Source organism: Melanostigma gelatinosum, assembly GCF_949748355.1.
Source record: "Melanostigma gelatinosum genome assembly, chromosome: 17".
NCBI lineage: Eukaryota > Metazoa > Chordata > Actinopteri > Perciformes > Zoarcidae > Melanostigma > Melanostigma gelatinosum.
The window spans coordinates 4,403,175-4,464,122 of NC_136650.1; the positions used below are offsets into that span (position 1 = coordinate 4,403,175).

The window sequence follows — 60,948 nt, forward strand, 5'->3', positions numbered from 1 at the left end:
CATCCGAGCGCCTGTCGTTGATATAAAAACACTGTCGGACAATAAGAGCACTTCAGGCCTTGACAGTTTTCTACTGTAGTTCTTCTGTGGCTGTGAATGTTCATTTTACTACTCTGTTCAACTTTCCAAGTCACCGTGACTCATTAAAGACCTTTTCTTTTTCCTTTGGCCTTGAGAACATAAAATGTAAAACCTGACAACGTAAAAAAAAAAAGAGAGAGTAACTCCAGTCGATATTGTTTGCCCGTTTTGTCGTTCATTTATTTAGGAAAAAGAATAAAAAGAAACGTTTTCCTTTCTATTTTTTCTACAATGCAGCTTAAATCCAAAGGTTAAGAGGACAGCAAAGATAGATTTTACTGCTAAAGAAAGAACCTCAATAGTGAAAACCAAAGAGCTCTACTGTATCTTCTCACCTTGATTTTCTTTTCTCCGCATTCTACGACTCCCATGTTTTTTTCTGATGGCTGTAAACTCCTAAAGCATTCTTTAATATAGCCTGATGGTGATGATGGTGATGATGATGGTGGCGATGAACAGAAACGATGAAACAAACACTGCTCTGTAAGCTTTAGTATCTGTTTTTCGGGTCAGTTTCTTTCTGTTTTGAAGTATGCTTACGATATGCTGTTTTTTGACCTCGAGGCTCTCTCTGTCTGAGTTGATTCTATAACCTGATTCTGTTGGAAACGTTTGAGTTTGAAACTGTTCCCTACTGTCCCTGAACTCATCGCTATCTGTGTGCCTGTTGTTTTGGGGGGCAGGGAAACGGGGACAAAACAAACCTGTAAGTGTTAGGAATAAAGTGCGAATTTAGACCAAAGTCATCTCCTGTGTCTTTGTTGTCCTGATATGATAGAAAACAAACAGCAAGTAGAATACGACTCCCGGAATACACTAAATGGTTGATGCAACATTTCTAGTGCATGAATATGAGTTCACAGAGTTTTGAATAAAGTTTTGCAGGTTGTTGATTTACATAAATAAACTCAGACCATTTCATAAAAGGTACAAATATATGTGTACTATTTCGTATTTCTGTTATTTGCTGGTGATATTTCTATAATAAACCTGCATTAATCAATATGTATATATGAAAAATAACTATACATAATGTGAAAGGGGTTATTCGTTATGATAAACCAACAGAGAATTATCAGCTGACTCTGGATAACACCATTTCATCCAGGAGGCAACCTCTAGTTCTGAACAGGGAAGTTGATGCAGAAGTGTCTTTAACCTGCATTCTCTCTAGTGTCCACCAGGGGGCGACTCCTCTGGTTGTATAGAAGTCTATGAGAAAATGACTCTACTTCTCTCTTGATTTATTCCCTCAGTAAACATTGTAAACATGAGTTTATGTCTCAATCTCTAGTTTCAAGTCTTCTTCAACACAGCATGATGTTCATTTAGTACATTATGGTCCATTTAGAGTCAAACAGACCATAAAGCAGGGGATGCTTTAGGGCGGGGCTACTGTGATTGACATCTCGTTACAGAGACGTATACGACGTCTCTACGTCACTCCTCCACAGTCCAAATATGTTCACTTCTGTTCACTGGTTGCAAAAATCCAAGATGGAGACGGCCAAAACCCCAAACTCAAGGTTTCAAGACGGCAGTTCACACACTGATGGGTGACTATCTCCACTTCTCATATACAGTCTATGGTCCCGACCGACGGCGTCGTCGCAAATTGAGCCCCCCCCCCCCCCCTCAGGTAACACTGTTAAACTGTTAACTCTTTCAGCACTGTTAGCAACGTTAGCCGCAAGCCACCGGCTATGCCGTCGCCATGTTGAGAGCCAAGTGGAGGCAATCCCTCGATACATTTACTCTGAATTCCAGTTCAAGCTCCTTTTGAGTAAAGGATTTGAGTACTTCTTCCACAATTGAACTGAACCGAACATAGAGCATTCAGCAGCTATAGAGACTGATCATTTACTCATAAGTTGTAGACCAAAAACGAGACAAAACGAGAGTGAATATACTCTGCTGTAAAAACACAACTAAGAAACAGAAAGTTAGAAACTTTGTGATCTCTGTTAAAGTGCGACCTTTTAACCAACACACATTGTGGTTTGGGTTGAAAAGGATAACGGATGTTTTGTGTTTCCGCTGCCCACAAGCCAAATAAAAAACCTTTTAATGCCGCTTTAAATTATGTCTCTAGTCAACATTCTCTCTAAAAGAGTGAATACTTTTTGGTGGATTTTGGCATGAAATGTTTCTAACTTAATATAATCAAAGCAGAAAATATTGTGTCCTCTAAACACAAAAATAATTCAGAGGCCGAGAACTCAATCTGTTTCACATGCAGTCAATAAATAGGAATGTCGAGCTGCTCTTCACAATGAATAGAAATAGCCACAAAAAAGAAACATTCTTCAGACACTCGCTGGAGCGCCGACAGAAGCCTCTGACCCGGTCTGTGTAAGTACAGTACGTACTTTATATTTCAAATCCCCCAAACTGAGTTTTGGTGCTTTCCTGTCTCACTTATCACTTATGATATTTTCATCATTTTCTCATTTCAGAGTGGCTACACTTAACAGGCCGTATCATTCTGACACCATGCTCCAGGGTTAGTTTGAATTCAGTAAAAGTAGCAACACCACAGTGTAGAGATACTCTGCTACAAGTAAAACTCCTGCATCCAAAAGCTTAAAGTTCAAAAGTATGAGCATCAAAATACACTTTAAGTTCCAAGAGTAAAAGTACTCATTATCCAGAATGAACCATTCCAGAATTGTATATACGGTAATGTATAACTGGATTCCAATTATTGATGCATTAATGCAACATTTCCTGTGATATCTTATGAAAAGTTACTCCTCATTTGCATATACAGGCAACAAAACCACTTAGTTATGTTTCGGAAAAGATTGGGAATTACTTTACTGAAGCACGTAAGTTATGTGACAAATAAACCAACGTTGACTTCTTGTTTCACACGGGGAACGAACAGCGTCCTGGAGGATAGAGACCCCCCCCCGCTGGCCTTGTGTGTGCTTTTGCGGTCTTTATACTCCCTCGTCCACGATTACAGGGAAAGCAAACATTATTTCGTGGGATATCTACAGATTTCGACGCACTATTTTGCGGTCGGCTACGAACGCTGGATGAGAAGAGCCTGATGATGATGAATGTGTTCATCACTTTACTGTTGCAGCTACAAGCTACTGGGTAGCTTATGAGGATCAATTAAGCGTTCTTATTCATAGCAATACATCATCTTTTGTTTTTTTGCTTGTATTTTGTTTCATTAATCTGAATCTGCAGAGTAACTTAAAGGAACAGATGACTGCAGTCTGAAGTGTAGTGTAGTAGGAGTTTGAAGTAAGTCTCCCTCTCCCATCGTTCCTTGTCCTGCACTGTTTCTCACAGTTCGGTTAGTGGAGAGTTGCTGACATGGCGGGAGGAGACTTAACACACGTAGCTCTACATTCTGGCAGTTGTGCACACTCGGGGGGGGGGGGCTTCTGGGAGGGAAGCCCCTGAATGATTCAGGGGGCCTGGAGCGGGACAGGGATTATATATTTAATGTGTTGTTGAGCTCCTGCACACACTCACAAGTTATTTCTGCCCGGCAGCACCACCGTCCTCCACGCCGCGTTGTTTAGGGAGAGAACATCCCCCCCCCCCCCCCCCAAAAAAACAACAACAACAACAACAACCTCCTCTCCCTCGCTCCCTCTTCTCCTTGCTCTGTTTTTCATGAGCTTCTTGGATCCAGGGTGGTTCGCATGCTTTGTGAAGTCACACATCTGCCAAACCGAAAAATCCCCCGCGGCTCCTTCCATCTCCAGTAAATCACACCGAGTGCATCCAACTCCACACACTAACACACAGAGAGAGCCGCAGGGTGCGAATTAGCTCCCTCAGTTCCCTGTCCAACAAATGACTGCGCGCCGACACGTCGAGTCAAACCCACTGGATCGGTCCACCGGGCACCCGTTCTCACCAGTAACCCGGTAACCTGGAAAAACACACGCGCTTTCATCTGAGGCCTTAAATCAAGGCCTCCAAGGCCTCCACGCTGTCATTTAGGGCTTTAATATCACTGTATTTTCCTCTCAAACACGTTAAACCTCAGATGTTTCACCAGTCCTGTGAAATATGTTATGGCAGCAGCTGCCAGCTGTGGTGAAATAAAAGGCAGATACGAGGCTTCAGTGTGAAACTGATGATGTGTAGTTGTGACATCCATGAACTGATCCCATGAAGTGGCCTAATGATGCTGCTCGTGGTCCTGGGTGGTTCAGATCTGGGTGGCCCCGTGTGTGTGCGTGTGTGTGTGTGTGTGTGTGTGTGTGTGTGTGTGTGTGTGTGTGTGTGTGTGTGTGTGTGTGTGTGTGTGTGTGTGTGTGTGTGTGTGTGTGTTTCCAGTCAGTCCCAGTCTCTCTTCTGGGAACTAACATTTCCCTCAGGTCCCTCAGGAGTAACTTCTCCTGCTGCACGGAGACAAACTGTCTCTATAACTGGCGCTCCGGCCCGGACTCCGTCTCCGTGAACCAACCCTCTCTGTTGCACCGTCGCACGGTCTGCGTGCCAGATGTGATCGAGCCAAATGTCTCGGGAACCGGAAAAAAATGTAAATAGCAGGTGTGAGGCAGCCGTGAAATCAGTAGGAGCACAGAGCAGTGTCGAGATGGCAGAGCGGCAAGAAACGTTGTGTCATTAATTAGTGGGCTTTGTGATCTCAGGGATTCATTTCAATAAAAAAAGTTGCATTTATGAACCAAAAACCCCTCTCTTTAGCTTTCATGTCTGTGATCTTAAAGAAACATATAAAAGCACATGTATATACCAGGTTTCACAGGATATGTTTCAGCAGCGTTAAACACACTCTTTGAGAAGAAGCTAAAACAAAAAAAAGACTCCACAAATAGTACAATAATCCAATTTGTGTTTACAAAGAATGACATCTTTTTCTTAAATTAAATGTATTTTATAAATGGAACACTCAATAAACCACATTCATACAGAGGTGGATTGTTATCATTTCAACAATAGACACAATACTTTATTATTATATATTCATATTTAATATGTAACCCTCTTTTAAAAAGTATTTTTTTAAAGGGCAATATAGGAGACAAAAACAATTCAAAGTAACCACAATGTTAATCTCATTTCCATCATTTCCATTCTTCATTGTTCCTTTGGGATTTCATGGCCTCTGTTTGAAACGAGTCATGTTGCTTTTGTTCTTTTTAAAGACGTTGACATTGCTTGGAACAGTATGTTGAGTTGCAGTTTGTGACCACTAGATGGCGCCGGTTCACTGTGAAACGATCACGAAGACAGAAGAGACTCAATGGGAGCATGAACAGGTCACGTGTTTGTCCTTTCAGACTGGAGATCATCTAGAAATGAAGCACTGATCATATTTATGTTGTCTCTGTGAACATATAAATCAATGTGGTCTTAATTTATAATGATTTATATGAACTCTTCTCCAAACCTTTCCATTGCCTATCAATGTGAGTACATAGTATCTGCGTTATGAGTGAAGGAATGTGTTTCTCTTTACTGTCTCATCATGACTTGGAGTACAAATTCCGATAAAGAAATACGTAAAGAAATACTTCATAGTTCAGAACTACATGACAATGCCTAGGCTCAGACAAACAGGCGTTCTGGTGTCAGGATTTAAAACTGTAGATGTTTTCACATCTTATCATTTTGTTTCATTCAGAAATAACAAAATCACGCTCCATCTTCATCCGAAGGCTGAGAAAATAAAAAAACATGTGACCTTGTGAATCTCCTTCTTTCTACCACTTTTCTACAAAAATATGAATGAATAAAATCTTGTCTCAAATATGAAACTCTTCTGAAGTAGATCACGGGAAAGCACTTTGCTTTTTTGTATTTCACTTGAGCTGAAGCCCTTTAAAACGAAGACACGTGTTCCTAAGCTGAAGCTGGTCCGTCGGTAAAGACACACACTCGTCCTTCCATCTGCTCTGTGTCTCTGTCATCATGAATGCAAATGAGCTGCTCCTAAATTGGAGTCAGTTGGCCTGTTTTGCTGCATTTCACATGTAAATTCTGTCTCAACAGTTAAACTGTGTTGTCAAACCGGTACAATGGATTTAAAATCCTGTTTAAGTAAATGTGGATACAATATTAGCATCACTAGTCAAAGTACTGGTTTCTGCAGAAATGACCCTGTGACCTATCATACATGACTTTATTGATTGTTAATATGATGGATGAAGCTGCTCGAGGTGGAGCTGGTTTTAACTTCTTCACTAGAACTTTTAGTTCAGTGGTTTCCAAACAAGGGGTCGGGCCCCTCCAACGAGTCACCAGATAAATCTGAGGGGTCGTGAGATGTTTAGTGGGAGATTCATTATTTGGACTTTTCTTGAACCATTTTGTAAAAAATAAAGCTGTCACAGACGTTTAGAGGTAAATGTGTCTTTGGAGGAACTGCTTAAATCTCACAGACATCTGAAACGTGCCCAAAATTTGACCTTTTGTAACAGGTAAAAAAAAAAAGAACGACGATTTAATCTTCAGCAGGTATTTGTGTTTTAATCTTATCATATTTTTTAATGTAAAATCTTAATCTGAAACACAACTTCATATAAATGTAGAGCAGTAAAACGTGTAATATATTCCTCTGACAGGTAGAGGTGTAAATGGTAACATATACCTCAAAATTGTACTGGTACAGTGCTTCAGTAAATGTACTTAGTTACTTCAATCTGGTTTTGCTCAAGGGACGGTAGAATATAGTGACATCTAGCGGTGTTGTCGCAGATTGCAACCAACTGAAAAGCCCTCCGCTCACTCCTCCTTTTCATGACTCCGGCAACGTGAAGCGCAGAGTGTAAAACCGCTGTAACGCCGTTCACCCCCTCAGTGGCCTTCCAAACCATAATAAGACTACTTTAAGAGCAGCGGAGGTCAGACAGCGGTTTCACAAGCCTGTCGTAGAACTACGGTGGCCTCCAGGTAACACTACGTCTGGAACCAGTGTTTAGTTTGGCCGTTCTGGGCTTCCGTAGAAACACGGCAGCGCAACATGGACTCTGTGGAAGAGGACCCGCTCCCTATGTAGACATGAAGGGCTCATTCTAAGCTAACCAAAACACAATGATTCTCAGTTTCAGGTGATTTTACACTAATATAAACATAGTTATGAATATTATATAACATTTCTGCTATTAGATTCCCCTGAAATGCTACACACTGATCTTTTCAACATGTCAGAAGTCCTGTATTTATGTGGAAACCCAGTCTCTCCAGACTCCCACTATCCCCCCCCCCCCCGGTGGCCGCGGTGATGCAGGCAGTCCCTCTGTAGCTATAGAAACAAAAGCCGTGGCGTGTGGTAGGTGGCCCGGCTGCTTGCGGCCGGCTGGCTGGACGGCGGGTTGTCTTGCTGGCTAATCACCGCAGCCCTGGTGTGATGTCTGTTGCCATCGCGCTCTGCACTGCAGCCAAGAGGAGCGGGACTCTTTGCGTATTTCTGGGCCCATAGGCCGACCAGCCCTGCACAAACACAGTGCCCGCCAATCTCAACCCGACTCAGACACACTGCGCCTCCATCCAAAGCCACCCGAGTGTAAACTGTGTGCAGCCGAGCCCACCGCACTCCAGCCGGCCCCAACCCAGCATTTGATATTTAATACTGGAGACACCAACACTCTCCCCGACAGAACTGCAAAACAGTGGAAGAAATCATGATAATTGTAGGCGGCAGGATGGCCCCCGTGGGTAGAGGGTGGCGTCTGGTATCTAAAAAGGTCAAACACTTGGTCATATCGACAGCTGACTTGTCTGTCAGTCAAAGTCTTTAAGCAGGAGTCTGGACCACAAACCACTCAGTGTTAGAAACTGTGGACAGCAAAGAGCCAAAACCATGAATCACTAATATATCCAAGTGTAAAAGGCAATAATTCAAATGAAGAGGATAGGAGCTTTTTTTCCGTCTTTGAGCAGAGGGGAAAACTAGGCAGCCAAAAACCTTCTATGTCAGGCAGTTTTTTAAGTTTTAATTTTAGGTTCAGTGGGACAGAAAAGTCCTGGCTGTGAAACTGGCCAACTAAACACTTCGAAAAGCTAAAATAAAAAGCAGTCAGAGTCACCTCAATCCACCAGTACAGCGACTATAACTCGTCCCTGAGGCACGAAGGCGTCGACGTACAACAGGGGCCTCGCATGCCTGAAGACAGGACGGTAGACTATACAAGTCAGTCCCAATATATACATTCAAACAATAAAAACAGGGAGGATGAGGGGGAAGAAGGCTGCGAGTCGTGTCCAATAGGAAACAGAACCGGAGAAGAGGACGGTGTGACAAAGAACAGAACCAGGAGGGAGAAAAGGAGAGGACGATGCGGGAAAAGGAAGCAAGGAGATAAATGAAGGAGATAGTGAACAAGTAGGCAGCTTTACATCCAAGCCGCAGACTTTCACAGGAGCGGCAAACCGAAACCTGAGCAGCTCGTTGGTGTTTTCATTGGCCCGTCTCTGAGCCGGCTGCTGCCGACTTTGACATACTTTTCTGTCTCTGCCGTCAACAGACTGTAAAAGCCGTATGAATGAGCCACAGTGAGATGTTAGCATCACTATCACTACTCAGTGCAATTTGGCCTCTACTTGAGTTTGCTGGGAGTGATTTACAGTCAGTGAGACCGTAGACTAAGCATCCTGAATAGGAAGCATTTACCAGGGACGTATGCTACTTTGTGGCATATTCTTATTTCCACACTGTTCATACGGAGCACTTGTCTCTTGGTTTTATTTTCATTTCAATCCTATGTGCATTGGTTGCTCACTGTGTGCTGGATTATTTCTACGGTTCGTCGTACCCTTACTAGTTTGTCAGCCACTTCATAGAATAAGTAACATGGTAGTAGTTGGGGGGATTTGTAGCAGATACAAAACTTTACTTTATTAAAAAAAGGAATTGGAAGGTTTTTGGAAAGGTCCAAAAAATTTGAATGCTGGTATGAACACAAAAAATCCATATCTGATGGGAGAGGTGCAGAAACCTTTGATATGACAATAGTCTTTGTAGAAGAGATACTTTTGTTGATCTGATGAATTTAAATTATTATTATTATTATTATTATTATTTTACCCTATTTTCCCATGTTGTTTGTGTCTCAGTGACGAATGGAGAATGTTAAGCTGATTTCCACAATGTGGACGCAATGTGAGAATTCAGAATAAGACACAAGATACACAATAACAAACTGGGCGGATCAGCCCCAGAGAAGGTTTTATTTGTCTCTATGCTTCTCTCCGTGATGATGTCACTTCTAATAACAACCTGAGCCGGCCAGTGGACGAGCGGTTACACGGGAGCCTGTTTATCGGCTGCCGGCCACAGCATCTCCTTCAATACTGAAAAGGTTTCACAAACTGTCACTTCGACACAAAAACATGGCAAAATATTGTTGAAAGTCAAATATTCTGCTCTGAAGGAATTAATCGAGTTTGTCAGTCCGTTGCTTTTTGAAAGAAACAGATCTGATCAAGCCACGCAAAGGCTCCCTGTCCAGCACAGAACAACCAGCACAGTTAGACATCAGCTGAAGACCAACATCACAGAGATCTTACTAAAAAACCTGAATGTTGGATTTGTTAAGTGGAAGAAAAATGACTCCAATGTCTTGATAATGTTAATATGCTAATTTATTTATTCAGGATAAGCTCTTTAAGATGGTTCCTCTGGTTTTTGAGGGGGAGTGCCTACACTTGATACAAACTATCAAAGCAACAACATTAAAGTGGGAACAGAACAAAAACAGAACACACAAAACGAGTAAATACATCAAACTCTTTGAAGAAGAGATGTTCATTCATGTCACTTAAGATGCTCCACTTTGTTCTCCAGTTAGTCGCTAATTCTGTCAGCCGTTTGGTGCTGTACAGGTAGTGCAGTTGAATAAAGGTCGACATGGACCCAGAACCTAGACGTTAGCTGAGAGGCCTGTGAATCAGGAGGCCACAGAAACATGAGACCAACACAGCTTCATGTCGGCGGAATCTTTAAGAAGGACTTTTTCTGACTCCTAGTGGCCAAAACAATCGAACCAGCTTTATTTAAACAGCATTCATTCCCCACAGAACCCGCTTGTAAGTAAGTGTAGGAAATGTAGGAGATCATTTAAAGGGCCAGTGTGTAGCATTTAGGGGAACCTATTAGCAGAAATGGACAATAATATTCATACTTATGTCTTCAAGAGTCGTCGTGTTTTCGTTAGCTTAAAATGATTCCTTCAGATCTACAAAGGGAGCGAGTTCTCTTCATAGAGTCCACCATGTTGCACCGTCATGTTCTACAGAAGCCCAGAACGGACAAACTGAACACTGGCTCCGACACGCTTGTGAATCTGCGGTATAACGGGAGCTGCAGAGTGCAGAGCCGCGGTACCACCAGCCTCCTTCTGACTCCTGTTGCTCCTAAAGTAGTGTTATTATCGCAAGGATGGCCTCTGAGGAGGCGAATGGCGTGACTATGGTTTTGTACTCTGCCGCTCATTTTGCCGCAGTCTTGGAAAAGGAAGTGTGAGTATTTAGTTGGTTGCAATCTACAACAACAGGCCCCAAACCACACTGAACCGTGGTGCCTGCAAAACTATTGTTATCGTGCATTTTGTCCTGAATTTTTTGAAGCTCGCCCGCCTGCAGCGGCCACGTCTCGGTGTGATCGGGCCCTCATGACGTTAGGCTGAAGGAACCGCGACATATGACGGATATCCTCCGACATACAGGCCACAGGCGCTGTGTGTATATTGACTGAGTTGACGGAGCGGTCTGGGTATTTGGGGGAGTGTAGTATGGGAGGAAGCGGCTGCATGGTGCCAATAGGAATAGGAAGAGGGAGTTCCTCCAGAGATAGACGGAGGAGGCTGTTAACACATACACACCGAGCTCTGAATAGACTGACACCGTTCCACACATACCTCCAGTCTGACTGACTGCTGGCTGCTCCATTCTGCAATTCACCCCCCCCCCCACACACACACACACACACACTCCATCACACCTCCCCTTCTCCTCCTCTCCCCTCTCTTGCCAACTCACACTTCTCTCCTTCACTCACTGACTCCTCTCGGCTGTGTACTCGGCCTCTGTTCCCTCATGTTCTTCTTCTTCTTCTGTTTCTTCTTCTTCTCTCCAGTACAGACTTGGCACAGGGCTGCAAATAGAGGTCAAATATAACCCTCACAATCCTCCCTGCAGTCCCTCTCCCTCTCCAGGGAGTCGACTCCATCTCTCTCCACATTAAAGCTTTATTTAATGGGACTGCGTTGTCTCTCTGCAGAAGAGCTGACTCGCACGCAATCAAACGCTCGCTTTTGTTCCACGTTCCCGCCGCTCGGCCACGTGGCGATAGTTGTTTTCGCGCGGTTCGTTATGCAGAGCGATGATCTGCGGAGGTTCATCAGCAACAAAACTATTGCGTGAAGGAGCAAAAGACACGTGGAAATCATTAATATGGCGGAATGACAACATTATCGGCTACACTGAAAGATCTCTGATCTCTGACTTACAGTCATTTTCTAAAAGCTCTGTTTTCCTCGTCCACAGAAAAACAGCAGGCTTTGCAGAGGAATCCATGCTGGTCGGCCATTTTCAGGTCTCAAAAACACCAGCTCAAGTCACCCGTATTTGGTGTCTGGCCATGCAGGTAGTTTTGGTTTTACTTGCCAGCTTTTGTGATCTGCTCATTTGAATTTTTCTTGGACACAACTTGATGGTGAGCAGAGAGACATGAAATAGGATCGAAGTAGCTCAAACAAAAACACACACATCAAAATAATACATACTGAGAAAATATAGGAATGTCAGCAAGTCAGAGCAGAGCCATGAAGCCCAAAGCAAAAGAAAGGACAAGAACTAGGTCGGAAAAAAATACAATAAATGAAACTAAATATAACAAACAAAATAGTTTTTATTTAACCAGGAGAGAGAAATCCACGTTGACTTATTTGTCGAGTAACTTGCGAACTTCAGCAACGACACTTCCTTCGTTATTTTAACCCAGACGACCTAAACCTAACTCAGTAGTTCTGTTGCCTGAACTTAACCAAGTGTTTCACGATCTTTTCCTAAACCTCACTAAGTAGCTTCCTGTGAAGATGGAAGTTTATTTTGAAAAGACTTTCGTAGAAAAACATGTGAAAAATGAGGATTCACTTTTCATAGAATATCATACAAATGAGGATGTGTTGAAAAGTGACAACACTTGAAAGTCGATGTCAGCCCCTGAGCTCCTCAGTCAAATATCATAACGTTTGTATTCATAATATTCATAACACTAGCCACTCTGTACTTGCATCCTCTCATCGTGTGCTTTCTTACTAAACTTCCCCTTGCATGCTCACATTCTAATTCACACATTGATCCTCACTGACCTGTCTTCTGCATGCCACCAGTGATCAACACAGGACCATTGACAGCTTGTGAGGTGGCTATTTATAGATGGCTGCAGGCTGATATTCAGACACTTCTTGGTCTGACTGTATGCAGATGGAGCTGCTGTCCTCCTCCCCGACATTCAAATGAATGAATGTCCCCCGTGACCTCCCGCAGCCTAATAACAAGCTAATGGAAAGAGCTCTGCCGCCCCTCTTTCTTTCCTCTACACCAGGGATTCCCAAAGTGGGGTGCGCGCACCCCTGGGGGTGCGCGAGCTGCCTCTAGGGGGTGCGCGAGAGGAAAAGTGTAATGGCGGTCTGATGGTGTAATAATATTAAATATTAAAAAAAAATGTAATTTTAATTTAAAAACTGTCAGGTGGGACATCTGAAGCTATCAGTCATAAAAGAGGAGAGGGACAGAGAGAGAGAGAGGAATCGGAGGCGAGGGGAACGGAGAGGTGCGTGGGGAGAGACCGGGAGAAGAAATCGAGTCAGAGGAAGATGAGACGGAGGAAGGAGGAAGGGATTGCACAGACAAATCGGGAGCACATCGGCCCATCGCGGAGTCAAGGTGAAAAAGAGGAAACGAGAGTGAGCATCAGACTGGGAAAAAAAGAGGAAATATGATGAAAAGTATCTGTGTCTGGGCTTCACTTGTATTGGCAACGCAGATTGCCCAAAGCCACAGTGCGTGGTGTGCAGTGAGGTTCTGGCTAACAGTCTGAAGCTCTTATTTACGTCGCCACCTGAACACCAAGCATGCCAGTGCAAGTCAAAAGCCCCTTACATTGTTTATATCGAAATTGGAGGAGTTACAAAACAGCCAAAAACAACTGCAGTCTCATTCATGTGTTGGTCTATAAATGACGCACTACGGGCTTCATATCTGGTTACAGAATAGCGAGAAAGGGGCTACCGCACACAATCGCCGAAGACGTGTGCTTGCCAGCTGCCAGAGAGATGGTGGAATGTATGATTGGGGAGAAAGAAGCAAAAACGTTGGACATGATCCCGGTGTCCAACAACACTGTGTCGCGCCGCATCGATGCTTTGTCCGAAGACATCCTGGCTGCATTAGTCGCTCATTAATTGTAAATTAAATGTGATAATCTGCCTCTGAGCCTGTGCGTGTGTCCTCACATCCGTATTGCTCTTTAAAAGTGACGCCTTATGTCACTGAAAGTTATTGAAACTTTGTTGCAGTGTTTCAGGGCGTTTTCACACCTTCAGTTCGTTTGCTTTGTTGCAGTTGCTCCTTTGTTCGGTTTGTGTTCACACTGCAACATTTAACAGCGGACTAAATCTTGTAAACAAATGCCACGCGCGAGCAAACTGTTCTCTCATTGGTCCGATTCTTATGCGGCTATGAAGGCTTAAAAGGCTCTGTTGCGTCTTTTTTTTTTCTTTTTTTTTTTAATGGGGGGGGGGGGGTGCGCGAACCCGGTCGGGATGTAGAAGGGGGTGCGCGGCCTAAAAAGTTTGGGAACCGCTGCTCTACACATTTGTTTTCCTTTTCAGGAACCCCGCTCTTTCCTCCCCCTCAACCTTCCCCTACTTGTCCCCCCCCCCTCCCCCATTTCTTCCATGGCCTCATCCTCCCCTCTTTCCTCCCGTTTCTGTCCTCTCTCTCTCCTCCCCGGTGCAGGAGCGTGTTAATCCCATTACACGTGTGTGAATACCAGCTGGAGGAGAGCGGGAGAGGGGGCAGAGGGGGAGAAGGGAACAGAGAGTGTTTGTGTCCGAGTAGGACTGACTGCATACTCTGCCACTGCGTCTGGTTGATGCAAGATCCCCTACTGCAACTTAGTGCCGGTAATACAATGTAATGCATTATGATGGAGTGTGATGTGGGAGTGTTTCACTTTTCAGCTCGAGAGGAGAGCAGAGGACGACTTAAATCATATTTATTTGTTTATTAAGTATTTAAGTGTCTGCAGCGGTGGAATGTAGCGAAGTACATTTACTTGAGTACTGTGCTTTGCTTAAGTATTTCCACTTTACTTCATAGGTTTTACTCTGCTGCATTTACTCGACAGCTTTAGTTACTTTTCAGATTGAAACACAGAAAAGCTTATAACGAGTGACTAACATGTATCTGTGCATGTAACACCATTGTTAAAGGAGCAGTGTGTAGTATTTAGTGGGATTTATGAGCAGAGATGGAATATAATATTCATCACTGTTTTCATTCATGTATAATCACCTGAAACTAAGAATCATTGTGTTTTCGTTAGCTTCGAATGAGTCCTTCATATCTAGCAGGGTGTCTTCACGGAGTCCGGCATTTTGCACCGCCACGTTTCTACGGTAGCCCAGAACAGACAAACCAAACACTGGCTCCGGAGAGAGCCTTTCACATGACCTGAAGGCCACCGTAGTTCTCCAAACAGGCACTTGTAAAGGGAGGGGCGGGAGGAGGGCTATTCACCACGAGATGTCGCTGAATGCTGCGCACTGCTCCTTTCAGGTTTGAACTACAGTAACCTTTATAACATGTGCACTTCACATTATCCTCACCTTAATCATCTGCAACGATAATAGTAATGTTATATTATAATAATCGCATCACACTACATAATGGGGTAGCATTACGATAAGAGGTTCTAAGTACGATTACTTTTGTTGAAGTTCTTTTTGTATATATTTGTATACGTTTTGAAGGACTTTTGCTGTGAGATTGCTACTTTTACTCAAAGGCACAATGAGTACTTTCCTAAAAAACAATGTTTAGACAATAAAATATCATAAAACTGATCAAGTAATCCCTCTGAAGCAGCACTTCTGACTAGGGGTGTAACGCTACGCGTATTCGTATTGAACCGTTCGGTACGAGGCTCACGGTTCGGTACGCATGACGAACCGAATAAACCGAAAAACGAACCGAAATATATATATATATTTTTTTTAAACCTTTATTTAACCAGGTAGTCCCATTGAGATTAAAAATCACTTTTGCAAGCTGTAAGTAACAATACTACATAACATTAAGGAGCAGTTTCTGTTTTTTATGCTTATGTGTTGCTAAGAAGACACCCCAGAAGATGAGTCACTCAGGTATAGTTCCATCATTGTTCAAAGTCAAAGAATAACTTTATGATGTTAGTTGTAATGAATAAATATATTTTAAAATCAAGTACATTTCTCTGGCATTTATAGTTTTCTACTGTAAAATACAGCAGTACGAGTCAGAGTCACACGTAAAAAGCACTTGTTTCAACTCAATTTCTCTCACTGTGACTCCATTCAAGCGCCCAGGAGGTCGTCTTCCAGTTTCAAACCGCTTCAAATTCCACGTGCCATGTTTTAAAGCTGCTTGTGTTGCTTCTGAAGTGACCCGGCTCCTCTTCATGATTCAGGGCCTGTCGCTGGGATGTCGGGGAGGGCGGCGAGGACGGGAGCTAGACAGGGCAGACAGGCCCAATGTGGCTCCTGAGGAGTTCAAGCGCCAAGAAAATAAACAAGCCTTTTGATCACAAAGGGCCCATTCACTCTCTCTCTCTCGCACTCACACTCTTTCTTTCTCTCCCCCTCCCCCTCTACTGATCCCCGGTAGAGTCTCCTCAGCTCTCCTCTCCTGACCTCTGTCTTTCCCTTCTTTCAGAAAACCTCTGTCTTCTCTGTACCTGTCCCGCTGCTTTGTGTGTCAGACAAGAGCAGCGGCGAGACAGACAGACAGACAGACAGACAGACAGACAGACAGGCAGACAGACAGACAGACAGACAGACAGACAGACAGACAGGCAGACAGACAGACAGACAGACAGACAGACAGACAGACAGACAGGCAGACAGACAGACAGACAGGCAGACAGACAGACAGACAGACAGGCAGACAGACAGGCAGGCAGGCAGACAGGCAGACAGACAGACAGACAGACAGGCAGACAGACAGACAGACAGACAGGCAGACAGGCAGACAGACAGACAGACAGGCAGACAGACAGGCAGGCAGGCAGACAGACAGACAGACAGGCAGACAGACAGACAGACAGACAGACAGACAGACAGGCAGACAGGCAGACAGACAGACAGACAGGCAGGCAGACAGACAGACAGGCAGACAGACAGACAGACAGACAGGCAGACAGACAGGCAGACAGACAGACAGACAGACAGACAGACAGACAGGCAGACAGGCAGACAGACAGACAGACAGACAGACAGGCAGACAGACAGGCAGACAGACAGGCAGACAGACACACACACAAGGGCCTCCTTATTCCACAAACATAAGCTCATGGTGCAGAGCAGAGAACACAACATGGAAAATGTCTTCATCACTCCGAAACAGGCAGAAACTTTCCCCTCCGGCCAGTCGAGCGTGTTCTGCTGTCACGAACACACGAGCGACATCGTTTTGACTCAACTGCTGTGTGTGTGTGTGTGTGTGTGTGTGTGTGTGAGAGAGAGAGTGTTTTCTTATGCATACAGATGGGCTGGTGTGAAAAGGCCTCTCCCATTACAGTTTTGTTGTTGAGACCGAGCGCCGCTCGCTCTGAGGTGTGGCTCGGTTTGCTCCATTTGCCCCCTCGGGCCTATTTTACCATTTAAAAAACACGGCAGATTTCCTCGGATAGAAAACACTTAACCTATAGAAGAAAAGAAAACAAAGACGTGACCGTAGCTCTATTTGGGACTTTGCTAATGGCACCGAACCCCCAAAAACAAACAAAGTAAAGGTACATTTCAGTGTTTTTTCCCCAAACACATAAAAAGCACGGGGTCAAAATCAACAGACTCTGGGTCAACGGGCTTTACTTTACCATGACGTACCCAGGGTAGAAAAACACTCACAACTATGGGTTGTTTTTATGTTACTGCTACTAATATACGGTATAGTTATGAAACGTTATAATCCACTCAACCGCTTTTAAAAAGCATAATGCAACTATTTTTGTTACTGATTGTAAATAATATTTGTACCAATTGCCGTTTAAAATGGCAGATACACGTACTTTTGTAAAAAAACAATTATTTTTTCAAGTTTTAAGGTAAAACTTAGTTTGGGTAAATAACCCAACAGTGACATAACAGTGAAACTGTGTCAAAGCAGCCCATTGGTGTTGGGTTAAGTTAATGATCACATCTAATGAGCAACAGCACTGAAACCATAATCACCAAAACCCACCGGTCACACGTCTTTAAGAACATCCTCATTCAGGAAGTCCTGTTTGCTGATGAGGGGCATTACCACCTCAGTAATGAACCGATGGCCACTCTGGTGATGTGTTAGTCCCAATCAGCCCACCAATTCACACATACGTGGCCGTCAGGGCTCCCGCTGAGCTTTTGTTGCCGTTGCTTTCGCATGCGGCCGGGTGTCTGCATCACAGTCTGCTCGGCGACCCTCCTGTTGCATCAACAAGCTATTATTTCCACTTTTCAACCGGCCAGCGAGGACACAGCTCGACTTCAAGTCGTCTTGTTGTGAGTGAAGGAATTGGCCTCTAAACATAGGGACTTGAACGGAAGTTATTTGGCACAATATTCCCATCATCACACTTAGGGTGACTTTGTTTTTTCTCCAAATCTGTGTTCTGTTGTTTTTGGAACTGATTTGTCTTCCAGTAATAATTTCTGCAACATTTTGAAACACACAAAAAGGCGGTAAACACAGTGGCTCATATGTTATACATAAGACAAATCCAAAAGTGCAAAATACACAAAGCAAGATACTGGTTCTAGGCAAACATATCAATGAATATTAATGTTAATTACTCTTTCATGTCCAATCATTTTAAACCAGTCTGGAACTTCATGCTGTAATGCAGAAAAGCAACGTTCAACCATCACCGCATCAGACTGACTCTCCTATATCGCCCCAACGTGTTGTGAAGAGTCTTTAGACATAAAGCAGTGAACATTAAAGAATCAACACTTTTATTTTAAACTTCTGTTTTTTAAATGCCGGTTTGGCGGGAAGATGTATTTTGGTTTATATATAATTCTCGCCGACATGTATCTGTGTCTGCAGAGCACTGAATCTCTCTAACGAAACCAGAAATTTGCATTACATCATTATTCACTAGGAATCTTTTCTGGTTGCACTTTTGTTCGTCTTTCAGTTGCAGAGCAGACGGGTACACATATCTTAGTACCTGCTCCTCTTTGGACATAGAAAAGCTTTCCTAAAGGATGCAAGTTTCTTGATGGAGTTGAAACAAACTGATGTCGTCATGCTGAGCGGCAGACCAGACACCACGGGATCGTTCACACTTCACCTCCTCGAGGTGTTTGTCCCGACGTGTCCTCGGGTGGAGCAAAAGGTCAGCAGCAGAGCAGAGAGAGGAGAAAAGTGACAACCTCACGAATGTAGAGCTGAATCAATTAGTTCCTTTTCACAGCAGACATTTTGAATGTTGTAATGTCGAAAAAACACACGAGTTACAAATCACATTTAGAACAGCTCTGTTCTATTCAAGTGTCCCATTATGCACAATACCCTGAAGCTGAAGCAGCTAAATGGAACTCAGCCATTATTAATGTGTTAGTTACATGCACTATGATATGTCAATGTGTCTTCTGTGATTGATCTTTGACTTTATTTTCATTTTCAAAAGGTAAAATTCCACTTCTCAGGTGTGAATATTTTCTTGTATTCTTAGTCTGATAGTGTACTGTTTGTCCGACAAAAAAAATAAAACATTTTTGAGATTTTTTAAACGATTAAAAGGGAAGTTTGACATTTTAGGAAATACATTTATTTGATTTCTTGTAGAGAGTTAGATGACAAGATCGATACCACTCTCATATCTGTTTGTTCAACATGAAGCCAGAGCCAGCAGCCGGTTAGCTTAGCTTAGCTTTAGCTTAGCACAAAGACTGGAAATGGGGGGGGAAACCACGACGTATTAGGAAATGACAAATAACTTGTTAAATTAGTGAGCCGGTAGGCGTATTTTATTACCGTGGACAGAGCCAGGCTAGCTGTTTCCCTCTGCTTCCAGTCTTTGTGCTAAGCTAAGCTAAACAGACGCAGCAGCTGTCGCCTTAAATTGACGAGACAGACAGACGAGGGGCATCAATCTTCTCATCTGACTCTTGGCAAAAAAAAAAGCAAAAAATGTCAAATGTCAAAACTATTCTTTTAATCTATATTCAACAGATGGATCATCATAAACATAACACACACACATACACCTGTAGATCCTTTGTCAGAGGTTTTGTGGTGAAGGTGTTAACAAAGCATCATGCGGGGCAAGCAGGAGGAGAACTGCTGAGGAGAGGAGGAAGTGAGGTATAAGAGGAGAAGATGAGAGGCGTAGGCCAAAATGAAGTAGGAGGTGATGGTTACAAAACTGAGGAGGATGAAGGATCCACGCAGAGCAGAGGAGTGAAAGAGCAGTAGGAGTGTGATATACGGGGGCAAGGAGGAGAGGAAGTGGAGGAGAGGAGGAGGCAAAGGAGTGACAGCAGAAAGAGGAGGTGTTTTTTCTGTTGTATTTTTATTGTACCACTCCATGTGTGTGTGTGTGTGTGACAATGTGACAATCACATGAAATACTTCACCCACCGGCTGGCCTTCACCTCCCACACACTGCCACTCAAAGTAAATGAGCAGAGCAGAGGATGGAGGGAGGGAGGGATGGGATGGGTGGATGGACGGGAGACAGAAACAAGTGTGATGACTGATTGGGTAAGAAAGAAAGAGTAAGGGAAAAAAGGAGCTACCTTCAATCCACACTTATTCTTCTCCACTTCACTTCCTTCCCATGCGCACTTCGGCTCAGCCCGCTCCTCGCTCTCCACTTTACGCTCTTGAGTAATTACAGCTCCTTTCTTTCAACTCCTCTCTCTCTCTCTCTCGCTCTCTCTTTATCTGCTGCCTCCTCAGAGCTGATGCAAGTGCTGAAGGGCCCTTCATTAGAGAGGGAGAAAGGAGTGTGGGAGAAAAGAGATGTGTGTGTGTGTGTGTGTGTGTGTGTGTGTGTGTGTGTGTGTGTGTGTGTGTGTGTGTGTGTGTGTGTGTGTGATGAGCTCATAATGCTAATAGGTCCTCTCATAATTATAGTCTATGCACACGGCCACCGTCCGTTCCTGCGGGATAAATGACACCTGTTGATTGGCCCTTTTCTTTCCTTCCTTCCCCGTGTGTGCACGGCGGATGGCGGCGGCTCCCTGGCCGCTTCTCCGTCGCAATTTACAGGTAAACACGGCGCCTCGCGGCTGCAGCGGGTCTCCACGGCAACGCCATGACGCGCCAACCGGGAGCGAGCGGGGCGATACACTGGAGGCAGCGGCGGCGGTAACTCCCGGCAGCAGAGCAACGACTGGTCCTCATCGAAGATCGTCTATCAAGATGATGAGCAACTAGGAATAAAATAAAAAAAGTGATTAGTGATTTTATTTAATTAACACGCAAACATAAACCAAACTGCAGCAGACACGTGTTTGTGTCTTTACATACACAGTGTGTTGTATTCATGTTAATTAATTGAATTAGCTTTTTATTTATTTAACTGATTGGGTCGTTATTGGCAGCATCAATGTTTGCCACTTGTTCACGCACACATAGGCTCCCTGAAACGTTTAGTCCACAGGTGTAGTTGACTTTCCTACTTAAACTAAGTCAGAAACTGATTTGCTTTTCCATTAATAATTTTGAAAACAAAAACTCGTCCCAGCCTCTAAAATGTGAATATTTGCTGGTTTCCTAACCCTGATTCTGACAAAACCGTATTACATCTTATCTGTTTATTATGGCTGAAACTGTTTTTGCAACATATACTACCATAACTTTAAAATAATATTTGTTGCACTTTGATTTACTCCCTAATTTTGTGCCCCCCCCCCCCCCCAGAAAGAAAAACTGAATCCACCATGAACATTCACACTCCATACACGATCTTTGGCAACAAGTGGGCGTTCAGTTCCTCACCCCTTCCCTCCCTCCGTGGGTCAGCGTGGGCGGCCCCGTGTGGCAGGAGGAGAGCGAAACACGACACCCGACAGAAGAAGGGGGGGTTGAGAGAACACGAAGTGAGTGCAGTGGAAAAAGAAAAAGTCTGCCGGAGAAAGAGAGGGGCAGAGAAAGAGCGGAGTTGGTTTTGTTCCTTTCAGAAGCGCCGCTGTTGTGACTGTCGGTGAGGATGATGATGTGGAGGAGGAATCGACCATGCGACATCGTTTCAACAGACGGGATGAACGTTTAGACTCGTCGCATTCCGCTGCTCCAGTACGACCGACGGCAGCACGACTCCTCCAAACTTCGACCTGCGCCATTCAGACCCGGGCGACTGGATTTCCCCCCCCCCCCCCCCCAAGAGGCTCGGGGCAACTTTTGGCATCAGACGCTGCGTACAAATATTGCGAAACAAAACTTTTTCAACAAACGCTGATGTGTCGAGATAAAACGCAGAAGCGTATGTGAAGTTAGCTGGTTCATGTTTCAACTTAAAAACGAGCACATTGTCGGGGCAGGTTATTTTCTTACGAGCCACTTGTGAGAACAACACCGGAGGAAGGAGTGGGGTGTCACTGCTAACTCGGCTAGCTCACTTGGCTAAACGCGAGCTAAAGTTACGAGTCGACGAGCAAAGTGACCGAAGCAACGCGCCGAAGACGACAGCGAAGATGAAGACCCCGGCAGACCCCGGTGAGTTGACGGTTCACGCTTCTTGGCTTCAACTTTTCAGACACCGCCGTTCTTCAAGTGAAAACAACAGCGGCTAGCTTCAGCGGCTAGCTGGTTAGCACGCCAACCAAACTCTCCGCTCCAGGGGGAAAGTGTGACAAAATGATGGCGCTAGGGTGGATCCATCCGAGCCTCATGTTGTTGTTTCAGCTAAAGTTAAAACAAAATAGAGTCCAGCTCACGGGCAAGTTTGTTTCCAGATAAAGCGGATCGATACAACCGTAAATGCCATTTTTAAAAGTTATTTGCAGGATATTTAAGTTGAAACTACTATGCTGAGCTATTTACAGTGAGGACATGAGAGAGTTAGCATGATGTTCCGGATCAGTGGGAAGCAGTCAGAGCCGGGGCCACACTGACCCTGACTGCGATAGTGGTGCATTTAACATTTATTTCATGTCTCACTTCAGACGACTCCGCTTTAGTTTAGCTTTTAACCGACACCACATGGAACAACTATGAGTGACTGAAAGTTGATAGTGCACATGCAATATTTATTTTCACATCTACAGGAGACGGGGAAAGAAATGGATTAAAAGAGAAATAACTATAACTGATTGTTTTTTATTTAAATGTATATTGCAGGAGAAATAGAAATAGTCAACTGGAAGAGTTGATGGTTGCTTTGAGAAGAGATATTACTTCTGTGTATGAAGTGTGTTGGCTAAGCTAATTGTAAGATATTTATTTTATGGAATTGACACATTGGTGTTCACCATGGAGTTTTTTAATTTAGTTTTTTGCATTTTTATTATTACAAGCTGGAAACCACACTTCCATGTCTCACTACATCACAGCCCACAGTATAAAGTGACTGGTTGATTGGATGACCGCTGATAAGCTGAGGTTGACTCTGAGGTTATCTGAGATCCTGGATAACACGCTGCCCGCATCCTTGGTGTGAGACTCTAAAATTCAATCAGGGAACTTATTGCATCCCTTTGTTTACAAAAATTCGGTGTTTTCTTTGCTTTGTGAGGCACTCTGCAAGTAATCCCCTTTGACCCTTTATAGCTGCAGGAATTGTGTATGAGCTTTAACAGATTTCATAACTTTTAACAGATTTCATCCAAGCTATTTCAAATGACGGGCTTTAAAAAAAAATTGTTATTTAAATGATTACGATTTTCCATCCGCAGCTCGTGATGTCTCCTCGATTGTTCATTTTAGGAGCTCTTAAACTCAGTTTAGTCAGAAGTCTTGTTCGGTAATCTTGTGCTGAAGGAGATCGAATGCCCATAATGGTAATTAGAAACCTTTAGATCTCTGTGTGGCTTCAGATAACTTTTTTATATCACAAAAACAACTTTGACAAAACTTTTACTCAAGCTACTTTTTTCCTGGCTACACGATCTGTAGCCATGTGGGTGTGTACGTATGATGGTGGGGGGGGGGGGTAAAGTGATATAAGTTTAAATGGCCAAAGTCAGCTGTTTGCTGGTGTTTTTGTGTGAGTGCCTCATGGGTGGCAAATCCCCAAAATGTTTGAGAGTAGAACTGAGCGTCATGACCCATGGAGCTACTTTTTTTTTATTCTTGATCCATAAAGCTCACCATGCAGAAAACTTGCACCCAATACTAGACAAAAGACATTTCTTGTGTCATAAACGACATTTCAATGGTCGGAACATTGTATTCCCTCTTATTGACTCCCATCATCCCGAGGATCAGAACAGCAACATTATGCTGCACTTCACTTAGTTTTAATAGTAGACCGCTTTGTTTGAGCCATGTGCCATCTAGCAGAGTACAGCTCCCTTTTGACTATTTATAAATGCTTATCTGGTTTGGTTACGCTGTTAAGCAAAAAAAAAAAAAAAAAAGGTTCAAATTGTTGTTGGTTGTGTCTGTTCAATGAAAGCCAGTACGGCTTGTGAGTTCTTTCAGTAGTTCCCATTTTAGTTGTTTTGTGATTCATACCAACTTCCTTTGATTTCTGGGGACTGAAAAGCTCTAAATTAAGCTGTGTAACATTTGAAGTGACATCACTGTGGTGTGTGTCATTTTACTTTGACTGTTTTTGTAAGAAGGCCCATGTTATCAATATAATATAACACCAAAGGATACCATTGGGTAACTGTGATCGACATCCACATTACATTATGCTTGGAGCTACACAGACCCTTTGTCTGTGTTTCCCTTGGTGGAGCAGCCTGTTGACTATTTTATGTATATATGGGTCAACCCTCCACTTCACTCTTCCTATCAGGAAGTCAGCAGTCTGGCCCCACCAGCACCACTTTTCCACTTGTGTTACTCCTTATATCAACACAGCGCCACATGTTCGACGTCACAGCTGTAGACGGCCGGCAAGCCAGCACGCTTTGTTGCACACTGTGTGTGTGTGTGGAGTGAAAGGAGCCATACATGAGCAATTAGCTGGTGTTAAGTCTGGTATGGGCTAGGCTGCTGTTTATGACTGTGTGTGTGTGTGCGCTCCATATGTCTTGTCAATGTGCGGCTCTACCTGACATTGATGTTGTCCCAGCAAAGCGAGTGTTTGACTTTTACCAGCGAGACCAAATTGCCCTTTGAGGAAGACCATTTGGTTGTGGGCAAGTTGAGTCAGCCCATTGTAATTACAGGAAGAACAACGAGACGTCTTTTTTTATGCAGATTCAAATAGCTCTAATAACACCGGTTAGACCAAAAGCTAATGAACCACAGGCGCGTTTAGCTAGAAGACTGACGCTGTTAGTTTCCTTTGGGAAGGACTCTGTTGTGTTACTGTCTCACCATTAAACCGAATTATGCCGTCGGCACCAGCAGCAGAGACGGCACAATTGCGCTAGTCGAGGCCAAGACGTTTGTCTCGGGGGGGAAAGTTTGAGAAGACGTGCTGGCGGCTTAAGTGTTCAGTGATGTGGTTGTGCAGTCTCTGTTTCAGGACACCCTGTCTCCTCTGTGATTCAGTGACGAGGAGTGCAGAGCCTGTAGAAAACGAGCAGGGCGCCCGGCCTGTGGTGGTGCCGCTTGCAGCTTTCTCGAGGAACCGCTCATATGAACTACTTTAACACTCTGCACAGAGATGTCTTTGGTCCTCAGCAACACACCTGCCGTGATATAGTTGCGCCACACACCCAAGTCACAGCTTCTCACAATCAGAAACACTGGTGAAAAACTCCAGGGGCAGACTTTACCATGAGGCAAGGTGGGCCACAACTGAAAGGGCCCCAAAGAGCCATAGATTAAATATGTTTAGATACAAAAAATATTGATTTGTTACTATTCTAACTCATTGCACACCCGAAATACCTTGCAAAAAGCCCAGAAAGCACTTAAAAATATGTAACTCAACTTTATACTACTTACTATGTACTTCTACTTCAGTGGAAAACATTGTAGTACTTCGTTTACCTGACATAAACCCGGACAATACACACGGCAAGTGTGAGTAGATCGGATGAGCGGGTTTGAGGTATGTGAAGGACAGACAGAGACGCTGTAGCGTCCTGTGCTGCGAGTCGGCTGACATGTGTGCAGCGTTGACTGAATGTCACTCGATATGAAAGAAGAATGGATTGTGATTGTGATGAGTTACCTTGCACTGAATCTGCTGATGTGCCTCGGAATGAGTCAAATAGATTTTATGGTGTTCTATTCTAAATTTTACTCTATTTGTGGTAAAATAAAAATGTATATTTTAAATGGGAATAACTACAACCAGATCTTGGGTCTCACTTTTTCTTTGCAGCACCAGTCCGGTCAGGCCTAAATATGATGGTGGGGACCAGGTTTCAGGTCTCCACAGCCTAAAAAAGCCCCTAAATACCATTGTTCCTCACAGGATGTACCCTTTTCCCTGGCTTTCCTCCCATTATGTGGTTACTGTCAGTGATCAGGTCAAAGCAAAAGGTCGACTCACATTCCTAAATTACTACTGAGTCGAGCCCCGGGGCAAACAGACCGTGGAAAAAGTATGGCCGCAGAGTGACGTCAGCATTTCTCTAGTGTGTAGTCAAGCGGCGGCCCAGGTCAGCGTTGCCACTGGTCACCTCTCGACGTCACGCCGGGCCTCCTTTCCTGGAAGCGTGCGTGTGTGTACGGTGGCTTCAGTGACCCATACCAAGCTTAGAGCTCACACGAGCTGGGACATGCTGGCCAAACAAACACTCGGGCCTCAGCACAGGAAGGCCTGCCAGTCGGTCTGGGAGGTGAGCGGTGACAGACATCCAAGCCTGCAGTTCTATACTTTTTTTCAGGTACAGCAGTGGTGTAGTTTATATCGACTGAGGAGTTGTCCTTTACAACGTGGATTCATTTTTGTGCAGTTCATCAGTTTGTGTGTTGTGGGTCTCACTGACGTATAAAACACTACAGCAAATGTGAGGTGTTTTAATTTAGCAATACAATGAAAATGTCTCAAAGATGCTCCATTTTGGGGCTTTATTATTATTTTTCCAACATTTATTATCCAACATTTATTATCCAACATTTATTATTATTTTTCCAACATTGGATACATTTTGCACCATATTATTTTCACATGAAATTCATGCTTGCTGTATATCCGAGCAACCCATTCACAGTGGTTGTCATCAAACACGAGGCTTTCTTTTAACGCATGTTTCAGCAGGCACGCACGATTTGAAGTGCCTTGCCTAAGGGCACTACGGTAGTGGTTGTGTAGCAGCTCGGATATTAAAAGCATAATCCATCTTGTAGTTTGAAACCATTAGGAATCATCAATTTGCAATGTTGTACAGTTAAAGTGGTCATTTTCTTTTTTTTGTACACGCATTACATCTACGTGTCTATTGGAGGGACTGCTGATGAAATATTGCTACACTGTAGCTAACTCTGGGACAGTCAGTGACTGTCCTTTGGTCCCTGTTTAATAAACAAATACATAGTTGTGCATCTACATGTTGCCAGGATAACTTTGAACAAAACGCATAGACTGCTTGAACTTGTACAGTTCAGCTGTGGGGCTGTTCTCCACCGGAGAACAAATGATTTGTTCCTCTGATTGCAGTAGATCTGTTCCTCCCTGGGCTGTCCTGCATCATGGTGCATTGAGTCTCCTGTGATGAGTTGCATGGGTTGTTGAACATCTCTGTCAAGGTTTGAGGTTGGAAGAGAAGCTCTTTGATTTGAGAGGCTTTTCTGTTGTTGATACTTTAGTCAGCTGAATCCTACTTTATTGTGTGGCCACATTATCTACGTTTGGCCGGTTATTAGCGGGAATGATAAAATTGTTAGCGGTGACCCAGAACAGTGGACTATTTGATGGTTCGACACCACAGCGGTGTGAAACAAAGGGTAATTTTATTCTGGCTATATTGGGGGACTGAATGTCTGATTTTACACAGACTTGCTTGGTTTCTCCCAATAAATCATGTTATATAGCCTCTTTGTTTAAATATCAGACTAACAATACTGTTAAATATACGTGTGCTTATAATCAATCTTCTCTGTGAATGCAGAGCACTCGCATAACAACGTAGCGCTATCAGAGCGCTAAATACATTTAGAATTTATGAACGACTCTCTTCAAGCTGCCGTTTGCGGCGCGTAGAAACGGCCCTGTTATTCTGAGACAGCGGTCACAGTCACACGTATCTCAGCCTTTATTTAAAGCTTAAACAGACAAACGTGATCAGTTGACCGTAGGCAAGACACTAGCAATCAGATTGGACTGTCAGTTATTTTTCTAAATAATCAAGGAGAGGGACACACGACCAATTGTTGGTATCTTTTTCCTCTTGATATAATCTTTTTGTGCAATTCTTGCTGTGTAATTCAGTTATGAAGCTCTCAAAAAGCCCAAATACCGGCACGGCTCAAAGAAAGTGCTTTTCATTTGTCTCAACACGGTGACAAGTACACGCAGCGACACCTTTTAAGTCCTCATCGTCTTAAATGACCGTCCTGCTCGCTTTGGTATCTGTAGGCATTCACTATTGAGTGAATCCGTGTTGCTCAATGAAAAGGACAGAGCAGGTCAAGTGGAACTGACGACTCGCTCCAGCAGATAAGGACGGCTTCTGTAGCGGGACAGATATCACTGAAACACCCGACAGGATACTGTGTTTTCCACTAACTTAAAAATCCATTTTCAGTCAACTTGTCTGCTTTAATTTAATTGATATTTACAGCTAGAGGCTTAAAAAAAGCCAGATATATTTTTGTGTGATAAAATGTGGGAAAAAGCTCTGTCCTCAACCATTTTCTCACGAAAGACTGAGTGAAGCTTGTAAAGCCAGTGTTTATCAAAAAATGCAGACCGATTTTGTGTGCCCTTGGAGCTCTTTTTGAAGGTTTTTAAATCAAACCGAGGTTGAGACAGACCGAAGGTGTGGAGGTGGGGCTGTGCTCTGTCTGTGGCTGTTGTGACTGGAGTCATCCGAACCCAAAGAGGCGCTCTGTGTGTTATGGCTGTCACCTGTGGCTCGTGAAGAACGAGTGGGTCGGTGTGGGGTCGTCTTAGCGGGCGTAAGGATTGAGGTGGGTCTCCACAAACGTGAGTCTGCCGTTGACGCGCTGCAGAAAGGATAAAGGGGGCAGACTAGGTGTGGTCCTGTATGGCTCTGCATAATACCGCCCACATTACTCCGGTCACTGCCAGCTTTTTAGGGAGTCTGTTTTAGCTCAGAGGAGAGTGGTGAGATGGAGTCTGCCAGGTTGTGTCAGAGAGAGCTCCAGTAGGTGGCAACATCTAGGTTATCATGTGTTTTTAAAATGAAATGCGCGCTAAAATCCAACTGGCTATCGTCAGCATTCATTGAGACACCAGTGGAAAGTCTTCAGGCAGAAACAAACCTGTTGATTTAGAAACCAGTTGTAAAACGATGTAAAATACATTGATGTGTTTGCTCTAAAAAGGGACCACCTCAAGAGCTGCTGAGGGGAGAGGAACGCTGCCAACAGGTTGCAGGCAGGAAAACAGTTTGGGTGTTTTGTGGTTGTTTGGACGGAGTTGATCCAACACAGACTTTTCCTGCCCAGTACACTTGTTGGCGTTGCACCTGCATTTGTAAGCCCACAGTGCGCGATTGAAAACGTGAGCTGTCCATCTTTCAGAAATACCATTTTTAATTCATAATCTCCTAAATATGAATCTCGGTGCTCCTCTAAATAGTATTTCCTACAAAGGACACTCCATTGGACATGTGGCCACTTAAACCTTCCCGAACCGACGGGGGTACGCCGAGCTTAGAGCATCAGTGAGACCAGACATTCATTATCAAGTGTTTCACATGCTCTGTTCTGTGTGGCGCTTTGCTGGACACAGACACGCTTAAAGGAGTTTCTTAAGGTTTCACAAGAATGCACGATGACAGAGACATGAAGTGTCAATGTGGTAGCAGGCTGTGAGGAAAGATCATTCCTTGTTAAAGTGCCCTTGTATTCCAAAGTCATTAAATCCAAAAGCTGAGACACCAAGACACATCTGGGTGGGCTCGAGGCATAGTTCTTCCACATGAAGCAGACACTTTCCTCCAGCTGAACTTGGCAGCACCAGGACCCTGAATCCCACTTGGTGCCCATGACAAGAGGCAGCTGCCTGTTGCCTGTAAGTTGGCCTGGCATGTGATGACTTTTCATCCCACCAATCCCACGTGTTGGTGATATAAAAAAATAACTGTTGGCATTAATTCCTCCTCTGGGGTTTAAATTGTTATTGGATTTACTAGGTGCCCAGAGCTCATTCATGCTTTTTAAATAAGTACATTAAAGGCAGATTTATACACTCACTCACCATGAATAAATATACTCAGAGATATTTTGTGAGCTGTCTAGTCATTTTCCACATTACTCAACCTGTATTATGTAATCCAAAATGAGCTTTTACACTTTTTTCTTCCCCTTCTGTGGTGACATAAGTCTAGTGTGACATTATAAAGCAGCATGGTGGCCTGTGCACGGCTCGACATTAACGCTTGTTCGGGGAAGCGGAAGTGAAAAAATAAATGTGATCTTCATCAAGCAAGCCCTGATTGATCGGCCATTATGCAATCAGGAGATTGGTATCAGTGCTTTCTAGTCGCAGATAACCGATCATGCTACATTGTGAACAACAAGCTAGTTGTTGTTGAGCTAGTTAACGTTAGCTGCTAGCCTCCGATGGGCGACTAAGTCTTGCCTCGGGCGAAGGTCATTTATAACCTTTTTATCGAGAGGGCATTATGACCTGTTAACTTTGGAATATTACTCGGCTAATATGACATCGTTACAACTACGAATGCCAGGCTCCTGTGGACAGCTACCACAGCAGGTGATTCCACTGAGTTTTATTGTGTTATGTCAGTTTGAATGAAGTGCGTTGTACAATGGTCAGCGGGTAAAGTACGGTAGCTGTTTCTGTTTGAGTCCGGTGGCTTTGACAACAGCATATTCATTGTGTGCTCTGTATGTTAACAAATGACTATAATTGAAAATCCCTCTTGATTTTATTTATTTTTTGATAGGCCTACGTTTGGCTGTCAAGCTAGTAAAACATGTCAGCTTCTTGCCCGAAGCCCTTCTGTGGATAAAAGACACTGCCTTGTAGCAGCCTGTTACCAGATCCAATCATTCAGTGTCGAGCTGCATGCTTTCATTTCATGCTTCTTTTTTTTTTTTTTGCAGTTTAAATGCCTCAAATGAAAACAATATAAAGACAAATGATGTGTTGTTTTGACTAGAATAAGTCAAAACGAGCTGAAGAAGGAATTTACCTTGCGTGGGACCTTCAGAGTGGAGAGAATCTGTCGGTGTGTGTGGAGGGGAAACAGTGCTCTTATCTGTTGTGTGTGTTCCAGTCACTGGTCTTTTTGGGAACCCTGGGGGTCTTTTATGGCTGTCACGTGTCCTGGGACTCTGTGGTTATCTGCTGCGCTGTGTGTTTTGTATTTGAAGCTACTCCGGGCTTGAGCGGTTCACACCTAAACTACATGAAGTTAGCTGAAGGCTAAATTGCCCTGAAACCTTTTTCACAAACCACACAAGTGCATACGGGCAGCACACACACTCGCATCCTCTCCTTTTCTCACTCTTGCCTTCCTCTTCTCACACACCTATGTTCAGACGAGCGCAAACACTTTTCTGCCCATAACAAATATATATGTATTGTTTCAGGCTGCAGTATGATAACATAACGGCCAGTCATCGCTCACATAACATTGTTGAGCATTGTTGGTTTTGTGTGAACCTAAACCAACTGCAGTGTTTGAAGTCTTATCATTTTGCCAGTCCAAACGTGCCAAGTTACATTTTATTAATTCTCAGTCACATGTCCATCAGCATGCAGACAAGCACGGAAACAGAATGGGGTGCTGATGATGTAGCTTTGGGGGTCTCTGTTAAAATGGATTCACTCTTCCATCGTTGAGAATGAGATCAAACAGCTGCCCAAACCTTTGGAGGGAGAGCAGGGGTTGGGCTTGTTCTTGTAGCCGCTTCAAAGGTGGGCCATAAATTACATGAGTGATAAGAAACGGCACCATTTGATCAGCACCACCAGTCGGCCATGAAGTTTCTGTTTCCCCTGGTCTGTGCCTTTTCTTTTATCACTCGCAGCACAAACAGCTCTGCTGGAGTTTTTCACGATAACATCAACCTAAAGCTGAATTCTTTAAAAAGCTTTAAATGCTGTCCATATGCGTGAGTGATATGACGAGTTGGCTGATTGAATCAAATGATCCGAATGAGAGAGTGCTGGATGGTTAACCGTTGAACAGGAGGGTCACTTCACATGTTGACTTCATTAAGTTTAAAGCTCCGCCCCGGCTCATGAGAAGTAGATCTGTGACCCGCTTGCTGTCCCCGTCGGCGGTTTAAAAACCCAGTGGCAGTGACTAATGAACTGGGTCTCTGTTTTATTGAAACGTGAAAGTCAGTTAGTCCCTTCAGACACTCACTCTCTCAGCACGCACACTTTTTATTAGGGGGGCCCCGCGGACCCCCCACATGCCACGGAAAAAAAGGGCCGACGTCTGTCTCGCATTAACGCGCACCCGTAGACACACACTTTTAATTTTCCTCACTGTCGCTAGCGAGCGTGGCTTCGTTCATTTCGGGGCTGCCATCTCCCTGCGGTGACGCCGCCGTGCCTCCGCCTTTAACGTTTTAACGCGGGGAGCGAGCCGCTCAGTCTGGAGGCTGAACCATCCAGCTTTAATGCAATAGACGGAGGAATTAAGACTCTGCCAATGAGGAAGGGCTGACTAACGCGCCCAGACACCGCACATGTAGACAGCCCCTCGCAGGCTGTTTTACATTTGACACGGTCCTCCACAGCGCAATGCTGTCACTGCGATTGTACTAACGTCAACGACATTATGAGCAGCGGTAGCTCAGAACCACAGTGTTCTGGCAGAAATGACAAATATTCATGTTTGATTTCAGAAGAAGATGAAGAGAAGGTGCTTCTATTCAGTGATAGCACATGTTCAGCAGCAGTCTGAGGTAAAACGGTTTTGGGCTATTTCCAGTTTAAATGTCCGTCTCGTCAAAAACAATTCCCAGCAAAGTGGAAGAGGTTAACTTGACATGTTTTGAAAGGTATCACTAGTTGACTGTCTTTACGAATGAAGTGCCCATAACTCACCATGAGCATCGATCTACACTTCATGTTAGATGCGTTTATTCGGTCAAAGCGGGCTGTTCACCGGGTGCACAGCTATCCCTGACCCACCGTTACCGTACATTAAGTTATACCAATGACTTCCATGCAGTGAGTTACAGTTTTAAATATGAGGTATAAGGAGAGAAAAAGTCAGAAGTCTGTCCTTTATATTCCTCGTGTCATTCTGTTTCTCCGTTTCGTCGCTGAGCCTCGGTTAATTCTGTCTCGGGTCAAATGTTGTACAGATTGTGAAGCGCTCTGAGGCACAAACTCCACAGTATGAATAAAAATGTTTATCAGTACACAAATATGCGCATTCCTGTCTGATATTTGCTCTTGACATACTCGGCCGACTCCGCTGGCTATGACTGAAGTTTTCTTAACTTCGGGAGAATTTAGATCCCATTTATTTTAAATATTAATGCAAAAAAGAAGAAGAAAATGATTTGATTATTTTTTCCTTCCCTCTTCTGTCACATCGCGGTCACATCCCCCAACGCTAGCATTGTCATGCCGGTTGTCCCAACTGGTGGCAATCAGCAGTGGAGCCTCTTTGTCTGCGTGGAAAAATGCTGAAAGGGAAAGCGGCATTCTTGGGAGGGGGAGGGAGATGAAATTTGATTGGCAGGGAGCACGAGAATGAGTCACTCACCCAGCTCCCTGGATTTGGAGTGACGGGCCTATTCCGGGCTGCGGTGACGTCAGTGTGTTTGATTGTGGTCGTGTCTGCATACGGCGAGCAAACCAGAGCTCGCATGGCTCAACCCAACAGCTGAAGTCACCAGATTCTCGTCAGTGGTCTCCACGCTACGAAGATGAAGGAAAATGAAAGTCGTCTGGCAACCGAACTACAACACAGAAGCCAGATTTAACGGGAGATATTTATCTTCTCTCTCTGCTCCGAAGTCTCTCTACAACGCCATACGTTTCATAATGGCCTCCATCAGTTTCTGACAACTTCTAGTCAGAATAGTTTATCTATGGTTTGCTCAGGGTTTGTCTGTCAGAATGTTCTTTTCTCAGGACACCTCCTCTGATTGTTATTTAGTCTTCATGTAAATACTACAGCTTTAATCTATTTCTCTGAGGGAAAGAGTTTCACTTTGGGTCATAGTTCCTCTTCCCAGATATATGGTCTTTCCCTTTCACACGAAACAAGAGCTGTTTCCACCAAGAAGTTCCCTGTAATTGTAGTCCAGGGACTACTAAAAAAACCAAAACTAAAAGACTCCTTCACCCCGTTGTTGTCTGCGTTTCCATAGTGGAGACTGACCTAAAAGACGCTACAAGGAAGCTGTGTGTTAGACCATGTGACGGTCACCCCCCCCCCCCCCCCCCCCACACAGCTCCTTTGCTGTCTGAAAGTTCACTTTCTGTGGGAGAGATATCCTCTGAATGTAATTTAGACCCTGGCTGGTTTGTTGAGCTTAACATTGCTTGACTTTGCTCTGCAGGGTGTCAACACACCTTATTTCCTGCAGACAGACAATGTTTCACAAACATGTACAGGTTAGGTGCCATTGTGTCTGTGCATATGCGCGACAGTGCACATGCTGTGTGACCGATAAACCGAATCGGCACTGCCCAAGTGCACCTCTGTACGGAGACAGTAGAGTCGTGTCTCACTCTCTTTCCTGTCTTTATTTCTGTCAGTCAGACATTTGTGTCTGACTGACAGAAATGTCACACAAATGTCACACAAGTGTCACACACACGCACACACACACACACACGCACACAGTAGTGTCTTCCAGCCAAATTCTGCCCTGACTACAGGAGAAAGAAATCCCCAGCGAGGCTGTCTGGTAGCCAGGAGCTCATTACAGCTGAATGTTTTACGGGATTGTTATTTTCTGAAAAGGAAACTTGCACAGACGAGTTTCAGAGCACATGTACGTGCACGTATGTGTGCTCCTCCCTCTCTGGGAATATAGCCCTCCAACCTGGGCTCGGGTGCTGAAGATCAGCTCTGAGATAGTCACTGATTGTTTATTTAGTTTCTCCCTTACCACAGCGATGATCCTGCACACATTAGATTTACCGCTATGGCAAACGGTGAAACTTTCTCCCGGGGATCAACAGATTATCAACCACGATCGTTAATCGCTATGATGAGTTCACACACTTCACTGATAAACCAGACAAGTGTCCAGCAGCCGTCTGATTCACGACTAGGGCTGGGCCATATGGTGATGTATGTCACAATACAGCATGTTTTCTACTTATTCGATATGTAGTCTTCATAAAATGACCACATGGTTTTTGTATACTATAGTGTGAATTAAATACTTGGACGCACTAAAGAATAGTGCAGCAAAAAAAATCTCTTTTGTAGCATTTGATTAAACAAAATGTTACGTTTTGTGTTGGAGTTTGTGTTCATTTTGACCCAAAGATTGTCATTTTTACTGCAGATGTAGATCAGTTACGGGTCTCCTTGATTACTGATAATCGGTATACTTTGTCTGCAGCGGTGCAGCGTCCCGAATGGCGAGGCTATGTTTAGTTTGGATCGCTCGCAGCCGTTCCCAGTGCGAGCTATTTAGAAGATGGATCACCGAGACTTGAGGCCGCACAGTGCCGCCGCGTTGACGGCCCAACTTGAAGCTCTAGCGGCGTTAACCAATGCTGCCAGCAAACCCAACGTTACTCATTATTGGCACAAATTGAAGGCATTAATAACAAATCATCTCTTGGCAGCTCGGCTCATAGAAAAGACTCTCCACTCGAGCAAAGTTATGTATTCGACCGCTGTTAAAATGATCATATTCATGCTTGAGCTGTTGGTATTCGGGCAGCCTTTCTTCCTGTCTCTCTCCTCACACACTTCTCAGTTCCTCATTCACACGGACCTTTCTCTCGTTCGCTTCTCTGTGAAGCTTTCTCTTTATTACTTTGGCCTCGTAGTACGCTGTCCAATGCAAACGCACGTTTCAGCCTCACACCTCTAGCATTAGGATCTTTTCTTAGCGAGAAGCTTATTTCTGCCTGTGTTTGTGTCTTCATCTCTCACCCTGTCTGTCCATGTGTCTCTCTCTGTGTGAGCCTTATGTAATGGAGGGGGGGGGGTCATGTGAGTACCGAGGTCGGGGTTCACGCCGTGCACCTGCGGCCAGCCGTCCTCTCCCTTTGATCTCTGCTGGAATTCTTTTTTCTCCTTCTTCCTTTCCACCTGACTTCCTCCTCGTCCCGTCTGTTTCTCCGGCCCCTCCCTGGCTTTAAGCCACTGGCTCCTCCAATCTGAACTCCATTCTTTTGAGTGTAATTATGAGATCAGCTCAATGAGGAGCAGAGGCTTTTTTAAACGGTAGTTTGAGGCTCAGGACTCCTCATTGAAGCCGTGATTGTCTGTTGTAGACAGCACGACGAGACTGGAAACCCAGACAGGATCAATAGTTCATCTCACACTTGAAATGGACCTTCCATTCTATACAGATTGTGTAAAGTTCAGGATGTCGGCAGGAATTAATGACAATTTAGTCAGTGAAGATTTAAATTTGGAGTTCTTAACCGACTTTTGTATGCAAACGTTCAGTGACTTACCATGAAATACATTTTTTTTCACTGTGTAAATACTTGGTCAGCATATGTGTGTGGATCCTTTTTAAGCAGTCTTATTGTTATTGTTTTCTTTGCTGCTATGTTATATATAATGTATTAAGAGGCACATCCTTTACTACAGTGAATTACATCAAGTTTGCCCTTTTGCCAATTCAACCTGTACCACACAGCGGTTCAAATCCAAATGTCATCTAACGGTTGGCATTGCCAACATATATACAGATGTGTAGCCCCCCCACCCCCCCCCCCCCCACACACATCCCCTCCCAACACCCACTTGACTGAGTTGGATTTGGGTTGGAAACTTTTCCGATCATTCGTTCCATTTGTTTTTGTATTTGTGTTTTTGACTCTCTGCACACGCCCAGTGGAGATTCCCCTTTTTCCTGCTCTCTACCCATTTATTTCCTGCCTCGCTGTGTTATCCCGATCCCATCCCTGATAAACCCCTCTTCAGTAGGCAGACATCCCCCGGCCATTTACCCTGTTGCCCCCGAATCATGACCACGCAGAAAGACACGCATCGACCTTTTGCAGTGGCTAAATATAGACCCGCCGAAGAATAGGAGGAAGGGAGGTAAAACATAAAGGAGGGGGGTTAAATGGAACAGCATGTTAAAGAAAGTTGTTGAGGGGAGAGCACGTAGAGTAGGAGGCCTTTTATGTTTAGTCTTCTGGACAATACCACGATGATGGCTATCGGGTTATTAGGAGAGCTGTTACAACTGTGGTGACGTCAGCGCCCCGAAGAAAAGCAGACCCGTGGCCGCACAGATCCTGTGTTTCTCTTGGAAAGGAGAACGCAGGTGGCTTGGGACTGCAGACTAATAGTAAATGAGTTTTCCTACCCTGCTCTTGGCTATATATAGACTCCAATGAGGCCTGAAATGGTGTGTTTCGCCTCCGCCTGACAATCAGAAACTCTTCCTGTCTGGAGCAGAGCTCGCCAGATAGTACAAAGGGCTTTGGGTTTGTTTGTCGACTTCAGTTTTCCCTGACTTGGAGCGCTGCATCCAGATCTCTTGTGCTATCGATGAGTGATTAGAATTAACAGCGAAACGAGCATTGAACAGCACTAATGCTTTGCTGGCTGCTGATAAGGACCAAGTCATTTGCACTCTAGTGTGTCAAAGCGCTGGCAGTTTTACAGGTTGGCACTATGTTTGAAAAGGACCCCAAATCCTTTTCTCTTTAACCATCTGAGCCCCAAAACCCTAACCGGCGGGATTGGAAACCATGTTTTCTTTTAAACAATCGGCAGAACTACACAGTTTATCATCGCACAAAGCTGTAAAAACATCATTATCGTCAGATTTTCCTCATTCCGACGGCCTTAGAACAGCTTACAACTGTGATTTTAGATTTTCCCCCGAATAAACGGTTTGTTTTAGTCAGATTCTTTAAAAAAAAACAAATTCTGCACTCCTCAGCGCAATTGGAAGCCATGACTGATTTGCCTGAGACCAACAGTCATGTGACACAAATTCTGTGAAACATGGACTGAACTGCAGGCTGCTGAACACAGAGAGGAGAGGTTGTAAAAATTGAATTTGTTAAATATACATCGCACGTATAGGCTCCATTGTTCTCAACATTGGTAACTAGGGTTGGGTACCGGTTCCTATACGACCGGTATCTACCGGACCGAAATGCAACGCAAATTTCGGTGCTCCCTTTCGGTGCCTGAGCCGATTGAAATACTTTTTTTACACTACTCTGATGACTCCGTCCTAGGTTAGCTCGTCCTAGGACCGATGCTAACGATAGCATCGGTCCTCCACTCCTCACTCATAATATTATTACAACCGGACGAGCCGTGCGCGCTTAGAAACAAACCCCTCCATCATTCTGACGAAGCTTCGTCCATGATTTATTGAAAAAAACAAAAAACGAGATCTGTCATACGACTGGCAGGCTACTGACTTCCTCCATCGACATCCGGGTACTTAGCGCTGCCGCTCATAAGCACAACAACACAGGCACGCGAAACGTTCTTCTTCTTCTTCTGTGAGGTGTAGTGGCGGTTGGCAAACGACGAATTGGCGCATTAGCGCCACCAACTGGTTAAATAAAATAAAACAAGTCAGGAGAAGTCTTATTTTGCCAGAGAAGGCAAATATGCTCACATTTCTGCAAAATAATTGCTGAAGTCTGAAGCTGTAGTGTGTGTACAGTGTGTGTGTTTTGTATTTATTTTATCTATATTTATTTAAGTATACTGTAAACTGTTAACTGTTAATATATTGTTCATAGTTTGAAGTTAAACAGTTTGAAGCTGTAGTTTGAAGCCAAGTGTTTTGTATTTATTTATATTTGTAGTATACTTTAACAGTTAATATATTGTTCAATTTGAAGAAAAGAGTATCTGTTGAGGCACCGGTATCATTTTAAAAGTATCGTTTTAGCACCGGTATCGGGGGAAAAAAACAAAACGATACCCAACCCTATTGGTAACACTTGTGGGCACTTGGGAAAGTGTTGGATATATAGATTCCATTCATTTCAACTTTTTGTAAAATACATTATCAAAGAAATTCAGCTTGCGTTTTTTGTTTTCTATGACTTATGGCATAGTAACTGTGTTTATACTGCACAAAAGACATTTTTGCATTCTCTCCTCCAGGCATGGTTGTGTTCTTTCCATAGAGGAGCAGGACTTTGATATTGCAGTGAAAAACGAGGCTGCAGAAATGTGACGGGATAACAAAATAAACTCAAACTGCTTGGAGTTTAGAGGGTTAAAAGATTGTCGGACTAAATACATTCCTCAAGTGTAAATGAAAACCGCTCCAATGCCAGTGAAATTCCATAATAAGTTAATATATTTGTCTGCTTTTTTTCATGCAGACAAATATACAAGAAACTAGAAGTACTAGTTAAAGCGTGCCCTAATCTCTAGATTTCCTTTTGAAGCTGCAGATTTGACACAGGAGCTTCACTGCGTTTGTAAAAACAGTTAACAAATTGATCCGACTCATTCCTGTGTGGCCTTCGGTCTCACGGCGTCAAATGTTATGCAAGCTGCAGAGAATCATCTGTGAGGGAGGCTAATGTATAGAAGCTGGTAGCTGCAGATGCCCAGAGAGTTCATGACACAAGGATTTGTGCCTGAAAGTGAATGAGGGTGACTTGTGTCTGTCTGTGCAAAATAAGAAATGAATAACAAAAAGCTACAGGTAGTGAACTGCTGGCATCGTGACATTTAGGCTGGAGTGCCTTCCTCCTCGTCTGAGGACTGACATCGTCAAACATTGTCGGTTTCTTCTAGTTTTGATAGTTTGTACACAACATTTATTTCAGTCTTACTGCTGTTTTCTGTCCTCGCCCCTCTCCCACTCGCTCATTGCCTTCTGTCTCACACTCCTCCTTATTTGTTAAAATCTCACATTCTACAAGCCATTAACCGCCAGCTGCAGCAGATGCACCTCAGCTGCGCATCTGTCACACCATCGGTTGTGCCGTCTGGTTTTGTGTATCTGTCCCCCGCCTCTGAATGACTTCAGGAGATTGTATGGACTCCAGACGCAAAACGTTATCAATGCACAGCCGTCTTAGGCTCAAATAGATCTGGATGGTTGAGGAAACGTGCTTAAGGGGGGGCTGTTCCTGTTTTATGTTGTAATGTGTTTACAACGTGTGTGACAGCGCTGGTCAGGCCGCCTCAGACGGAACACACACCCTCACACTGCGGCGCTCTGGACCGCCGCCCCGAACCCTAAACTCTAGTAGTTGTGAAGTTCCTGTAATTGAATCATATTTTGTCTTGTCCGTCGTGACTCGCCCATTTATTTTTAGAGCTGAAAGCTTTTGTTGCTAGGAGACGGCGTGCCTTAGGAGAGGCTGAGCGAGGGAGGGACGGACGGAATGGAAGAGGAGAGAAAAGAAAGAGGTGGCAGTGGTGTTGAGGGGGTGAAAGGCGCAATCTGTGAAAGCTGAACGGCGAACATACAAAGCGATGAGTCAGCAGGGACATCTGCAAAACGCACACATGCGTGCGGGCGGCATGGTTGCTTTTCCTGCGTTCTTTGTCTGTGTGCTCTGCGCACCCACGCATGAACCCACTTACGTGTGTGTGTGTGTGTGTGTGTGTGTGTGTGTGTGTGTGTGTGTGTGTGTGTGTGTGTGTGTGTGTGTGTGTGTGTGTGTGTGTGTGTGTGTGTGTGTGTGTGTGTGTGTGTGTGTGTGTGTGTGAGAGAGAGAGATATTAGCTCGCCCACTTAGATTTAATACACTCCTGCTGTTGTGATGCGTCAGCCTGTGCGCGGATATGGAAGTGTGTGTTTTTCTCCGACAATCACCAGTGTGCACCCCACTGTACAGCAGCGTGTTGCGTCTGTCACAACGCCTAAACCCGTCCCCACCGACAACAGCCTCATTGTGTGCTTCATGAGTCACATGCTCGTACCCCATCAGCAGTCTGCCTTCAAATGGCTATTATCAGCTGTCACAGCCAGCTTGTCCGTCTTTTGGCTCACTCTCCGAGCACCAATAAAGCATGTGGTTTATTAGTCTGTTTTCAGGATGGGATTGTCTCCTCAAAGCTGAGTTCATGGTCTCAATCTCTAGTTTCAAGTCTTCAATACAGCATGATGTTCATTTAGAGTCAAACAGACCATACGGCAGGCTATGCTTTAGGGTGGGGCTACATGGTGATTAGTACCATTACCAGAGCTCTACGTCACTCCCCCGCAGTCCAAATATGGTCACTTCCATTTACTGGTTGCAAAAAGCCAAGATGGCGACGGCAAAATGAGGAACTCGAGGCTTCAAAACGGCAGTCCACAAACCAATGGGGGACGTCACGACGACTACGTCCACTTGTTATATACAGCCTGTAGTTTGAACAGTCCCCGTGAACAAAAGTGTTAGTATTGTCAGGCTGTTTTTGGTGCCTGTTGGACGTTAAAACGTCACAGCTGGAATCTCTTAAATCTATCCTAAGGGGGAAAACAGATTGTAGTTACTTAACTTGTGTGTGTGTCGCCATTATTTAGCTAGATGGTGACCTCCATGCAGTGTCACTCACGCAATACTTGGAGTGAGGTTGCTTGCTAAGTTTAAACTCCTCTGACAATATGGACAGTTTTTAATGCACTAAAAACTTCAAAAATCTGCCTCCAGTGCTTAGTCACATGAGTTCTACTTGACTTTTTGGTGTGTGTGTGTGTGTGTGTGTGTGTGTGTGTGTGTGTGTGTGTGTGTGTGTGTGTGTGTGTGTGTGTGTGTGTGTGTGTGTGTGTGTGTGTGTGTGTGTGTGTGTGTGTGTGTGTGTGTGTGTGTGTGTGTGTGTGTGGCAACACTGCATTGTAGACGCAAGGTATGACATTTGGAAGTGCGTTTTTGTGGCTCTGTCTCTGTCTCGCTCGAGTAGTGTTCTCATAGACAGTTATGTATTACTACTACAATACCTACTGCTACTTCTGCCAGTACTTCCTCTACTACTACTAAGGATTAATGACATTTGCTGACACGCAGCTGCTGATAGTGGACTTCGGTTTCCCCGCGTCCGTCCTGGTTCATTTTTCCATGACTCGCTCCATTTACACCTGCTATTAAAATGTCATCTGTATCTGGACAAGGGAGAACACGTGTAAAGGGCCGCTGTTGTAAGTGCACGGACCACTGTGGTCACGATCTCAACATCAGCAGAGTCGGCCATTTGTAAATGTAGTTCACCAGAATTCAGACGGCGTCACTCGATTTTCTTTTTTTCTTTGAGAAAGCACCACCCATGTCGGTAGGAATGTCATGACTCCCTCTGGAGTTTTGTCGTGTCAGCTTCACAGAAAGACTGATCGTTACCACCAGTTGTCTTTAACTGAGCCGCTGTGCGGGAAGCATTCAAAGCAGCTACAAACACTGTAGCAGAGAAAATTACCTGGTGGCATCACACCTACCATTTTAGTTTCATTTGTTTGACTATTTCCCAATCTATTTCTGTAAAGGCATGCAGTACAGACGTTGTGAGCAAATATTTTGTAAATGGAAAAGTCTTAATTGATTTAATTACCACCTGGGCAACATATTCAGATGCAGTTCACTGTCCTCTGGGAGTTAGTTGGCAGCTGTCTTTTTTTTCCGACTCTTATTCTCCTGTTTTTATACCGTCTTGAGTCACTGGTACTCGTTGCCTCCTTCTCACAATGTGTTACGTTTATTGCAGATGAACAAGATTGGCGGAAGTTAGGTTTCATGATTTCAACTCAGATGTGGATGTTTTCATAATGATGGCAGCCTTCTATGTATATGATCTCATATATTGCTACAATGTCATGATCCGGTCACGCTTTTTGATGGGAAAAGTAGAGATAACTTAATAAGAATGGAATGCAATTACAGTTCCATCAGAGATTTCAATTTAGATGCGGTGTCATAATTAAGCGTAATGTCAACCTTAATATAGATATGGCACACCGATTTAAAAAGAGCATTTAATATGGCATCATATACATAAGATGGTGCTTTTAGACCCGGATCACATGCAGAATGATACAATAACTTCTGCTTTGTATCGGCAAGATTGTGTCGTTGGCCGTCACTGCAACTTGGGTGGAAAGGCCTCGTCGCACCAGCGTGTCTTTGTTAAAAGTTCACCGTCGCTGTTCTGTGGACATGGCCGACTTTGTCGAGTGTTGGAAACTGATTGTAACCCTGGTATTTAGGATACTGTGTTTCTTTACACTTACATAAACACACGCACACACAGAATTCTGCATTGTTATATTGTGCCCACATGTTTCCCACCCTTTGCTTTCTCAGCCTGATTGCCAAGACACATCTGGGCCTAACGAGGTGTGTGTGTGTGTGTGTGTGTGTGTGTGTGTGTGTGTGTGTGTGTGTGTGTGTGTGTGTGTGTGTGTGTGTGTGTGTGTGTGTGTGTGTGTGTGTGTGTGTGTGTGTGTGTGTGTGTGTGTGTGTGTGTGTGTGTGTGTGTGTGTGTGTGTGTGTGTGTGTGTGTGTGTGTGTGTGTGTGTGTGTGTGTGTGTGTGTGTGTGTGTGTGTGGGTAGCCTGCCTTTCAGCCCGGCCTTGTGCTGGAGTGGTGTTGAGTCTTTTACTGCCACCCACTGCTTTACAACTCAAAGCCTATACTTTTCCATGTTGGATAATAGTGAGTGTGCGCCCTGATAGTCGTTATAAAACCATAGCTTGTGTTTTGTCTACACATATCTCAAGGCCTGTTAATCTGTTCTAACAGCGCTGATTTTGCAGCTTTGATGGTGATAGCAGTGTAGTTTTCACGTGACTGCGGTCTCTGGGAACAGATTGAGTCGAAATGCTCACGACCAGCGTTGCTGGAGGCACTGGTTCCACTCTGCAATAAAGCCACGGACCGAAATGTAACAAGGATTACAACGTTCACTTTTCATCCTTGAACCTGTGATTCCCAAAATTCTCATGTCTTGTATCTTTTCACAAATGCTCAGCCAGTGTTTTCCTCTCTTACATCTGATTTTAGTGTCTATGGAGTCAAACCAAACTACATTTGCCTATTTGTGTGCTCCCTACTCTCCTTTACAAGATTTCAAATAGATGGAACACAATTTTTTATAATTTTGGTTGAAGGCAGGTAGTTTAACAAGGTGAAGAGATACACTTAAAAAAAACAATTAGATTTGAGAAATATTTCTTTTTGTTTACATCCTGGCTCCAAATGCTTCTACCATCAAATCACTGAAGGGTAACATTGTCTTTCAGATCCAGGACCTTTTATGGCAAACACATAGTACCAAGCCCTGACTATAAGCTGTTAACCAGGTTGGGTTTAGCTCCACTAGAGTCAATTCAACTTTTACGGGTTTAAAGCATATTTTGTTGATTATCGGGATGATGTCGTGAATCATATCGTGCCATGCCTAAAAAAAGACACTGAACAATTTCAGAAGGATAAAGGACAATCGTAAAGATGCTCGTACTGAAAAATATTTTCAACTGACCCAGAGTCAGTGGAAATTCTAAATGTTATCCTCCTACTTTGTTATTGTAGCAGCGTTCAGGTAGTGCAGATTCAGACCGATACTGAATGAAAGCATATGGTCCTATTGTTTTGAAACTGCTACAATGTGCCTTCTGCGTGTATTTTGTTTTCCCTACTGTGCCGAACCGGAACCCAAACATCAAGGTACATATCGAACGTGTGTACCTTTACGCTGCTAGCAGTGTGCCAAACAAATAAGACAAAGAAAAGACGAGACGGGGTTAAAGGGCTGGAATAAGCCAGCTCTTGTGTCCATCCTGTCTTTCGCCTCTGTTGATGATCATCCAGCTCTGACACCCTCTTCTCGCCTTTCTCTCTCCCCCAGGGTTTGCCTTTCCGGATTGGGCCTACAAGCCCGAATCAAGCCCGGGCTCCAGACAGATCCAGCTGTGGCACTTCATCCTGGAGCTGCTGAGGAAAGAAGAGTACCACGACGTCATCGCCTGGCAGGGAGACTACGGAGAGTTTGTGATCAAGGACCCAGACGAGGTGGCCCGCCTGTGGGGGGCCAGGAAGTGTAAACCGCAGATGAACTACGACAAGCTCAGCCGTGCTCTCAGGTGAGACTGAAGCGGATAAAAGGAGGTGATGGAGGAGGAGGACAGCGTCGCCACACTTAAGCACAAATTATATTTTTCAAAGTCACATGGCCACAAGTTTGTTAAATTCTACCCATGTCTGTGAGAGTCCATGTGGGCTCTACATGCCAACAAACAACACAGGAAACTAAACTACCCAACACAGAGTTTACTTGCCCTGGGCAAGGGCGCAAGCTTTAATGTCGAGCCGTGCTACACTACCGAAGCCAACCTTGAAACTAAATCTTTTAAAACCTGATTGAACTCACATCAGGAGCAGAGCCGGGTCTGCTGACACTTGTTGATATATTGACACCAATGACAAAAACGGTCTTTTCTCGGGTCCTTGCTTCAGTCTGAAAGGTATCGACCATCCTTAGTTAGGCTAGTCTGGACTGATGCTAATATTTAGCTTCATAATGAGGTTGTGTGTCCTTGATACCAGAGGAGTCCGATAACTGCAAAGAGCCCAGACGGGTCGGTCTTAAGTTACACGAGCTGGAATCGTGTTCTTTTGCACTTCAGATGAACTGGGATGAAGTCAGTGAACCATTGAAGGCGGATGTTTTTTTAATTTAAAAATCCATTTTATTTTTAGTGTTCAGCAGCGGTTAAGGATAACTAGTGTGTCCATTCTCTCTCGCTCTCGCTCTCACACACACACACCAGAACACACACCAGAACTGGAACAAAACTTTGTGCTTCAAAATTCGACTTCAAAGGTCTACTTCATGTTCATCTTGTTTTTATTTTTTGCAAAATAAGGATTCACAGATCACATTTTTAGGAACACTTTAAGACACGTAATCTTCCAGCCATCATCTTCTGGTTGCCGAAACTGAAAGTATGGTTGTCATTTTTAGTCGTCACCTTTATTTTGAGGAATGACGACACTATGAAGTATAACTTGGCTGCTTTTAAAGTCCAGCCTTGTTGTGTAATGTAGGAGATTTTGACGTTGAACTTGTTTTTCTTTTTTTAAATCTCTTATTTCTCTGATACATTCGATCTTAAGTACAACAGTGTTAATGTGTAGGGTAAAAAAAGGTTTGATGTTTCGTCGTGAATGAGCTCCTGAGCTTCGTGCTGAAACTCGAGCGTGACTGTAGATTTAGAAACGCACACCTTCACCCTCTGTGGAGCACATGTGGGATGCGGCAGAGCTTTATTTAGCTGCCAGCCTGTTTACGTACACACACACACACACACACACACACACACACACACACACACTGCTAGTCATCAATGTCGCCTCCTGTTTTGTAGGTTGGTGTGGGTTATAGTTTGCCATGGTGATGACTAGTTACACTGCCTCATCACCACACACACACACACACACACACACCCACGTTCACACACATGCAGTTAACACCTTGTTGTATGTCAGCCCTCCTCCAGCCCATCTGTGTCTTGTTTGTTGCTTGAACCTTGTTTTGTCTTTGCTGCTGTGTTGTTTGTTTGTTTCAGTTCCTTTTTAAAGGGGACAATACATTCCGTATAAACACAGGGAGAAGCCATGCAACAGGTGTAACGTGTATATCATACAACGGTTCATATGATATCCTACGAAAAAATGACTCCCTCATTATCTGTGTGTTTTCCTACCAAAGCCACCAACGACTTGGACCAACACATCACCCCTCCCGCCCGGTGGGCGAGCTTTAGCGGTCTTTATACGTCCTCGTTCACGAATACGTGCAAAACATACGAAAGCATTTCGTGGGATACCTACGAACCATTATTTTTGTAGGTATAGCTCAGAATGCTGGATGAGACGAGCCTGATATTTGCTTTCCTTTTTTTGTAGACCTACTTTACATTCGTGTCATATCAAAAGTTGATACAATTAATATAATTTCCTGAGCACCTTACAAAGTAAAACAAAGATGTCAAATTGACAGATTTATAATGAGGGCTCAAAAAGGGCTGCAATCATCTGGTCTATTGGTTGGACAACATGCTGAAGTTCAATCAAATGAGAGAGAGAGAGAGAGAGAGAGAGAGAGAGACGCTGCATTTCGACGGCCCTAAACTCGAATAAATACGGCTGAATCATCCGAGTTGGACAAAACACTGTAAAATGTATCCTTGTCCATAACCTCCTGTGCACTCACATTTTGGGATGCCGTTTTTGCAGTTTGCAATACAAGCAAAGAAAACAAGGACGGTGTGAGTTTGAGCGGCATCCGGAGCGCAGAGACGGAGAGAGGCGGAGACTAGAAATCCAAGTTGAAAATGGCAGACTGTACTTTTATTCATCTGCTTCCATACAGAACACTAACGCGCATGCTGAGGAATGTATTGCTTCAATCCACTACGTTTACCATCAAAGCTGATTGGACTGCCACATAAATGGGTGGCAACTTGCTCCATTGAAGAGGGAATTAATCCCATAAAGTTTTCACAGTGAATACACCGTCCATTTATTAAAGGAGCCGCTACTTTCTTTTTGGTCTCAGTCGAGTGTTTTACATCAAGGAGCAACTTTGATGCGAAGGTCTTTTCTGTGGTTTGCAAACCTTTTTAATATGAACCGAGGGCCGTTAATCCATTCTGAGGTTCTCTCTGTTAGATGTGAAGTCTTTGATTGATGCTTCTCTCCGTCTTTGTAGTGGACATGTGCGTGTTTCCATTCACGCGTACACGTCACACGTGTGTAGACGTATGCGCTTCTGAGTTGGGATCTCAAGCACACATTTACGCACGTACACAAAACATAGAGGCCGAGTCTATACAGTGAAAAGTAGGGTTGGGTATTTAAAACGATACCGGTGCCTGAACAGATACATTTTTCTCAAAATTGAACAATATATTAACTGTTTAAAGTATACAATAAATATAAATAAATACAAAACACTTTGCTTCAAACTACAGCTTCAAACTTTTTAACTATGAACAATATGTTAACTGTTAACAGTTTACAGCATACTTAAATAAATATAAATAAATACAAAACACACACTGTACACACACTACAGCTTCAAACTTCAGCAATTATTTTGCAGAAATATGAGCATATTTTCCTTCTCTGGCAAAATACGACACGTCTCATGACTTATTTTATTTTACCAGTTGGTGGCGGTACCGAAATCTGCAGCGAAATCTGCGTTGCGTTTCGGTCCGGTAGATACCGGACGTATAGGAACCGGTGCCATATTGGCACAGAGTTTCGGTACCCAACCCTAGTGAATAGTGCTTTCTATTTTTTGTTTTTTTTAAGGAAGTTCAAATGGTCTTCAAAGAGTAGGAGGCCTGCAGCGAGGCCTGCAGCGAGGCCTGGACCCGGCATGTGAGACCGGCTGTCCCATATTGACTCAGCACTGTGTGTGTGTGTGTGTGTGTTCAATCCTCTCACATGTACGTTCTTGGCCTCTTCCACCCCGACCCGTTCAAAGTGCCATCCATCCACACATCTGTGAACATGATGTCCTTCCAGCTCTTGTTTTACGGCACACAGGACACGGTTGTTGTTAACACCCGCTCACAAATACTTCTTTCTGTTGACTTCCTAGAGCATGTGTGTAGTAACTATTGGCTTTTTTGTGTGTTTTTCCGTGTATGCCCGCTTGCCACTTACGTGTTAATTTCCACCTGTACAAAGTCTGCCAGAACTGAACTCCAGCGCACATTTAAGGGCTTGCCACTTTTCTTCAGTTTTTTTGCCTTTTTGTGAGACTTCCCTTATATTCTCCACGTCAACTGCATTTTCTTTTCAATCTATTTCCCTTGGGATTACATAAATTATCATCATATCTCACTAACAGCCCGTCAAAAACATGTAATATAGTATATATTAATGTAAGAAAGTATTACTGGTATATGTTTGCTCAACTTCCCTCAATGATTAGAGACCCCCCCCCCCCCCCCCCCCCCATGCAACCCCCAATACGTTTGAGTTAAATTATTGAAATGACTAAAAGCCACTCGAATAGTCTCTCTGATTCATTCTGTGCATGCTCGGTAGTTTTTTATCATTACTTGTTTGTTTTTTTCGTGCCTGCTGCATAACCGCCTGCTCCTTTTGTGCGTGTGTCTGCGTTGAACGCGAGGGTGTGTGCGTGTGTCTGCGTTGAACGCGAGGGTGTGTGGGTGTGTCTGCGTTGAACGCGAGGGTGTGTGCGTGTGTCTGCTTTGAACGCGAGGGTGTGTGGGTGTGTCTGCTTTGAACGCGAGGGTGTGCGTGTGTCTGCGTTGAACGCGAGGGTGTGCGTGTGTCTGCGTTGAACGCGAGGGTGTGTGCGTGTGTCTGCGTTGAACGCGAGGGTGTGCGTGTGTCTGCGTTGAACGCGAGGGTGTGTGGGTGTGTCTGCGTTGAACGCGAGGGGGTGTGCGTGTGTCTGCGTTGAACGCGAGGGGGTGTGCGTGTGTCTGCGTTGAACGCGAGGGTGTGTGCGTGTGTCTGCTTTGAACGCGAGGGGGTGTGCGTGTGTCTGCGTTGAACGCGAGGGGGTGTGCGTGTGTCTGCGTTGAACGCGAGGGGGTGTGCGTGTGTCTGCGTTGAACGCGAGGGTGTGTGCGTGTGTCTGCGTTGAACGCGAGGGTGTGTGCGTGTGTCTGCGTTGAACGCGAGGGTGTGTGCGTGTGTCTGCGTTGAACGCGAGGGTGTGTGCGTGTGTCTGCTTTGAACGCGAGGGTGTGAGTGTGTCTGCGTTGAACGCGAGGGTGTGTGGGTGTGTCTGCGTTGAACGCGAGGGTGTGTGCGTGTGTCTGCTTTGAACGCGAGGGTGTGTGGGTGTGTCTGCTTTGAACGCGAGGGTGTGCATGTGTCTGCGTTGAACGCGAGGGTGTGCGTGTGTCTGCGTTGAACGCGAGGGTGTGTGCGTGTGTCTGCGTTGAACGCGAGGGTGTGCGTGTGTCTGCGTTGAACGCGAGGGTGTGGGTGTGTCTGCGTTGAACGCAAGGGTGTGTGGGTGTGTCTGCGTTGAACGCGAGGGGGTGTGCGTGTGTCTGCGTTGAACGCGAGGGGGTGTGCGTGTGTCTGCGTTGAACGCGAGGGGGTGTGCGTGTGTCTGCGTTGAACGCGAGGGGGTGTGCGTGTCTGCGTTGAACGCGAGGGGGTGTGCGTGTGTCTGCGTTGAACGCGAGGGGGTGTGCGTGTGTCTGCGTTGAACGCGAGGGTGTGTGCGTGTGTCTGCGTTGAACGCGAGGGTGTGTGCGTGTGTCTGCGTTGAACGCGAGGGTGTGTGCGTGTGTCTGCGTTGAACGCGAGGGTGTGCGTGTGTCTGCGTTGAACGCGAGGGTGTGTGCGTGTGTCTGCGTTGAACGCGAGGGTGTGCGTGTGTCTGCGTTGAACGCGAGGGGGTGTGCGTGTGTCTGCGTTGAACGCGAGGGGGTGTGCGTGTGTCTGCGTTGAACGCGAGGGTGTGTGCGTGTGTCTGCTTTGAACGCGAGGGGGTGTGCGTGTGTCTGCGTTGAACGCGAGGGGGTGTGCGTGTGTCTGCGTTGAACGCGAGGGTGTGTGCGTGTGTCTGCGTTGAACGCGAGGGTGTGCGTGTGTGGGTGTGCGTAGTAGTCGTCTGTCTCAGAAGCGGCCCTTCACTCATTGAGTCATTGAGGAGCAGGATGAGCTCCTGGTCTACGTCAAACACACACACACTTCACTTTGTTCTGCATTGTACCGAGCTCCAGTGACTAATACTCTGACCATAGTGGAGCAGGGACTCAGCTGGGCACGGCTTCATCAGTGTGACTAATACGATGTCCTATATTATTACTGTCACTATGAGTGTGACTGATCGTAGGAAACTAATCATTTACTATTCTGTAAGAATCTTATCTTATTTACATCTTGGCTTTTGTTTAGGGAGGTAATGGTGCACAGAACTCTGTTTGACGTTTGTCATTCATTGTTTTTGTAGCTCTGTGGAACGGCAAATAAAGAATTTAGACTTGGTAAAGTTAAACAGCATTTTGAAAGTATTCCCTTGAATTAGTTTTATCACACAAAAGGTTTACATTTTGGATTATTGAGCTTGTATGAACATTAATCCACCTCACAGATATGTAATTCTATTCTCTAAATACCATCGTATTTTATTACTATAGTTTTACATTTGCAACCATCTTATTTTTATATTGTGTCTGTTATATATGTAGCCAAAATTAGGCAGATGGATGTATACAGAAACATGGAGAACAGCTCTATTTTAACGAATTAACAACTAGAGACATGTTTACAACTTAACGTTCGAGGAAATTTAACCACTGAGCTCCTCGAGCCCGACTGGAAAGGATGCATAATGCATTACAGTTCCCAGAATGAAGTGACCAGTGTCAGCTGAATGAGAGGCACTGATTTATTAGTCTTTATGTACAAAAATATGAATGCGGTTTTGGTCCCCGAGGGCCATCGGTGAGTCACACGGAGCCATTTTATCTTCCGGATGAGCTGTCAGCGGCTCGCTATTCACTCCTCTCCATCGCTCTGTGTGTTGACGATGACTAATCCCTTACTAATGGAGCCGCCTGTGTTTGAGCAAATCTGTCAGATCACAGTGAGATTTTGAATCCAACCGTGTGTTCACATTATGAGCAGCTTGTTAAGTTGCGTGTTCACTGAGTAATGTCAGATTAGCATGCAGGTAGTGCAACAATTTGGTTTCTGTACTACTACAGTGTTTTTATCTTTGAACATACTGTCGACAACTAGCAATCACCAATTCATTAACATTCACCTGAAAAATCTCTGAGTTGAGTATAGGTGGGAATCAATCTCTAGTTTCAAGTCTTCTTCAATACAGCATGATGTTCATTTAGTAAATTATGGTCCATTTACAGTCACATAGACCATAAAGCAGAGTATGCTAACGTCAGCTACATTTAACTAACGTTAGCCAAAGCATTTACTAGCTTTGTTGATGCTTTGCTGCCAAAAATCCGAGAGGAAACACAGGCAATTAATTCATAAATAAATAAGAAATATTGCGTACCAGTCTAGGAGAAAGAGGGCCAATTCAATTCAGATTCTCTCCATGGGTTGAAGGCTGACTCGTGTTTTCGCCCCGTGCTACATCACTGTCCCTTTTTTTTAGCTTTTTGTCAATTCTTTTCCTTTTTCTCTTTGATAAGTTCGACTGGGCAAAAATGTATATTGGTTAAAAAACACTGACGTTCGGGCAGATCGGTTATGTCTCTTGACGTTACGTTTTTCACTGTATGGGTTAACATCAGACTCCAACCTTTTTTACTCACATTCTTTATGTACAGTGTACACTGGAGATCTTGGAGATGTATTGGTAAAAATGTAGAATGAATCCTATATAGAAAGCCACACGTCTCGCCGAGGGTCTTGATTGCTTATGTAGGTCACACGGAGGCGTTTAATACGTATTAAACGGACTGTTTCATAAGCTTTCACACCTGACCCCTTTGATTCGGTCATAACTAACTCTGGTCTGTTGGTACGTTTGGTTTGGGCTGGTGTGATAGCTGTCGAACAAACCATTGTGCGGACTGCTAATATCACGTTACATCGAACGCGAGTACCTAAACGCTGTGTGGGCGCATTGCTTTTGAGATAAAACGGTTTATGAATCGAGTTCTTGCCCCACCGGAGGTGGTTGATGTTATTCATTGAAGTAAAAGTTAAATTTTAACAACTACAAACCCTCTAATGACTCTCAGTATCTTTTCATTCATTTATGTTCACAAACCGTAATTAGCTCACATCGGTAGGGATACCAGAAAACGTCTGACTTGTGACCATAAAAGCTCTGGTCAAGATTACTAAATGTCCTCACACAGTTTATTCAGGTTTGGGATAAACAGTGGACTTTGGTGATTTTGGTTGATGAACTGTGAGCTGTTTTGTTCCATGCAGGACAAATGCTACTTCAGTCCATGGTCTCAGCTGGGGAAAACATGCACGATAAGTGGACTTATCCATGCTGGTGAGAACCGCATTTACAGCTGGTAACTCTCTGGGAGATAACACTCTTGTCTGTCCTTCACTCTGTAGATACTACTACAACAAGAGGATCCTCCACAAGACCAAAGGGAAGAGGTTCACCTACAAGTTCAACTTCAACAAACTGGTGCTGGTCAACTACCCCTTCATTGACATGGGCTCCGGTACGCACACACTCACATTTCTGTACCCGATATCCCAGGTTGGCTCACCGCTCAAGGACGTGTGTGGCATCACGGTGGATATGTTACCTTGTGTTGTGTCTAACTGTTGTCTGTTTTTTTTCTGCCCTGATAACATCCCATGGGAACTAAAATTCCCGGTTATTTATAGTTTTGTTGAAAAGAATGAAATTACACTTGACAGAAAGGAGCCGTTCAAGGAGCGTAAGCTCTAGGGCAGACTCATTGTTCTTGGCCTTCAGGTGTCTGAATTTGAGGTCCCTGTGCTTGTGTTGCTGAACTTATCTTTGAGATTGAAGAGCTAAAATAACCGCTGAACACTTGATAGTAGTGTAGGGGTGGGGGGAAAATCGATACAGCATAGTATCGCGATATTTTGCGTGGCGATATTATATCGATACACGGACGCCAAGTATCGATCTTTTATTATATAAACTATTTATTTAAAAATAAAAATAAATTAAATCAATTGCTTTTTCAGTCCACTAGATCAGTGATTCTCAACTGGTGGGTTGACCCAAAAGTGGGTCACGGACCCGTTTTCAGTGGCCTTTGCCTGACGACAAAAAAAAAAGAAGAAAATTGTGATTTTATTTTGAAGGGCATTTTTTATGCAGCGGAATTATTCTTGCATTTACGGCACTTGTTCAGTGGTGCAGGAAAAACACTGACCAATGCGTTGTGAATCACATCATGTGATGCAGCTCAGCCAATCAAATATGAGTATTCTGACAAGTTTCCTGACTTGAGTGAGATGTACACACACCGTGACACACGGGGAGACATGAGGATACAGAGAGCAGAGCAGGACTGTTGAGCTGTGAGATGTGAAAGTCAAATCTTAGGACGATCTCCAAAAGAGAAGAATATCCAGAGAGACCAGAGTCATTAGACTCTGACTGGACAGACTCATCGAGGTGAATTCTTCAAACACTAATTTCTCTTTTTAGAAGATGAGAAAAATATAATATTGTGGCTTTTTCACTTTACACTGAATGAACTGAATTTAAAGCTGCAGCGTAATTCAGTGAACATAATTTATCTAAAATGAATTGTGTTACGTAATTCATTTTTTAATCCAGCCGTTATTTTACTTGAAATGAGAAGAACATTTGTTCATGTATTTCTATGAGTTATTTATAATCTATCCAGTTCAATTTGAAAAATGAGAATATTTGTTAAAATATAATTGATGTGTACTTTCTTTATTTGATTTGACAGTTGACTACACAGTCGATCGATCGATCGATGATTTCCTACACAGTCGTTACTTCTTGAATATAGATATACCCAAATTGTATATCTATCTATCTATATATATACCGATCGATATGTATATATATAGATAGATAGATATACAATTTGGGTATTTGTGTCTCACAGCCATGTGTGTCAGAGAAGATGTGTGTTTATCTGATGTGTATGTTTGTATGTATCTATATTCAAGAAGTAACGACTGTGTAGGAAATCATCATAAATCATTTCCTGGTTATATATCACATCAAGTATGTTAACCCCTAAGATGGCTCAATCAGATACCATCCTATAGAAGTACAAATCCTATACACAACCCCATTTTGGGTGTAGTGTGTGTGTGCATGTATCTGCCTGTCTTCTCAGACATCAGTGTGCCACGTCCCAGATTATCCCTCTCATCTCCTCCCTCCTCTCCTCTCCTCCCTCCTCTGAAGTCGTCTCCCGTTCTGGTCCCGGCCACCCAGTGTAAACAAGGCCCATATGGGAGCGTTGATACCGGGTGACATAAGTGCGGCACGAAACTTTAATTACAGCCTCCGTGTGATGTGGCCCACACACATGACATGTTGTGATATGATGGTTTCGTACGACGGTCGCCCGCACGCACATGCCCACGTCAATCTGGATTGATGAGCGAGTGCAAACGCTCACAAACATACACATCAGATAAACACACATCTTCTCTGACACACATGGCTGTGAGACACAGACACACGTACACACACTCAGCAGTGCTGGAAAAAACAGTGGAACCCAACCCATGTTTGTGATGGCAGTCAGAGCGACTTTTCCAATATTTAATTCTGGCACGTGCGCGGATGCCAAGAATTTATTGCCGTGCCACAGTCTCTGTGGCAGGAGAGAGAGAGAGGGGGGAGGGGTTGAAAGAGAAGGGAACTTGTGGCTTTGAGTAACCCAGTGTTTTCTTTCTGTGTGCCTGTGACCCTTTGGGTAAAATAGTTTGAGTTATGGGAGACATGTGACTCACTCTCATGAGCTACTTTTCTCCTCAGTTGAAAGGGCCGGTTCGCCTGCTTTCTTCTCCCATCCTCCTTTATCTTCTTTTAGTTTTTAGATCATTTACATTACATTGTGGATTTGAATTTAATCGCCCCTCCCCTCTTTTCCTCCTCACAGGTCGTGTCCCTCAGAGTGCTCCCCCGGTGCCGACCGGCAGCAGTCACTTCCGCTTCCCCCCCTCCACGCCGTCGGATGTCCTCTCCTCCAGCGAGGAGCTGCGCAGTCCGGGCATGTTCAGCAGCGTGGCCCGCCGCATGGCCCGCGGCTCCGTGAGCGACTGCAGCGACGGCACCTCCACCAACTCGGAGCTGGAGGAGGCCATGGGGGCCGACGAGCGAGGCGTGGGGCCCGACAGGGTCTACAGGGGCCTGCTCCCTCCGCGTCTGCCGCACGAGTCTTTCTTCAGGATCTACCCGAACACCGGGCTGGCCAGACATGGCCCCAGGGTCCACCCGGATTCTCTGTCTCCATTCCCCGTCTCCCCGCTTCCTGGCCCCGGGGGTCTTCTGTCCCCGGCCCTGTCCATGACCCCCACCCCGCACCTGCCCTACACCCCCTCTCCCTCCATGTCCTCCCCCATGTTGGGTTCTCACTTCTCCTTCAACCCGGAGGACATGAAGCACTACCTGCAGGCCCACACCCAGTCCGTCTACAACTACCACCTCAGCCCCCGGGCCTTCCTCCACTACCCCAGCATCATCATCCCTCAGCCCCACCGCCCCACCCTCGAGAAGCCGGCCGCCCATCACCTCCACGGCCCGCCCATGCCGCTCTCTCATTCGCTCGGCCACCAGCCAGGAGGCGGGGAGGATGGTCCGCATCACCCTTCGCCGTTCAAGTTCAAGCTGCAGCCGCCGCCGCTCGGGCGCAAGCAGAGGGATTGTGGGAGCTCATTGGCCTCTGCTTCCTCCTCCTCCAGCCAGTCCTCCTCATTCACAGGGTCTAGTCAGATAATTCACTCTGCCTTGGCTGCAGGGCCTCCTAAGATCAAGGTGAGACTGCTAACGCACACACACACACACACACACACAGGATGTGATGGTTCCACTTAGGGATGGTTCAGGGGTTTCGGAAATGCCTCTCAAATCATTTCAAGCACAAATAACATCTGGCTTGAGTCATAAATGAAACGTCATCATGTAATATATTCTTCCTCTCCAGGTGGAGCCCATATCCGACATCGAGTCAGAGGAAGAGGTGGAGGTGACTGACATCAGTGAGGAAGATGAGCTCAATCAGAACGACCGGGATGACGACGCCGACATCTTCACCCCGACAGCTCGCCACCATCAGCTCAACAACAATCAGCTCAGCAACCATCACCATCAGCTCAACAACCATCAGCTCATCAACCATCACCATCAGCTCAACAACCATCACCATCAGCTCAACAACCATCACCATCAGCTCAACAACCATCACCAAGCCAGCAGGAGCAGCCTCTCCGCCCCACCGCACGGTAACCCCGACGATGACCCCGATGACGACGAGGAGGTGTTCAAGACCCCCGCCACCCCTCCCGTCGGCAGCGTCGTCGGCAGCGTCGTCGGCAGCGTCGGCGGCAGCGTCGGCGGCGGCATCGGTAGCAGCCCGGCCGTCCTCCACCCGGTCAACCTGAAGAGCGAGCCGGGTCAGGCGGCTCCCATCAGCCCCGGGGGCACTCGCTGCATCCCGCTCAAGCTGCGCTTCAAGCGCCGCTGGAGTGAGGACCAGAAGATGGAGGCGGACGGCGAGCGGGACGAGGCAGAGGACAAGAAAGTAAAGGCTGAGGCAGAGGAGGTGCGGGAGGGGAGGAGAGAAGGGGCGGGCGGGAAATCGGTGGGGGAGGTGGCGACCGGGGGTGGAGGAGGAGGAGGAGGAGGAGGAGGAGGAGGGGTCATTTTGGGGTTGATGCTGCCACCGCCGCCCACCCAGCGCAGAGCGAGCTCTGAGCTGCAGAGGGCCACGGCACAGCTGTCTCTAGAAAACACTGGCTGCTGAGCATGTGCACACACACACACACACACACACACACACCTTCTACTTGGATACAAAACACACACCTCTCGAGTCTCGTCTTCAAACGTGATAGTTTTAGACCATAATGCCTTGTGGCTTCTTGATGACACTAGTGAACGTGAGCAAAGTGGAGACAGTAACTGAAAGGTGATGATGTAAACACACTTTAATGTCTGAACATGTATCATTTGCAGGAAAGAATGTTTTCTGTGCAACAATTAAAGGAGCCGGGCACTTTTTGCTGACCTCGCAGCCCTGCGAGCTCCTTAAATGACTCCACACGAAACCAATTATTTCCCCGCACATGTTACAATGTTCACAAGGTAGCGAAGAACAAGATGACACCATTATCACCGCTCCGGGTCTGTCGCCGTTGCAGCGCCGCCCTTCTTTCCCACCTGCGTGCACTCCTGTGGTCAGTTCTGTCAGCACGCTGCCACGAGACGTCACGGCAACACAGATGTGCCTGTGTGGCCTCTGATGTGCTGCAAGGCTAGACCCTTTACGCCCCATCACACACCAACACAGCAGTATTCTTTTGAGATACCCCCCCCCCCCATGAGAACACCTCAGAGCGCCAGTTCAATCCGCAAGGGGGTCACCTCGCATCACACCTGTGCCCTCCTCATCACTCATCACCTCATCACTGCTCCCCAACAACAGACATATCCTGATGTTACTAAAAAAAAAACACTTTCAACAGCCCTGATAGAGATTACAGAAGTGCCTCTCGGTCCACGCCCATCACCAAGCCCTAGGGCGTAGTGAGGGGGAGAAAAGAAAAGAGCGGTGACCTCTCTCCGATGGAGCTCTCAGACTGAAGAGGGAGATTAGGAAGAGCTCTCCAATCAGCGCCTTGTCTCCAGCAAACAACTCGGACACTAAGAGGCCGCATCAAGCCGAGTGGCCTCTTCGTCCTCAGCTCGTTCACTACAGTGTATAGCGAGACGAGGGTGGAGTTGCACATCTTGAGGACAGTCGAGCTGAGCCCAGCGGGAGATTGACCTCTGACCCGCCACGCATTAGCATTTGTTAGCCAGCAGATGGACGTGGGCTCCCACTGTACAGAAAAACCTTTCTGTCCTTCTCGTCGCTTGTCGAGGAAGCAGCGACTAGAAAGGCTGTAATTACAGACGCGCTTAATTCTGTATGCGTGTGCTTGGTGGACAAAACCCCTCTCAGGATACAGGGGGCGTCTTCAGCTGGTCCTGCACGACTTCACACACTGAGGGGTTTTGGAGCTTTGAGGTAGTTTTTTTTTACTCCCCCTAATGTATGGATCAAGAGCTCTTCTGCTAGCCCCCCCCCCCCCCCCCCCCCCCCCCCCATTTGTTTTTTAAACTGCATTCTTTCTGTCAATCGACACGGGACAGTATTTTAGGGCATTCGCAGTGATCTGAGGAATTTCCGTGCGTCGCAGATAACAGCCGACGTTCAGAGCGAACTGATTTATCTCTGGGGGGGGGGGGGCCGTGTAGTCATGAATGCGGAGCGTCGAGGTTAAACTCAGACAAACGTTCACTGAGATATCGAGAAAAAGCTTATTTTTAATGGCGTTTTACTCAAAGTTCAAAAAGAGGGGGAAAAAGAACACTGCCCCCATTGAACAAGTCCACATAAGATTGTGCCTTTTTATAAGCCAACACGAGTTTTATCACATTGCCCCCAGCATGTTGTATAACACACACGCACACGCAGTACCACCATGCCTTCTGTTTTTTGTAAAAGAGAGATACAGAATAAGTAATCTACACATATATATTTTATTCAAATATATATTGAATTCAAATATTATATTTCAATGTGGTCATTTGATACAAATCAGGAAAATCCTACTATTTTTAATGGTAAAGATATGTATATATTCTAACGGGCATATGAATACCTTTGCCTTCTCACCCTTGCCTTCTCTTGACCGTTGAGCTGCAGCGACGGAGACCTCAGAGTTTTATATTTATATTGTTCAAATTATTGTTTGTTTTTGAACCAGTTATTGTGTATTCAGGGGACGGAGGAGAAATGAGTGAGCAGAGTCTTTTGGGGTAAAATCCCACTTGTCGGTGGGCGTGTTTTAACCTCCCTGGAGTAGGCGGGGTTTGACCACGTCAGGGTCTCCCCCTCACCTGTCCCCGTGTGGTAAACCCCGCCCTCCTGCAGCTGAAACACCTGACTCATTTAAGCCCCCGATCTGCTGAAATGGGGAGCCGGGCGATTCTGATTGGACGACAGCGGGTCTTTCCTGCTCTGCGTCGCCTCACATAAGCCAGCTGCCGACACAAACGGACTTTGGTTCGAGCGCGGACTCTGGACTCGGACGGCTTTGTGTGATCAGTGTACGGGCTGGTCTGAACCCTACACACACACACACACACACACACACACACACACCCTGTCCTGGTTACAGTGAGGCTTTACTGTGGCTAGAATAAAGGGAAGCATGACATCACATGTGACATCAGACGCCCCCACAGTCTCTCTGGAGTAGACGGTAAACCATAGAAACTGCACACGCACTGCACACACACACACGCACGCTGAGGAAATTGCATCATAAAACCTCTGAGTGGAGAGAGAGGGACTTCCCATAGCCTGACTTGCTCATTCTGCTCGGTGTGTGTTCGTGCACTTGTGTATGTGTGGTTTCCATGGTTATGCCGTCACACACACACACAGCTGCTCAACATAAATGAAATCTCGGCTCCAGGTTATAAAGTTCCTTTTTTTTTCTCGTCCAGCTAGCTCCAGACTCGTGTGTATCTTATTTTGAAATACTTTTTCTTCACCCGACATTTACATCCATCGTTTTTTAATTGGCTTGTTTTACATTCTCAGCATTACAAAAGTGCCAGCAAAAAATAATTAAATCCAATTTTCGGGACGTTCAGAGGACCGATGTAGCGTAGTAGTGTGTGGTAAAGAAGAATACAAACAGCGAGCTGTACCTGAACCGTTGAACCGCGCTGCCTTACACACAAAACAAGAGAATAACCGTTCCCCCGCCGGATCCATATTTTCACCCCACCGCGCCCGATTTGTCGTTGTCATTTTCCTTCTGTATTTCTTCCTGACGTATTACTGTTACTCTTGTAATTCTATTATTAACATGACTGTTTTTGATTATTCTGAACCCTCTGCCCCGTCTCTCCTCTCCATGAATTTCCTGGTTTCCTGTGAGCTTTTGTTCCAGTTTTGCACTCTTTCCCATGAACTTCAACTCGTTGGCTTCAGTGCATTTTATTTTCAATTTGAATCTTATTTTTTACTTATGTTGACTTTATAACCACGTTACCATGGACAAGAGGGTCGCATAATCCCCACATGATATAACGCAGGGGGAAGAAACACTTCTTTCTATTTCTGATGTTGTACATATATATTTTTCTTCCCCTTTTGGCGGATTCTGTAAGAAAAAAAAAGCTTTGTACTGTTTAACCATTGTATTATTTGAAATGTGTGCCCCCCGTCCCCCGTCCCCTCTCTCTGGTCTCGTCCCTCCTCTCGTGTCCCCCTCCACGGGGAGCTGTCACCCCAGAGGAGAGACGGACCCTTTTTTGTTTTTATCATGGAGGAACCACCTGTACTAGAGTTTATCTTCATTTGTAATTAAACAATAATCAGGGTTCATTAAAAAAAGGTAAAAAAATGGATGTCTACTTTTCTTTTATTTGTTCACCTTCTACTTTGTTCATTTACTCAAGTACTGCATTCCACTAAAAGTTATACTCGAATTATTGTAGTTAGGCGAACGGCTCAAATGTAGAATTATCTGTTTGCTTTAATTGATATTCTTTCATATTTTCTACCAGATTTGAACCGTTTATCTGATATCTGATGAGCGCAGCAGCAGAATAGAAATGCTTCTGTTTTTACGTCGTCTATCAGTCTCGACATG

The 60,948-nt window shown here is 44.9% G+C and overlaps 1 protein-coding gene across 1 annotated transcript; it reads left to right on the forward strand.

Annotated features, from left to right (window-relative positions):
• The first annotated feature begins 21,355 nt into the window (after positions 1–21,355).
• Positions 21,356–60,680, forward strand: erf (Ets2 repressor factor). The gene is made up of 5 exons (XM_079288085.1): positions 21,356–21,990; positions 44,441–44,675; positions 52,651–52,763; positions 55,176–56,050; positions 56,220–60,680. The coding sequence occupies exons 1-5, from the start codon at positions 21,969–21,971 to the stop codon at positions 57,036–57,038; spliced, it is 2,064 nt and encodes a 687-aa protein (XP_079144211.1). The 5' UTR covers positions 21,356–21,968; the 3' UTR covers positions 57,039–60,680.
• The last annotated feature ends 268 nt before the right edge of the window (positions 60,681–60,948 follow it).

What these genes read in the sequence shown, in the direction of transcription:
- erf (XM_079288085.1), top strand. Translation starts at nt 21,969, where the DNA reads ATGAAGACCCCGGCAGACCCCG. An exon ending in CTTCATTGACATGGGCTCCG is followed by an intron (nt 52,764 to 55,175) that starts GTACGCACACAC and finishes TCCTCCTCACAG; the next exon opens with GTCGTGTCCCTCAGAGTGCT. An exon ending in CAGGGCCTCCTAAGATCAAG is followed by an intron (nt 56,051 to 56,219) that starts GTGAGACTGCTA and finishes CTTCCTCTCCAG; the next exon opens with GTGGAGCCCATATCCGACAT.